This window comes from Cricetulus griseus, chromosome 8 (assembly GCF_003668045.3).
Source record: "Cricetulus griseus strain 17A/GY chromosome 8, alternate assembly CriGri-PICRH-1.0, whole genome shotgun sequence".
In the NCBI taxonomy this organism is placed as follows: domain Eukaryota; kingdom Metazoa; phylum Chordata; class Mammalia; order Rodentia; family Cricetidae; genus Cricetulus; species Cricetulus griseus.
In genome coordinates this window covers 62,399,118-62,470,682 of record NC_048601.1, presented here as the reverse complement: position 1 = coordinate 62,470,682, position 71,565 = coordinate 62,399,118, and the positions used below count along the sequence as shown (strand labels likewise).

The following is a 71,565-nucleotide window of genomic DNA, read 5'->3' as shown; positions in this document are numbered from 1 at the left end:
GTGACACATCACTTAGGCTGGCTTTGCTTTTACTCATGTTACACAGTAACCACCTAGGCATCTCTGTCCATTGTGACATGTTAGCTTTTCTAATTCTGATTACAGATTGTGATGATAGATGAGAACACAGGCACTTAAATCTCATATCACCCTCATCATGGACTACAAAAGGTCATGTGATATAAATACCAGAGAGAGAGAAGGACATACACATACACATACACTTGAGAAAATAGACAATACGACTCATCTATGTAATTGTACTTCTCAACCTTTCTAGATGGGATCTGATCAACTTTGAATGGGAAACCAGGTGTGGCCAAGGCCGGCAAATATTTCTAAAAGCCTACCCAGAAAGAAAGATGATGGGGGAAGTACTTCTGTGTATGTTTATCTTATTGATTGTTAAATAAAATACTGTTTGGCCAATGAGACAGCAAGTTAGACGGGACTAGGAGTCAAAGAGGATTCTGGGAAATGTAGTAGATAAGTGGTGATCCAGGCAAGAAGTGACACAGCAAGGAGACTCATATTTAAAGAAGGAGAAACAGGAAGCATCTCCCTTTTCCCCTTCCTCCTCCAGTGGCAGGATGTTATCCACTGGCAAGGAGGGACGCCAATAAGGCATCCGATAAGATAAGTTTTATAAAATATATAGATTTATGATAATTAAGACTGAGCTAGCAGTTGAAGAATCCTAGTCATTGGCCAAGCAGCTTTGAACCTAATACAAGTCTCTCTGTATTCATTTGGGCCCTAACTCCGGCGGGCGGCTGGCGAAAAGCGCACACGTGGCGATGGGGCTCGGCAGCTTTGGTGGAAAGACTTATCGTAACAGAAAGATACCATAAGAATAGATCTATTTTATGGATTTGATTTAATGAATTTTTTGGATGCCATTATGTCTAAAAAATGTTGTGTCTGTCCAAAAACTAAACCAAGGGTTTACCTGATGTAGAGTACAACTCACCCATGTTCACTAGGCCCCACCATTTGAAACCAGAAATATCAAGTCATAATTGTGTAGTGTGTTCTTATGAATATGACCAGCCTGAAAGCATTTGTATCAAATTAAGACACATTATTCATTGTCAATATCCAATTCAGTTCTGTGGCATGCTAATGGACATATATAATGTGCTAGATATTGTGCCAAGTGTCCGTGCGTGAAACTTAGAGAAAGGATGGTACAGTTCACTTTGCAATGCCCTTGCTTTGCTATTTCTTTCTTATGGTAATTTTGAAATTGTGCAATTCTAATATTCATGGTCTGTCCAAAAAAAAAAAAAAAAAAAAAAAAAAAAAGCAAATCCTTGGACTAGTACTATGACTGTGACTACCTGAGGCTAAAGGTAGGCAATGAGTGAGTGAGATAATGAGTGAGAGCATGGTGGTTGTGAGTCCTGAGGCCAGAGGACAAAGCCCAAAGTAAGGGTTTCTTGTTTCCTGAAATGGTTGTTCTCCAACTTTGCTTTAGGTTGTTAAAAGTTGATGCTCCAGACCACAAAATCTGTCTATCCATTGTTTTACCAGCTTGAGTAATTATACCAATCACCCAGGGTTCAATTGTTCAATGCAGATTTTGCCTAAGTAGGAGTGGGGTCCAAGAACCTGCATATCTGAGAGTTTCCAAGCAGGTGCTGATGCTGTTGGGCCACAGCTAACACTGGATCTGCACAGTCCCAGATTATCAAGTTAGGGCAGCAAGACCTCCAGTGGGCCATAAAATCAAGGTGTGACCCAGTTCCCTGGATGCTGCGGACTGGCTTCATCCTCATCTCTTCCAGCCTTGACTCGTGTGCTTTCCCTGCATTGTGGAGGCAAGACACTCAAACTTGCATCTTGGGCTCTGACTCTGACTGTCTTTCTGCCAACCATAAGCATCCAGGTGACACTTAAATGCATGACTGACTTAGATGAGGGAGATGATAAGAGGCACCCATCTTTCTCTGTTGGGGCCGAGGGCAGGAAGTAGCAGTGTCTGCACACACCAATGCTCTTTGGAAAGCTGGGCAGTGGAACACACCTTTAATCCCAGCATTCCGGAGGCAGAGGTAGGCAGATCTCTGTGAGTTCAAGGCCAGCCTGGTCTACAGAGCAAGTTCCAGGACAGCCAGGACTACACAGAGAAACTGTCTCAAAAACCCACAATGATCTTAGGAGTCTACTTCGTTGGTGTACAGATGAGGTGTCACTCTATGTCTGTATGGTCTAGACTTTATGTCTTTATAGTGTGCCAATGTTGCTGTGCACTCTTGTGCTTTAAAGTACTATGAATCAAGTACTTTCTTTATGACCTAATGAAGGTGAATTCTTCTTTCTTAGGGTAAGCCTTCACCAATTAACCAGATAGCAAATTGCCTTAGGCACAGGTCACAGTCCTGGGGCACCTGCTGAAGCTTCCAGTTCTTGTGTCCCAGGACACAGAACTGCACCAGGGATACATCATTAATAATAACCATAGAGACTATTTATTAAGAAAGAATTTGTTCTGATCTGTTCCTGGAAATGGGCATAGGCTAGAGAGCTGAGAAAAGGCATAAGCTCAAAGGTGCATGGCCACCAGTTTCATGCTCCTTTACAGGTCACTTACATAGCTCCCGACCTTTGGGGCATTTGAATAATGTGGGATTTTCTGGAGGATGTGCTCTGTGTTACATGTAGGTCAGGTAGAGAAGGGTTTTCAGTTACCTTTGTCAACTGACTTTTTATATGTTTATCTTGATGTCCCTTCCTTCACATGCCACATTAATAGGTCTTGAGTAAGACTCTGCTGCTAGGGAGATGTGAACAAATGTGTAATCACCCCACACAGGGAACCAAAGCAGGCTGAAGCAACGCTAACACCAAAGTCCAACTTGGAGAACCAATGAATTTATTGGGGTTGCTTACAGGAGGATAGGTAAGGGTTACTCACAGGGATAGGGATCACTCAAGGACAGCTTCATCAGCAAAATTCCACCCCGGTATGGGTGACTCAAGAAAGCTGGAATCCTGGAGTTTTCCGCACAACTTGCTGGTGGCTTCACAAGTTGAAGAGTCTGTCTCCTCAACAGTCCTTATTGCTTATAAAAACTGAGGAGGGAGCAAGGCAGTGGTGGTGCATACATTTAATCCCAGCACTTGAGAGGCAGAGGCAGGTGGATCTCTATGAGTTCGAGGTCAGCCTGGTCTGCAAATCCAGTTCCAGGACAGCCAAAGCTAAACAGTGAAATCCTGTCTCAAAAAAAAAAAAAAAGAAAAAAAGAAAAAAAAAAGAGGGGGGGAGGGACCTTTCAAATCAGGTAAGTTATAGGAACTTCCTGTGTCTTGAGTTGTTTGCTTCCTCCGTCTTAATGAGTCTTCTTCCACGATGGAAAAGATTCAATTCAGAGGAAATTGTTACACAACAATGGACCAAAAATAATGTCTGAAATACACTTAGGAAATGTAAGCAGCTTGTAGGCAAGTGGGAGGGAATGCTCACCTGCAGGCTTGATGGCATCCTGGGTTATTTTAGTGGTGGAGATTCTCCTCCAGGTGAAAGTCCTTACTGTCGGTTTTGTTTTTTACCAGACAAAGAACTCTGAGCTAGCATCCAACTCTCAAAAACTACTGGAGCACTTAAACATCTGGGAAGAGGATCCTGTGGGAATATTTTTTTTGATGGAGAACTGAGGACTGCTATTGAAGAAAATTTGGGAGAAGAGGGGAAGCTCCCTGGTCACTGTTTTCCTGGGATCTTTTATAAGCAGGTGTCGCCTGAGTAGGGCATGAAGGAATACTTTGCACTTGAACTAGCTTCTACTTTTTTCTAGTGTGTTGAATCCCCAGTCGAGGGAACCACAGATAGCTTCTGAACATGCACAAGATTACCAGGCTTTGGCTATAGGATGAACATATCACGTGTCACAAGCATACATATGATAAAATCTGTCTAATTAACATAGAGATGATCATGTGCAGGCCTTTGGGTAGGGAGTGGTCAAAGGGGAACTGTCACGTCTGTTCCATGGGATGAACAAAGAATTGTATCTCAAAGTTCTTATTGTACAGGTCTTGGCCCAGGACCAGCACAGGAAGATTTGGTGGACTTTGCAGAGCCCGCGTTGAGGGCCCTACCCTGCCTGGGGAGTGGTGGGTGGATGGGGTGGGGGTAGGTTGGGGTGGGGGAGGAGAGATGGGGGTGAGGGGAGGGAGAGGGAGAAGGGACTTACATGTGAAACAAGCTTGTTCCCTAACTAGAACTAATAAATAAATTTTAAAAAAGACAAAATAAATGTTACATTGGTGCTAGACAAATGAATAAATCTTGTATATAATTGGTTATATCTAGATATTGATATGTTTCCTTTGTCTCAGCATTCACTGAAGGTCATCAAAGTTGTTACACCCTTTGGCTCTCATGAATAGGGTTTCTATGAACATTCATGTACAAATTTTTGTTTAAACCCCTCATTTCAATTCTTTGGGGTATATACATCAAATGGAATTTTGGATTATATTGTAGATCTGAGTTTAACTATTTCAAGAATTGCTAAACTGCTTCTCACAGTGGCTGCACATTTATATATATACACCATGATATACTCTAAATTTTCATCATAAACCAATACATATAAATTCTCTTGCTGCTGTTATTCCAGTGTCATGTGTAAGATACCACGGCCAAATCCAGGGTAATGAAGGTTCATTCCCATGTGTTGTTCTAACAGCTTTGACTATCACCTCTTAGGACTCTGGTTGTTCTTGATTTGATTTTTGTAAAATGTACAAGGTATTAGAAAGCACATTTTTATTAAATTAAATTTATTTTTTAATTTCAAAAAAAATGTATCTCCAGGAAAGGCAGAAGACTAGGAAAGTGGAGGGGTCAAACTTTATTAAAGCAAACAGATGTTTTAATGAAGCATCTGGATGGCAGAGGCCCCACAGCTACGAGTCTACCAAGAGGGTTCTAGCCTGATTTATAGGGCTTGTGGGCTCTCGCCTTTCCTGACTCTCTCCATCTTCTTCATTATTGGTCCTGCTCTGGGCACTCTTCTTGTTCCCACTGCCAGGCTTTTCCCTATCACTCACAGTCACAAAGTCCCCAGGAAAAAAAAGCAGTCCCCTTAAAGGGATTTGTCTTTGATTTCCTTATCTACCTGAGTCTCTCTAACTCTTTCTGAACACAATTAATACAATATATTTTAAATCATTGGCAAGATTATAGATTTTTTTCATTATGAATTTTGTTTTTTTTTTTATTCAACAAATACTAGAGGATTACTGGGCATGGTGACATGTACATGCAATCCCCATGCTCAGGAGGATCAGGAATCCTCAGTGAGTCTAAAGCTAGCCTGCGTGACTGAATCCCTGTTTCAAAAACAAACAATAGAATACAAACCAAACACTAGGAAATAACTACCAACAATTAGAGATTTCGATGCTTTTCCTTTTTACCCACTGAAAGTGTCCTCATGTATATAGAAATGAGTGCTATGGTCCAATCCCTCTTAACTTTGACCTTGCATGGTTCAGCCTTGTTTTGGCTGTGATTAAAAAGTAGGACAAGTTTGTTCACAGCTGAGCAAGCAAAGAAAAAGGAGTTTGACTAGAGCTGCAACCTCATAGCCTCCACGAACCACCTCACTTGGAGGTTCCTCATCTCTTGTTCAGTTTAGAGGGTTTGTTCTCATCAGGAGGACTCTGACTCAGAGTCACAAAAGGAGAAAATGCTTCTGGACCTAGAAGTAGCTTGTGATAGCAACATAATGCTAAGTCCCAGAAAATCCTGGCCCAGGATCTAGTCATTGACTTAGTAACAACCAGTGATATCAATTATCAGTAAAGTGCTGGGGCTGGGGATATTTGACATCAACCTTCTCTTTAGGAAGCTCATAGCTGAGTAGAAACGTATTGGTGACTGTGATGGCTGACCTTAGAAAACCTAGGAAGAAGGAACATTAACTGAAGAATTGCCTCTATCAGATTGGCCTGTTGGCATTCTGTGAGGGTATTTTCTCTATTGCTAATTGATGGAAAAGGGTCCAGCCCACTGTGGTAGTACCATCCCTGGGCAGAGGTCTGTGTTAAATGTGACCCTAGAACCAAGCCAGTAGGCACAGTTTCTCTGTTGGTTTCTGCTTCAAGGTCCTTCCTTGAGTTTCTGCCTTGGCTTCCCTCAATACTGACTATAACCTGTAAGATGAAAGGAGTCCTTTCTTCCCCAGGTTGCTTTTGGTCATAGTATTTGTCACAGAACAGCAACAGAAACCAAACTTGGACAGTGACAAAATACAATGGCAAAGATGTCTTGATGGGGAGTTAGGAGCATGATGAAAGGGACAATGGCCTGAACATAAAGAGAAATATTCAAACATTTATCAACATTTTTTTCTCTCTCTCTCCCAGCCCTGTCTGTGTGTGTATTTACGTCCATGTGTTTGAGCAAGTGTGTTTGTATGCATGCCTACATGTAGAGGCCAGGGGTTGACCTGTGTATCCTCCTCTATTTTTCTTCACCAAAATATTGAGTTAGTCTCTCACTAATCCTGTTGCTCCCTAATTGGCTAGCCTGGTGGGTTGCTGAGCTCTGGGGATCCACTTGTCTCTGTCCCCAGAGCTAGGATTACAGAAGTGCCACTACATCCAGGTTTGTTTTTTAACCTGAGTGCTGGAAAGTCAAGCTCAGGTCTTCATGCTTACACAGCAAGAACTTCCCCAGCTGAGTGGTTTCCTCTATAAACTTTATCTTAGCTGAGCAGGATCAACCAAGTCAGATTTATTTTTATAGACATCTAAATCTGTGCCCTCAAGACCCAAGTATTATGTGAAGCCTGACTGTACCCTATTGAGGGAGGAAGTGAGGATGAGGCTGCTCAACAATGCCTCTGATTGCCCAAGTTGGGTCTAAGTTCTCCCAGGGATGTTTGGAGGGCAGCTTGCCTTCTTTCCCAGCTGCTACCCTTCTCAGGTGATGTCAATAGCAGAATCATGAGTCATTGTCACGAGTTGTCTGTGTCTGTTCCCACTCTTGTCCTTGCCAGACCAAACACACTGATATGTAGGGAGCTGGCCCTGGGTCCCAGACCCTTGTTTACCTTGAAATTCAGTATAGTCTTTGGAGTGTGCCCATTATCGATTTATCGGTCATTTTCGGACACACCTTGCCGAGGCCCAGCTTTCTTCTTTCTTCACTGTCTTCCTATGTTCCCATATCCCAGTTTGGCAGGAAGGAAGCTTTCAGGGGACACCTATCTAGGCCCAGATATTCCATGTTTGCTGGGTCCCCCTAACTTATTTCAATCATTTATTCAGTGGCTACTCTTAACAGGCTAACCATGTGTTTCTCAGAGCAGAAAGAAGAGCTGTATCATGTTCTTGAAAGATGAAAGCTGAAGACTGATGGTTTTTGTTGTTTGTTTGCTTGTTTGTTTTCTGAGACAGGGTCCTTACTATGTAGCCCTGGCTGTCTGGAGCTTGATATGCAGAAAAGTTTGGTGTTGAACTACAGAAATCCATCTGCCTTTTTGTTTTAGAGACAGGATTTCTGTGTATTCCTGGCTTTCCTGGAACTCACTCCATAGACCAGACTGGCCTGAAACACAGAGATCCACCTGCCTCTGCCTCCTGAGTGCTGGGACAAAAGAAGGGTGACTCCTCACCTGTCTTGTCTCACCTTCTACATGGCAGTTCACGGGCCATCTGCCAGACTCACCTGCCACCCATTACCTGTTAGCCTCATCCTCTACCTTCCAAGCTCACCTCCAATACATTCCTACCCCAGCCCCTACTTCTGTTCTTCCCTCATCACTCACAGCATCTTGGGTTCATGTTTCCTTGGTGCTGTTTCCTTTGCCTGCAGTGCCTTCTTCTCTCTCAAGGATAAACTGCAGCCCCTCCTCCCATGACAATGTTTTCCATCGCATCACTGGGGTTTTCCCAGGCTTATGACTCAGATTTGCTTATGGATGTTGTCCCAGAATTCAAAGGGCATCTTTAGGCTCAACTGATAGCCGTAAACAGTGACCTGCTTGGTTGTCCTCATGACAGAACAGGCTTAGTGGCAAGAGAGGAGAAAGTAACCCTGAAATCCATCCACATGATTCACACTGACATGTCCTTAGACTTTGAGAGAAGTCACCTCTCAAACAGAGTGACCAACATGAGACTTGTAGATTTAAATCTGAGAAAGTTTCATGAAAGCTTCAACAAGCTGGTTACTCCGTGACCAGAGATTTCTGAAGAAAGTTCCTGAATTCCAGGTGTACAAAATGTCCTCCTTCTCCTCCTCCTCCTCCTTTTTTTTTTTTTTTTTTTTTTTTTTTTTTTTTTGGTTTTTCGAGACAGGGTTTCTCTGTGTAGCTTTGGAGCCTATCCTGGCACTCGCTCTGGAGACCAGGCTGGCCTCGAACTCACAGAGATCCGCCTGCCTCTGCCTCCCGAGTGCTGGGATTAAAGGTGAGCGTCACCAACGCCCGGCTCACAACCTCCTTCTAAGCCTTTCTCAAGTTTGAGAAGTTAAGGACTAAATCATGAACTTTTGTAGTGCCTTCGTACAGGGAGGCTCAGAAGGAACACGCCCTTCAGGACACACACATCTTTCAAGGCAGTGTGTTGGACAACTGACATTTTATACAACTCTGGCCCCAAGTCCTTGTACAATACTCATTGAGGGAACTTGGTAAATATTTGACAGACAATTAAACCAAGTTTAACTAAATGTACTGTTGGATCGTTTTCAAATTCTTTGGTCCAGAAAATCTAAAGAAACTGGATTGCTCCAGAAATTCTTCACAGCAGGAAATAGAAGAAGCCCACAATCTAAATACAGCTAGTCATCATTTCCTGTGGCAACCAGGTCTGTCAGTCAATGGGGATGGTCAGCCACCTGGTGGCCATGATAAACATTGCTCCCTGATAAACCGAAATTTTTGTGTTGGCTGAACTAAACTGGGTATAGAATTATAGAATTACGAACAGGAAAAATCATCACTCTTTGCATTTATTTATAACAACTACAATAGAAAAATCTGACGCAGGATATTTTTAGATTATGAGTGTGTGCATGTGAAATCTTGTAATGGGGTAAAGAAAGAGACCACAAACTAAAATCTGCTGATGGTCTTAGAAACCAGACATTCTTCATGGATGATCTTCCTCACAAGCTCATGCCATTTCTAGATCTCACTCTGAATGGTGCTGACCACACAGGGAGTGAGCCTCAACTTCCTGTTCTTGCCCCCATGCCTTCACTCATGGACTTGACCCTGGGGAACTGGAAGCCCAGATAAAATTCTCTAGTCAGTTGCCTTGGTTACAGTATTTTATCACAGCCATAGGAAAGTAGTGAGGACAGTAGGTATGAAATAATCTATTTCCTTCCTTCCTTCCTCCCTCCATCCCTCCCTCCCTCCCTCCCTCCTTCCCTCCCTGTCCCTTTCTTTCTTTCTTTGTTTTTGAGAGAGAGTGTGTCTCACTGTGTAGCCCTGACTAGCCTGGAACTTGTTTTGTAGATGAGGCTGGCCTCAAGCTCACAGAAAACAGCCTGCTGCTGCCTTCCAAATGCTGAGGTTAAATATGCCCAGCATGGATATTATTTCTAATCAAAGTCTTCGTTTACATTTCCTAAGGCCTGGTGATGTTGATTTTTTTTTCACATGCCTTTGACACCACCACAAAAGGCTATTTTATGTTGTGCTATTTTATTTTTTTAGACGTGTGTGTGTGTGTGTGTGTGTGTGTGTGTGTGTGTGTGTGTGTATCCACAGAGACTAGAAGAGGGCATCAGATCGTCTGGAGATGAGTTATAGGCAATTGTGAGCTCTCTAATGTGGGATCTGGGACCTGAACCTGGATCCCAGGCAAGAGCAAGACATGGTCTTAGCTGTTGAGCCAGCTCTCTAAATGGAAAGTTTTTTGTTTTGTTTTGAGACATGGTCTCTCTAAGTAGCCTGGGCTGTCTTGGAATGCTCTACATAGATCTAACTGGCCTCAGATTCACAGAGCTCTGTTTGCCTTTGCCTCCAAGTCCTGGGATTAAAGGTGTGCGCCACTAACACAGGCTGGGAAGAGAAATTATCTAGATCAGGTTGGCCTGAAGATGTGTCTGTAGGAGTTTCTCTTGATTATTATTGATTACTAATTGATAGATAAGACCCAGCCCATAGTAGGTAGCATTATTACCTAGGCAGGGACCCTGAGCTATATAACAGTAGAGAAATCTAGCTGAACAATAAAAGGAACAAGTCAGGACTCATGCCTATCTCCTCTCTCTCTGCTCTTGACTGTGGATGTGTTGTGACTGTTTGATTTCTCTCTTGACTTTCTGATTTGATGGATTATAAACTATAGTTCTCAGTCAAATGAATTCCTTCCTCTGTGTTGTTTTCTGTCAGGGTATTTGCCATAGCAACAGGCATGAAACTAGGACACATGTTTTCCCCACCTTGTAACTGTTTTTTGTGTTGATTTTACTACTGAGTTTTGAGTGATCACATAGCCTTTTGATCTGTTTGTGCTATCTGTAAGGTTCCAGCTGTATTGTTAGAGGATTATTTTCCTGTGCCTGTAGTTTGTTTTTTCATCCTTTTCACACACAAAAAGGCACAAAGTCTTTACGGAGCAAAGGTTTTAATTCTGGCAAAGTCCAATTTATCAGTCTTTCTTCATAGATTATGTTTATTGTTCACTTAAGAATCCTTCCGTAACTAGGTCTGAAGGGGGCAGGAGTGGGATTAGAGAGGGCAAAGGAATTCCTGTGACAGGGAAGCAAAGGAGGGCTATTGGGGGTGGGGGGAAGGGAAGGTCAGTGGCAACCTCTGTCCCTGTAAAATTCGGTGAAATATTTTATTGACTCTCTAGGGGCATGGGAAGCCACTGAAAAGTAGGGATGAATAATAACAACGTGTGTATGAAAGTGCAATAATGAAGCCTGCTATTTTAGATGTTAACTTTAAAGAAATTAATGACAGAAGAAAAAACGAAAATAAAACTCAGCTTTTTTTCTATGTAATCTCCTCATATTTTTAGATATATAAATCTTTGACCGATTTTGAGTTAACACATAAAATGTGAAGATTCAGTTTATTTTGTCTGCCCATAGTTATCTGTGATAGATTAAATCATGTCCCCACATCCTCGCCCAGACATGCATGCCTGAGTATCTGGAGACTGGATTAGCTGCCCAGACAAGCAGGACACTCAGTGAGTAAAGGTATGTGCTGACAAACCCAAGGACCCGATTCCACTCCCAGACACTATACAGCAGAAGGATGGAACTCATACCAGATGTTTTCTGATTTTCATAGCATATTGCACGAGTTTGCACATGTACACACACACAATAAATAGAAGAATTTTACCTAGGTGGTGGTGGCAAAGGCCTTTAATCCCAGCACTTAGGAGGCAGAGGCATGAGAGAGTTCTAGGACAGCCAGAGTGGTTACATAGAGAACCCATCTCCAAAAACCTAAAACCAAAAAACATCCTCCCCCCCAAAAAAAAGAGAAAGAAAAGAATTTTACAAGCTATTTCTTGAGGCTAAGTGATTGATTATTCTAGATTACTTATAAGGCTGAGGAGTAATTAGTCTATAGAAGGAAAGCAGGAAGCCAGAGTAAGTGTAGTCTCAAGATGTGAACGCAGGACCAAGATTCTGGAGTGACACAAGGGAGGATCTCTGAACCAAGAATTTCAGACAGCCTCTACCAGTTTATGAAAAGATGAGTCTAAAATCTGATTCTTCTAATTCTGCCTTTATACTTTCTTTGTTCTTTTCATTGCACCATACAGCCCCTGTATGTGTTTTAAAAAGCTGTAAATGTTATACAATTTCACCATGCCGATTTGATCCATTCATTCACCCCTCTTATTCATTCACCACATACTGGGCACTTGCCACAAACCGGCCCTAAAGATGCAAACCTAAGATGCAGCTTAGACTCTGAACTCAAGGAGCTTGCTCTTTAGAGGGCAAACGTAGTTATAGGTGCATAAAGATACACAGGGGAGATCCAGATGAGACAGAAAAGAGACAATGCGTTGGATATATATGAGATATAGCTATAGACACCCATGGTATGCCTGTATATCTATCACAAGTCATAAAGTGATACAGTTATTCAGTGGGGAGGCCCATACCAGGAGCTGGCCAGATGAAGGAAGCTAAGGAGTGAGCGTAGAGAGGCCACTTAGGTGGAGATACCAGCCCTCCAGAAGCATAAAGACATGAGAACATTGTGCAGCAGGGAACCCTGGCTGGCTCGGGTTGGGGTTTAGGTCGTTAGATGAGGAAATGGCCCTTAAGGAAAAGGCAGGGGTCTGTCCATGCTAAGGTTTTGTATACTTTGCTGTGAAGCTCTTACTTTGCAGGGTGGTGGTAGTGTATGCCTTTAATCCCAGCTCCTGGGGGGCAAAGGCAGGGGAGTCTCTGAGTTCGAAGCCACCCTGGGCCAGGACAGCTAACCAGGGCTACACAGAGAAACCCTGTCTGAACACACACACACATACACACACACACACACACACACACACACACACACACACACACACTCACAGCTCTTAGTTTAACCCAAAACAATGAGCTACCCTGTAAGATTTAAACAATATTAACACAATCAGATTTGATGTTAAAAATGTGTGTTTATACATACATACATACATACATACATACATACATACATACATACATTTTGCCTGCATGTATGTCTGCATACCTCCTGCATAGCCAGTGTCTGCAGAAGCCAGAAACTGCCATTGGATTCCCCAGAACTGGAGTTACAGACAGTTGTGGGTGCTGGGAATCAAACCTGCATCCTCTGGAAGAGAAACAAGTGCTCTTAACTGATGAGCTATCTCTCCAGACACTTAAAAAAAAAATGTGTAGCCTTGGCTGGTTTTGAACTCATGATCCTCCTGGCTCCACCTCTTCTGCACATCCTACAAACCACCACAACTGGCCAGCTCGGGCTTTAGAAACTTGGTCCTATGTCTATAGAATAGAATTAAAATCAGAACAATGGTATAGTTAGGACGCTCCTGTTACAGCTAGGACTGATTACTAGAGCTCTGAGGAGCTGCTGCTGGACCAAAAAGTAAAGCAAGATTGAGTCTGAGGGGCTATGAAGGAGTCAGATCCTGTAGGCGGAATGTGGCCAATGGGAAATAGTAAAGAATGGTTCTAAAGTCCTGATTGGAATTAGTGCTCACAATGGGCTCAAAGTCTTTGGCCTCTAAGGGCTGCATGCTCATGGTACAAGTACATACCTGCAGGTAAGACACTCATACATGTAAAGTAAAAATAAATAAGTCTTTAAAAATTAAAAGAGAATTGCTTACACAAATATTTGACTAATTCTGGTGATTTATTTTCCTTTGTTACATCGATCACTCATGCTTCCTGGCATTAGCAGATGACAAACACTTTAGTACTTTTTATTAAATTTTTTCATTTATTTACATACCAGCCAGTTTCTCCCCTTCCTTCCACTCCTCCCTCCGTCCCCCTTTAATACTTTATTATTTAATATATTTGTAATATTGCCTGTTTTAACATGAATTTGGAGTTGCCTGCTATTCAAATACAAACATAATAAAGCTAAACATAGCAGATACACAGCAGAAGAGTCACAGTCTTGACATTCCCAGGCAAGGGTGATCACACCCTACTTTTGGCTTCCCAGCATCTCTTTCTCCTCCAGAAACAGTATTGTAACTCATTCCACAACCCCTTCTCACAGTCTACAGGCCCCCAAGACAGGGAACTGTTCTCACTTGAGTGTGGTGTCACACACAGGTTCATACGTTTGGACACTTGGTCCCGGCTGATGTATTGTTTTGGGTGGACACCAAACCCTTGGGTGTGGGGCCTAACTGATAGACAGGCCTCACCAGGGACTGGTCTTTGGAGGTTCTATCTGTCTCTGCTTCAATTCCCAGCACCTACATGGCAGCTCACAACTGTCTGTCACTCCATTTCCAGGGGATCTGACACCCTTATACCAAAGCACATGCAATAAATTTAATTAATTAAAAAGAAATCTTGATAAAGCTGAGAGAAAAGTGATTGGGTTTGGGGAACCAGTCTGTTCCTATGCCACTCTGGGACAGGTTTTGTCTCCTAGAATTAGGGGACAAATAGGTTTCCTTTCTTGAAGATGTCCCTAGAAGGGGCACCTTACCCTGGGAAGGCCAGAGCTAGTGAGAATGAAGGGCCAAGAAGTTTGACTGGGTGGGCCACTGATCTAGACACCCACTTTTAACTTTGATAGGGGTGGGCAGCGTCTAAGGGAATGGAAGACCAAATTCAGAAGCTCCAGCTTCCTCCACGGAAAGCCTCCGAATGAGTGTGAGTTTGCTCCTACAAGGCTCTCAGAGAGATGCTGGGTGCTTGGAAAGCACCAACCTAGGGAAGCCTCTTCAGACTTGCTTCCTTCCTCTTACCTCTACTATGGGCTATTTACTACACAGAGAATGCCACTGAACACCTTTCCCCGGGGACTGGCATCCTGCTTGGAGTTGTGTATTTCAAACCACTGGTCACTATCTTCCAGGGTTGGTGAAACCAGACCTGTAGATCCCTAACCTGCTTTGTGTGTTCTAACAAAAACAACAACAACAACAAAAAACAAACAAACAAACAAAAAAAAACTGGAGGGTGGGCAACTTACATAAAGAACATACATTTATGTCTCATTGTTCTGGAGGTCAGGAAGTCCCCAGTGTGGGGACTGACATTTGGCAAGGGCTCTGGCTCATTGCCACATGATGGACAGCAGAAGGGTAGAGGGGACAGGCTCACTCAATGCTTGAATGAATGTCACTCACTGACACAGGTCTTTCTGAGCCCACATGCACTGGGCCCCTGGGACTAAGGCATCAGACAGTCACCAGTGACCAGAAGTCAGCCTGAGATAGTGGCTGCCAAGTTATTGTCTCATGTCAATGAGGGAAAAGATGTGGGTCAGGAAGAAGTAGACAAAGCAGAAGCAGATTTTTAGCAAGAAAATTTACAGAGAATTTGAAGGAAAATGAGAGAAACTCCTGAGAGTCAGAGGGCGCCTAAGAAGGGGAAGTCCCTCTGGGGTCTACAGGCTTTTTATAGGACTTAGGGAAGAAGCCAGATGAAGATAAGGCAACTTCTATTGACACTGGTTACTTTCCTGGGCAGAGTGGAGGTGGGGGTGGGGCACACATTCTACATCTCCCTCTTGGCCCAGCCAGGGACAGTCACATGCTGCTCATGTGTGCTTGCATAATTAGGGGACAGTCATGTGTCGGAGCCCCCCACTGTTCATCTTTGAGTTCTGCCTTGTTAGCCTCTGACCTTGGATGCCTGGCTGCTTCTGGCCCTGACCCGCTTTGTTAGTTGCTGCTCTGGAGCTTGGCTGGTGTCTTGCTGGCTGTTAATTAAATTATATTCTCTCTGCTCCCACTTTTATGTGATCAGCTTGTAGTTTTCATCAAGCAAAAGTCCCTCACTGCCTAATTTAGGCCTCGTCATTAAAAACTCATTTTATTGGAGGTGACTGCTGCAACCCTGGCTTTTAGCCACTAGGTGGCAGCAACACTCCAACGCCACCAAATCTCTCTCGGGCTGGGAAGAGGACTAAATCATTGAGAGTACCTACTTAGTAAGCATGAAGATCTAGTGTGCATGTGTGTGTGTGGGGGGGGGGCGGGCGAGGGATGGAGGTGTGTGGGGGGGCGTGGGATGGAGGTTGTGTGGGGGGGGCGTGGGGATGGAGGTGTGTGTGTGGTGGGGGGGCGTGGGGATGATGGATGAGTGTGTGTGTGGGGGGCGGGGGGGGTGTGTGTGTGGGGGGCGTGGGGATGGGTGTGTGTGGGGGGGTGGGGGCGGGGTGAGGTGTGTGTGGGGGGGGCTGGGGATGGAGGGTGTGGGTGTGTGTGGGCGTGGGGATGGAGGTGTGTGTGTGGTGTGTGTGTGGGGGCGTGGGGATGGAGTGTGGTGTGGGGCGTGTGTGGTGTGTGTGGGGGGGGGGGATGGAGGTGTGTGGTGTGTGTGTGTGGGGGGGGCGTGGGATGGAGGTGTGTGTGGAGGGGCGTGGGGATGGAGGTGTGTGGTGTGTGTGGGGGGGGCGTGGGGATGGAGGTGTGAGAGATAGGGTTTCTCTGTGTAGCTTTGGCGCTCTCTCTCTCTCTCTCTCTCTCTCTCTCTCTCTTTCTCTCTCTCTCTCTCTCTCTCTCTGTGTGTGTGTGTGTGTGTGTAAGGGGGGGTTCTCTGTGCAGCTTTGGCTGTCCTGGAACTCATTCTGTAGACCAGGCTGGCCTTAAATTCAGAGCTCTGCCTGCCTCTGCCTCCTGCGTGCTGGGATTAAAGTTATGCACCACCACCACCCAGCCAAACATGAGGATCTGAGTTCAAATTCCCCATCTGCTTAAAAAACCCATGTGTGGCTCCCTATAACCCCAGTGTCACATGGAGCAGAGACAGGAGAATTGCTAGGGCTTGCCTGTTACTGGCCTGGCTCCTGGTTCAAAGAGAGACCCTGTTTCAAAGGAATAAGGAAACCTGACTTCCTTGCTTACACTTGCCTCCCCTCACACGCATATAACCTCTCCCTCTCCTCTTCGAAGTATAATGAGGATTATGCCCTTATAACCTACCACCTACCAGCCTATTAAACATATCACCTTTTAACATTATTACAACATTTGAAGTGAAAGATTTCCTTACTTGAAGACCTCCCTGGAAGGGGATTCTTGTTCTGGGAAGGTGAAAACTAGTGAAGACTGAAGAGAAAGAAACTTGAAGCTGGCTGCTGATACCTACTTGATCCCAGCTAAAGGGATCTTCTAGGGAGCACAATCCCCTGTGCATTTAGGGGATGCAAAGGTTCTTAGTTGTCACAACTGAGATATTTCTGCCACCTAGTGGTAAAAAGTGTAGAATTGCAATTGCTTACAGTAAATGCTATCTTCCTACAGAGAAAAGGTACATGGAAGATTAGACACTGGTTGTGAAGGAACAACTAAATTTCATCATGAGTTTTGGAGGGAAAAACATTCAAACAATACCAATACACATCGACTAACAAAAGGCTGCAAAATATCAACACTTTCATGAAGGAAGAGTGAATGCTGTTTTCATGAACATTACTTTTAGAGCTGTTGCATAGAATGTGGCTCTTGAAATGGGTTCTAGGTGAATGGCTGCACTAGATTCTTCCCAGAGGACTTGGGTTCAGGGATACAGACATGGAGGAAGGGAATGAAGTGAGGGAAGAATTGAGCTCCAAATTGAGGAACTATTTTTGTGTTAAAACCTCAAAGTCCTGCTGGGTGGTGGTGGCACACGCCTTTAATCCCAGCACTCTGAAGGCAGAGGCAGGCAGATCTCTGTGAGTTCGAGGCCAGCCTGGTCTACAGAGCGAGTTCCAGGACAGGCTCCAAAGCTACACAGAGAAACCCTGTCTCGGGGAAAAAATCCCCCCCCAAACAAAAAAGAACCTCCAAAACCCCAATCCTCCCCAAAACCCAAAGCTGCTTCTAGCTTTAGAGAGACAGGACACATGGGAACCTTGAAGCTGGCATTGCACAGAATATTTGTTGTGTCTGCAAGACACTATATTGTCTAGGCTACACAGGACATCACCTTTTCAGGTTATTTGATTCCAGTGAAGCTGTTCTGTAATTTTTGTAGAGAAAGGCAACAGCAATGCAAATTATTTATTTTTATCTATAAACATGCAAAATCTGCTCCATCCAGCAGATGTTCAATGGGCTTCCTGTCCCAGTGTGGAACAAGCTTGTTTGGCTTCTAATTACATGTTCATTTCAACATGGAATTACAGGCTACTTGACACTCCAGTTTAGAAGTTGGTGACCATCTTCTTAGCCAACACCCCCAAAACCAAGGCATATACTAAGATATACATAAAGCCTGCAGGACCAGGAGAGATCATAGCAGAGTGCAGGGTGCAACAGGGTGCCAGTAAAGAACTTACGGTCTTCCCTCACATACATGACAGAATCCCATGAGCACAGGCTGCAGAGACCAAAGACTCCCACCTTCCCCTCCCCCAACAGCACCACATGGAACCTGCTAGGAATTTCACCTTTCAACTCAGCAATCTATGCCAGCAATTTACTCAATAAATTATTATTTTTATTTCTTATTTTCTAGTACTTCATTTTTATTCTTGCATATATGTCTCATATGGTTTTGCTTTTGTTTACATATTGCTCAGTTAAGTTTTAGGACTGTTGTTAGGTTTCTTCACTTAGCTTATTATAAGGTATTCTTTTAAAAATTATTTTATTTTAGGTGTATGGGTGTTTTGCCTGCATGCATGTCTGTGTACCAAGTGTTTGCCTTGTATCTGTGGAGGCCAGAAGAGTGTATCAGATCCCCTGTAACTGTAATTGCAGATAGTGATGAGCTACCATGTAGGAACTGGGAATTAAACCCAGCTCCCCTGGAAGAGCAACCAGTATTCTTAACCACAACCAACTCTCTAGCCTTACAATTTACTGTTTACTGTAGTAATCTTCAGTAGTATAGTACTCTGTATTCTCTTTAGCCACATCTCATAAACACCCCTTCTTATTTCTGTGTCTTTTCTATTTTTATTCATCCTTATCCTCCCTCCTCTCTCTTTACCTCATAATTTTAATCTTCTATAGATTTAACAGTCTATAAAATCTATGGACCCTAAGCATACCCCAACTTTCCTCTCTCACCCACTTAAACCCATCTTGGATTCTTTTCTTTTCAAAATTGATCAAATATTAATTCTTATAATACCCACGGTTACTCATACTCCCACTCTAACCTTAATAACTAAAATCAAAGGATGCTCCTTACTAGTCTTGTTTGTTTACCCTCTTCCAGTTAATGAAGTCAAAGTGTGAATGGGCTAGTATGACATTTGCATAGTGGTGCTATTCAGCAGTGGTGGTTCTCCACTTAATACCCACTCAGGGAGTAAGATGATATGCCTGGGATGGAGAGATGGCTCGGAAGTTAAGAGCACTGACTGTTCTTCCAGAGGTCCTGAGTTCAATTCCCAGCAACCACATGGTGGCTCACAACCATCTGTAATGAGATCTGGTGCTCTCTCTGACCTGCAGGTATACATGTAGGCAGAACACTGTTTTCATAATAAATAAATAAATAAATAAATAAATAAATAAATAAATACAATGTGCCTGTGAGGCACACTGAGCTCCTGGACTGTGGAGTTATTTTCTGAACTATACACCCAACCCCACCACATCCAAGTCACACTTGGACATCACAAAAACATCGAATGAAAGAACATAGCTTATTTAAAACATAAATCAAACAACATCAGGAGACACATAAATTTCAATGCTTTCTTATGGGACACACACATACACACAAAACCAAAGACAATATAACATCTCTAAGATTATTGACCTGACAGTAACGGTGTCTAGTGAGAGTGAATTAGATAAAATCCCAGACAGAGAACTCAAAATAATGATTATAAAAATGTTCAAAGGCACAAATGAACAGCTGAATAAAGAAGGTGATGAATGATATGATATAGGCATTCAACAAAGAGGGGGGAATACAGAAGAAAAACCAATTTGAAATGCTGACCATTAAAAAAACAAAATATAGTAAATCAAATAAAAACCTCTGTGGGAAGACTCCACAATGGCTAACAGGGAGGCCAGAATATCTGGGCCTGAGGACAAGGTGGAGGAAATGGAACAATCCAACAAGGACAAAATAAAACAATAAGAAAGCACTGATGAGAATTTCAAAATATATGTGACACTCTGAAAAGAGAATCTATGGATAACGGGCACCGAAAAAGGTGAAGAATCTAGTTCTAAAGGTATAGGGAACATTTCCAAAAGAATCAACAGGGAATGTCCTAGAGTCAGGGAGAGAGATACCAACCCAGATAAGGAGGAATTCAGGACAAGACCAGGGAAGAAACTCCCTGTGTCATACTCCAATCGAAACCCTAAATATATAGAACAAAGAGAATATAGTTAAAGCTGCAAAACAGAAACCACCATATCACACATACACAGGTAGGCCCTCAAAATATTGCTATCCAGTCAGAACTTTAAAAGTAAGGAGGTCCTGAAAGATCACAACTGCCAATGCAGATGAGTGTACCCAGCAAAGCTATGTGTGCTAACTGTATGAAAAGAAAAAGTCTCCCTGATGAATCTAGACTGAAGGAGTTTAAGAACATTAAGCCAGTTCCCAGGAAATATTTGAAGGGGGTCTTTCAGACTAAAGACTGTAGTTGGCATTTTCTTTGGGCCATCAACCAGCTCCCAGATAAGGACAGGGAGACTTATCATTAATCATGAATGTTTGGCCTTAGCTTAGGCTTGCCCCACTAGCTCTTTTAACTGAATTTAACCTGTTTCTATTCATATATGTTTTTCCTTGAGGCTTTTTCCTTTCTTTCATTCTGTATGTCCTACTTTCCTGCTCCCTCCATGTTTGTCTGGATGGTCCCTGGTCCCTCCCTGGTATCTTCTTTTCTTTTTTCCTCAGGCCTAAATTCTTTTTCCTATTTACTGTCCCCGCCCACAAATCCCACCTATACCTCTTCTCTCACTACTGGCTATTCAGCTTCTTTTTCCTTTTGCCTTTTTTTTTTTTTTAAAGATTTTATCTATTTATTATGAGTCTTCTGCCTGCATGCCAGCAGAGGGCACAAGATCTCATTTAAGGTAGTTGTGAGTTACAGTGTGGTTGCTGGGAATTGAACTCAGGACCTCTGGAAGAACAGTCAGTGCTCTTAACCACTGAGCCACTCCAGCCCCTATTCAGCTTCTTATTAGACCAGTCAGGTGCCTTAGGCAGGCAAACACATCTTTACATAATTAAAACAAATGCAACACACTTTTTTTTTTTTTTTTTCGAGACAGGGTTTCTCTGTGTAGCTTTGGAGCCTATCCTGGCACTCACTCTGGAGATCAGGCTGGCCTAGAACTCACAGAGATCCGCCTGCCTCTGCCTCCTGAGTGCTGGGATTAAAGGCATGTGCCACCAATGCCCCGCAACACATCTTTACATAAACAAATGCAACACATCTTTAATAGTTAGACAAATATTCTGCAACAAAAGAGAAAATCAAGCCCATCCATAAGGACATAGGAAAGGATCAACAATACTAGAATAATAGATAAGCTTGAAAGGGACAGGGAAAAACAAAATGAAACAAAAAAACAAACAAACAACCCAAACCACAAAATTAACAAAATAGCAGGAATCAATGCACACCTTTCAATCAATCAATAACTGAATGTTATTGGTGTCAGTTCCGAAATCAAAAAGCACAGACAGCACAGACTAGCAGATGGAATTTTCCAGTTTGGTGGCACATACCTTTAATCCTGGCTCTTGGGAGGCAGAGGCAGGCCATTCTCTGTGAGTTAGAGGCCAACCTGGTCTATGTAGTGAGTTCCAGTGCAGCAGACCTAAATAATAGAGTGACCCAGTCAAAACACAAAACCAAAACAAAACAAACCCCCAAAACAAAAAAAGCAAGAACCATCTAGCCTCTAAGGAATGTACTCCACAAAAGACAGATGCCACCTTAGGGTGAAAGGATGGAAAAGGTATCCCAAGCAGGTGAACCTAGGAAACAGCAGCTATCACCATTCTATGGTTGACAATAGGCTTCAAATCAAGAAAAGTGAGCAAATGTAAAGAGAGTTGCTGCATGCATACCAAGGGAACAATCCATCAAGAGGACATCACAACTTTAAACATATGTGCCCTGAACACAAGAACATTAAATTTCATAAACAGGTACCATTGGATGTAAAGACACAGATTAACTCCAGAACAATAGTAGTGAGCAATTTCAATACCTCACACTCATCAACTGAGAGGCCATTATGCCAAAAATGGAGAAATATCTGAAATAAGTGGCTTAGATCAAATAGACTTAACAGACATCTATAGACTATTCTACTCAAACACTGCAGAATATACTTTTTTTTCTCATTATCTATGAAACTTTTTCTAAAATAGATAATATATTAGGGCACACAGCAAATTTTAAAAACCACAGGAAAATTGAGACAATTCCTTGTGTCCTAAAGGATCACAATGGAATATGACTGACACTAGAAGCAAGTGAAACTTTTTTTTTTCCTGGGAGGGGTATGTTATTTAGCTTATTTTTCCACATCACTATTCATCATTGAATAGTCAGGACAGGAACTCAAAAAGGCAGGATATTGGAAGCAGGAGCTGATGCAGAGTCCCTGGAGGGCATCTACTTACTGGCTTGCTCTAATAGCTCACTTAGCATGTTTTCTTCTAGAACCCAGGACCACCAGCCCAGGGATGGGCCCTGTTACAGCAATTGCAAATTAAGAAAATGCCCTACTGGCTTGCCTACAGATGATCTTATAGAGACATTTTCTCTTTTAAATTAAATTAATTTATTTATTTTACATCCCAACCATAGTTTCCCTTCCCTCCTCTCATCCCACTGCCCCCACCTTCCCTCTGCATCTCCTTCCACTTTTTCTGTTTCTGTCCAGAAAGGGCAGGCCTCCCATAGGTATCAACAAAACATGGCATATTAAGTTGCAGTAAGACTTAGCCCCTTCCTTGTAGTAAGGCTGGACAAGGCAACCTAGTATGAGGGTTAAGTTCCCAAAAGCCAGCCAAAGCTTTAGGGATAGCCCCTGCTTCCACTGTTAGTAATCCCACAGGTACACCAAGCTGCACAACTGTTACATGTAAAGAGAAACTCTTGAGCAAATGAAAATCCATGGAGATTAAATAACACACTACTGACTGATGAACAGACATTGAAGAGATCAAGTAGGAAATAAGCATTCCTAGAATCCTGTTGCATTTTCATTTTCAGCAGACAGAGTGAAATGATTAAGAGCAGGTAGATGCGGGGGCTGGTGGTGGTGCACTCCTTTCATCCAAGCTCCGGAGGGAGAGACAGGTGGATCTCTGTGAGTTTGAGGCCAGCCTCATCTACCAAGAGAGTTCCAGGACAGCCAGGATCATACACAGAAAAACCCTGTCTCAAAAAAATCAAGCCCCTCCAAAACAAGTCAGGCAGAAATTAATAAAATAGAAACAATAACAACAACAAAACCCGAAATGATATAGAAGATCAATAAAACACAGTTGTGTCTTTGAAAAGTTAAAACAATATGGATAAACCTTAGCCAAACTGGTGTTTTGAAAGAAAATGGCCCCCAAAGGGAGTGGCTCTATTAGGGGGTATGGTCTTGTTGGAGGAAGTGTGTCTCTATGGAGGTAGGCTTTGCGGTCTCATATATGCTCAAGCCAAGCCCAGTTAGACAGATTACTTCCTGTTGCCCATGAGCCAATCATAAGAACTCTCCACTCCTCGAGGACCATGTCTGCCTGCATGGTGCCTTGCTTCCCACCATGATGTTAATGGGCTAAACCTGTGAATTGTAAGTGAGCCACCACAAAGAAATGTTTTCCTTCATAAGAGATGCTGTGGTCATGGTGTCTCTTCACAGTAATAGAAACCCTAACTAAGGCACTAACCAATAGAAATAAAAAGAAGATTGAATTTAATAAAATTAGACATGAAAAAGGACCTTTTTCCACACGTACCAATGAAATTCAGAAAATCATTAGATCTGATCTACAAAGCACATATTGGAAAATGTGAAAGAAATGGATGAATTTCTAGACATAGGTTGGAAGCATTACAGCTTGGATGGAAAGGTATCCTGGCAGCTGGGAGCCAAGGAATACCACAACGTCACACTGCACAACATACCTCAAACAGATTTATTGGGAGGGAAAAAAAAAAAAAAAACAGGAGGATGGCTTTCTCTGCTCCAGTGAGAAACAGAAGCAAACTGAACAGGATACAGGGCTTATAGAAAGTTTCTTGGCAAGGGGGATGGAACTTTTCAGGGTGGAGATTGGTGAGATTTCTTGTCCATAGATTGGGTTTTTTACTCTGTAGGGTGGGGACAGGGTCCAGCAGTTAGGGCAATTAGTGTTCTGTGGGTTGGACTTGGCAATTAGAGGTCCCTGAAGGAGGGGCCTGGCCACTCATGTGGCTCGAGGGGCTTACACAGATGACCTATGAAAATTAAATCTAGATGAGATAAACAATTTATATAGAACTATAACAAACAATGATATTGGAGAAGTAATAAAAAAATTCTCAACTGAAAAAAGTCCATGTATAGATGGAATCACTCTTAAACTTTACCAGACTGCCAAAGAGCTCAACACCAATGCTTCTTAAACCATCCTACAAATTATAAAATGCTGGAACAACATCTAACTTTTTATGAAGCTAGTATTACCCCAATACCAAAACCAGACAAAGATGCAACAAAAAATATGTAAATCCAGGCCAATCTCCGTGATGAACATAGACACGAAGTGCTCAACCAAATACTTGCCAACTGAACTGAAGAATACATCAAACAGATTGCTCACCATGATCAAGTTGATTTATTTCAGAAATGCAGGGATTATTTGATATAAATAAAGCAGTTAATGTTATAAAGCACATAAATAGTCAAAAGGACAGAATTACATGGTCATCACAATATATAAAGAAAGCTTTTTTTTTTTTTTTTTTTTTTTTTGCCTTGGAACCTGTCTTGAAACTCTCTTTGTAGACCAGGCTGGCCTCAAACTCACAGAGATTCACCTGCCTCTGCCTCCTCAGTGCTGGAATTAAAGGTGTGTGCCACCACCTTTCAGCCAGAAAGAACTTTTAACAAGATTCAACTTCCCTTCCTTTCATGTTAAAAATCCCAAGGAACTTAGAACAGACGGAACACATCTCAACATAAAGCAGGCTATATGTGGCAAACCTGTAGTTGGAACAGCCCACTGCTGGAGAGGAAGTAGCTGGAGGGCAGAAGGGGCAGAAGGAGAAGGACCAGAAGGAGCAGGAGGAGCAGAAAGAGTAGTTGGATGTTGAGGACGAAATGGTGGAGGTTCCTCAGCAGGATCTAAATCAGTGGGGGTTTCCTCTGGTTCAGCTTTCATAGCTAGAAGAACATGAGAAGGAAAAGAGAAAGAAGAAGGCTTGGATATATGGCAAGTCCCTCCATTTACCTGTCTGCTGGCAGTAGTTGGAAAGGTCCTATAAAATATCGGGATCTAAGGAGCTATTAGGTGGCTGATTTGACTTATTATCTAGGGGATATCTAGGCTATTTCTTGTTACAGAGGTGAGTCTGGGGGGACCTTCACAAACGGCATTAAGTGAAGGGGTTTTAGATTTTCTAACAGGCATCCCAGTGGAGTGGAGGGGCTTATATTTTTTGTTGGTTTATTTCCCATGGGTGAGGCAGAGAGCAAAATAGTGGCACAGTGTCTCGAGCCCTTACCAGGTTTTGTCCTGGGAGTTGGTTTTGAGTGTATACGTTTTACTTCACACTTATGTCAAAGTAACACACACAAGCATAAGTAAACAATCCTAAGAACCACAGACAATAGCTCATACAGAGGGTACCTCTCCTGCAGCAGCAGCAGGTTTGGGCTTGGGACTTCTATTCCTCTGAATTCAGGCTCCTGAGGGCCCATTGTCGTTGTATTGGGTTTCAGAATGGGCGGCACTCAGCTTGATGGACTGGCTGTTTCAGGTTAAAGGACATAGAGTCGTGGTACGCTCTAAAGTACCCAGTTCTGAGCTGGTCCTTAAATAGCTTGCTAAATCTTGCTAATCACACTTTGCCACACGCCACACATTCTCACTCTTATCTCTGGGTAGTGGGCCTATGCTCCCTTTCTTTTAATCTTTCTTCAACCAGGCCTTTGTCTGCCTGGTTGTAAGCTTCTGTCTTAATTTCCCTCCAGCCAGGCCTTTGCCTGCCTGGTTACAGGCTCCTTACACACAGGTCGTTCTTGATGCTCATCAGCCTAAGAATGATGGCCAAGGGCTAAGCCCGATAGGACACTGTAGTCTGAGAGAAGGCAGTAATCCATAACCACCCAAGACCGAAGCCGAAAGTTGAATGCACTGCCCAGTGAGGGTGGTGCCAGGCCTAGCCTGTGAAGTTTACCTGAGGTGATTGTCAACAAGAAGAATCAGCAGTGGCCTTGAAGGTTGTGGCTGGGGGTGCCCCCGGTTCCAAGAACACCAGAAAAGGGCCGGATGATCAATGGTCACTCCCACAAGTCCAAGGAAACATTTATACTGACTGGGAGATGGGGTACCTTACCAAATTGTAGCAGGTGTTGAATGGGATCCCAGCGGACAGGTAGATGGAAAATGGGGCTGTCAGTTCAGGATCAGGATCCTCGAGTGTCTCTGGCTGCCCCTCAGCGGGCAGTGGAGAAGTTACAGAGAGAGCCTGAGCGTGTTTCACCGCACCAAAAATGTTGTTCTTTGCTGCAGCTTCTGGCGATGAAACACTTGAACCACAAAACACAACAAAACCTATGTGGAGTTTATTGGGAAAGGGAGTGGTTTAGAATGAGGCTCAGCAGTTGGGGTGGTTGACACTGGAGTCACGGCACTGCCCCTACTGGCCCGGCTCACTCACTCTCTGGGTACAGATTCCTTATGTAGCCACTTAATGAAGGCACAATGTAGCCCTACAACACAGGATCCTTTGAGCTGTCTAAGTATCTGCCTGAAGGCTGGTGGGAGAAGAGGGTTCAGACTGCTTGATGGAAGAAACTTTCTGTGAGATAGTTTTCAGTGTTACAGTTTTGCTTTATTCCAGAGTAAGGGGAAGTGTATAGGATGGGAACAGCAGCTGCGACAACACCTAATTAGCATCTGGCAGTACTATCCTACCACACAGCTGGGAGCACAAAACCTAATTATCATATGGGCAGCAGGGGGGAGAGCATCTGTAGGGATATGTGTGTCAAAGGTCTCCTTTGAGATGGGTCAGGCAACCAGGCTTAGGGACAGCTTCTGGACAAGGTCAGGCCTCTGAGCCTTCAGACACTTCCCAGGTAGGGAGGGAGTTCTGATGGAAAGGGAGACCCCAGCCCCGAGAGCTGACTAGACATGGTGAGCTGCAACCTTAAGTGTAGGGTATGACAACATTTTTTGATGTCTGTCCCCATTTTAACTGTTGTAGCAAAATTTAGTTCCTTTTATCCTCCTCCCTCTCCATCCTCATGGTTCTTCGAGCTCCACTGGTAGGTTATCAGTGGAACTGGATAACTCTGAAACAGGGGTGAGTTTCCATGAATACTGTGGGCAACAGGAAATAGTTAATGCAGATATTGGTGCTGGGGTGGGGGTCCCGAGTTCCTTGGCAGGATATGTCTGGAGAAGACTGATCACATAGGAGTTCTGGATATGAATGAAATGGGTGAGACAAGCTGTATGGGCTAGATGGGCTAACCACACATCCATACTGAGGATGCTTTAAGGCACTGCTATCTCTATTGACACTTGAGTTGGGGAGAAATGGCTTGTGTCTTTCTGTGTTTATGTCTGTGAACCAAAAGACCTGAAAGTGATCCTGCATCCCTTATCAGCATTCCTAGCCTCTGCCTACGAGATGCCAGTAGCACTTACCCAATTGTGACAATAAAAAGAGTCTCTACATACCGACAAATACTCTATAATGGGCAGAACGAAACAAAACCAAACCCCACACATTCTAAGTTGATAACCACTGCTATAAAGATCGAAAAAGGCAGAACAAACAAAAAATGGATCCACCCAGTAAGAAATTGTCCTATATACATCACTCCACTTTGCCCCTAGAACTAAGTGACCTTAGTCAAACAATATGGTGCATTCCATTGTTAAGGACACAACAAGGTGGTAATGTTGTCATAGCAGTGAATCATTTTGGTCACTGAGCACTGAGTAAGACCCATGCATTTCTGTGGGCTTAATAATCAGCATTGCTAGTAGATGGGAAACCCGTCCTTGAGAAAAAAGGAGGAAGCAACAGAGCCAGTTTGAAGTTCCAAGGACTATTTTGAGGGTGAGACTAGAAAAGCCACAGGAGCTTAAGCTTTCTTTTTTCAAATTAATCTCTGTTTCTTTGTGTGTGTGTGTGTGTGTGTGTGTGTGTGTGTAGGACAGAGGACAACTTTCCAGAGTCAGTTCTTTGCTTCCATTATGTGAGACTTGGTGATCACACTCAGGTGTCTGTCTGGGTTGTGGCCATTGCTTTTACTTGCTGAGCCATCTCAAGTTCCAGAGACATATTTGAGCCGGGATCACTGCAGTCTCTTCCGGGATTCTTAAGGCTGCTTTACAGCCATGCACAATATTCCCTGGAGATCACATTCCAAATTTTCTCCTTCCTTCCTTTATTCCTCCCTCCCTCCCTCCTTCCCTCCCTCCCTTCCCTCCTCCTCCTCCTTCTTCTTGATAGAATGTTTCTCTGTGTAGCCCTGGCCATCCCAGAACTCACTGTGTAGACCATGCTGGCCTTGGAACTCCTGCCTCTGTCTCTCAAGTAGAGGAATTAAAGGCATACACCACCACCACTCAGCTTTTGTTTTGTTTTTCATTTTCTACTCTCCAAATTTTCATGTGTTAGACCCCCGGAAAACTCAGGTATCCGGGGTCCCAGGCCACGACCTCGGTCACCCCAATCACCAGGCAGAGTCGAAAGCTTGATGCAAACTGCATGAGGCTTTATTGTTATTTAACGAGCTAACCCCATGTTAGCTCGGGTCTTTTGTCCACCCACAATGGCGGTTGGCTACAAAAGACAATTTTAACCAGCTGCCGAGAGATCTTGTAGGGCAGCGTAAGGGGAGTGTCTAGGGGTACGCACAGGCTCACAATTGGTGTGCCTCCAGGCTTGGGTTTGCCCTGTGTTGATTGGTCAACTGGTTGTTATGGCCCATAGGCCCTCCCAGGGTGGTTGCTATGCTCTGTGGGTCATTGCTGTGCACTTGTCGGTAAAGCACACCCAGAGCCATAAAGCATAGCACCACCAGCTAACTTCTGACTGGTTCCTTGCCATGAGGCAGGCATCTGACCTCTTAGTGATCAAGGCAAGGTCTGACAAGCACGTGTTCGGCTGTTATGGCTGCCAAAATGGGGAGCTGGTCCCTTCACATGCTTTGAAGAAAGCAAGTGAAGAAAGAAGAGGAGATGATATGGGAAAGCACAAACAGATAGTTTGTTTTTGTTCTTCCCTGAAACCCAGGCAGGCTCACAATGATGGCTGAGTGTCTCACCAGGTGTGCCTTCATCTCAGCAGAGCACCCAACAGCATCTTAAACTGGTTCTCAGGGGAGCCCTCAGGAAAGCAGTGCCCATTGCCTCTGCAGACCCAAGAACCCCTCCCTCTCACTAAAAGCAATGGTTCAGTATTGTGTGTTCAACTTCCTGGGGTCCCTTATTCTTATTCTTGAAGTGACCAGCTCCCCATTTTGGCAGCCATAACAGCCGAACACGTGCTTGTCTGACCTTGCCTTGGTCACTAAGAGGTCAGATGCCTGCCTCATGGCAAGGAACCAATCAGAAAGTTAACTGGTGGTGCTATGCTTTACGGCTCTGGGTGTGCTTTACGGACAAATGCACAGCAATGACCCACAGAGCATAGCAACCACCCTGGGAGGGCCTATGGGCCATAACAACCAGTTAACCAATCAACACAGGGCAAACCCTCCAAGCCTGGAGGCACACCAATTGTGAGCCTGTGCGTACCCCTAGACACTCCCCTTATGCTGCCCTATAAGATCTCTATGCAGACGGTTCAAGCTGTCTTTTCTAGCCATCCGCCATGGTGGATGGAAGAAAGACCCGAGCTAACATGGGGTTAGCTCGTTAAATAACAATAAAGCCTCATGCAGTTTGCATCAAGCTTTTGACTCTGCATGGTGATTGGGGTGGCCACAGTCCTGGGCTAAGATCCTGGAGGCCTGAGCTTTCCGGGTATGTTACAATTCTGAAGACTCTTTCCCAAGAATTCCTTGGAATCTTAACTAACTCAGATCCACTAGATTCCATGAAAGAAGGAAGAATTCCTGGTTTGATGGAGTGGAGGGTTTCGTGGCCATTAAGATTATAAAGTAGGCTAAGGGTAGGGATGTGACACAATGGTAGAGTGCTTGCCCAGTGTAGAGTATAGACAAGGCTCTGGAATTGATTCCTAGCAATGGTAGAAAAAAGAGAACAAACACTAAAGAGAGCAGCATCCAACAACAACAACAAAACAACTTGACATTGTTGGCTGGGAATGGTGGCACATGCTTATACTCATAACACTTAGGAAGTGGAGGCAGGAGAACCACAACTTTGAGGCAGAGGTAAGCTATATAGTGAGATCCTATGATGCGGAATATTTGTTTGTCCTTTGTGGTAGTTTGAATGTAATTAGCTTCATAGTCTCATAGGGAGTGGCACTCTTAGGAGGGGTGGCTTAGTTGGAGGAAGATTTCACTGTGAGGTGGGCTTTGAGGTTTCTTTTGCTCAAGCTTCTCTCAGCGTGACTGTCAATTGACTTCCTGTTGCCTGCAAGACGTAGTAATCTCAGCTCCAGTACCTCTGCATACCCACCGCCATGCTCTTTGTCATGATGGTAATGGACAGAACCTCTGACACTTAAGCAAGCCACCCAACTAAATGTTTTCTTTGTAAGAGTTGCTGTGGCCATGGTGTCTCTGCACAGCAATAAAATCCCTAACTTTGGGCTGGAGAGATGGCTCAGCAGTTAGGAGCACTGACTGCTCTTCCAGAGGTCCTGAGTTCAATCCCCAGCAAACCACATGGTGGTTCACAACCATCTGTAACGAGATCTGTTGCCCTCTACTGGCCTGCAGACATACATGCGGACAGAACACTGTATATATCATACATCTTAAAACAATCCCTAACTTTCTTCACATTGTGAAGATGTCTTTGCCAAGGCACCTCCTGATTGGTTTAATAAAGAGTTGAATGGCAGGAAGAGGTTAGATGGGACTTCCAGGGACAGAGAACTCTGGGAAGGAAAAAGGCAGAGGCTTAAGGAGATGTGGAACAAGGATGTACAGGAGGAGAGGTAACAGCCATGAGTCTCATGTCAGATTAATAAAAAATGGGTTAATTTAAGCTATAAGAGCTAACAAGCCTAAGCTTAAGGCCAAGCTTTCATAACTAATAAGTGTCCATGTTGCCATTTGTTTGCTAGAGGCCCAAGGAAAAATGCAATTACAAACCTATTTCGCAAAAAGGATCTTAGTTTGTTAGAACCTGGAAGTGGTTCATAATCCCCAAACTATGAGTTCCAGTAAACCATCTGGGAGGCACTCTCTTCTGCTATCTCCCCTGGTGTTGCAGCATTAGGCCCCAGTGATTGCTTCTTGCCACACCTACTCATGTAGACTGAGCTGGTAAAGTGAAAAAGCCATCTTAGGTATTAGAGCCCAGCTATGGCTGGGAGCAGTAAACAGAGCCAAAGTCCTGATGCCAGAGGCTTGCACAGAGCTGAACACTAGAGGGCACCACCTGATGTCACCACTGCTTGGCCCCTGTCAAATGCCAAAGGACAGAAAGTTACCAAAAGTCAGACTCCCAGAGTTTCTTTTCCACCTGCAATTTCTAAACATGTATGATGAGAGGACTGAAGCTGGTGACTGGCGACTGTGATGACTGATTTTCATGGTCAACTTGATGTGTCTTATGACTCACTGTATCCAGACGTTTTCAGAGTTTAACTGAAGACTCACCCTGAATGTGGGTGGCACCATCCATATGTTGGTATACCAGAATGAATAAAAGAGGAAACCAGATGAGCTCCGCTATTCCCCTTTCTCTGCTTTGTGTTCTGAACTTTGGATCAAACAGCTGCTGCCATGGCTTCCTTGCCATGATGGGCCTTATCCTCCCAGCCTGTAAGCTAACTTAAATCCTTTCTTCCTTGGGCTGCTTATGTCACAATAACAAGTAGTGTAACCACTATAGAAAATCAGTAATAGGATGTGGTTATTGCTTTGACTACTTGACTGCACGATTCCTGGACTTCTGGAACTAGTTTGCAACAGGGGCCTGGGAGAGTATGGAGCTGTGACCAAGAGAAGGGCTAGAGTGCAGAAAGCAGAGCTTCATGGGCCATTCCGGTAGGAAACTGGAAGACCAGAATGCTGAGAGAAATTTGCATAGTCCAGGCCAGTTTAGGAGATTTTCATGGGAATCTTAAGAATTCTACTGGGAATTGGGTTAGAGGCCATTCACACTGCATTCTGGGAAGGAATTTCTGCATCCTGCCCATTTCCTGAGAAGAGGAATGAGGCTGAATTAAAAAAGAATAGACTAAGTTGTTTGTTAGAGAGAATGTTTACAGCTTACCATCCAGTATGGGGTATGGTAACTGCTCTTTGTCAGATCTCTAACAGAAATACATGGAAAATGAAGGTAGTGTGTGATTAAAGTGGCAGACGAGGCAAGCTGGGGAAAGCAACTGCAATTATCAAAAAGATCAGCACCATTAAAGAGAAAGCTTATGCTTTATATTTGGGCAATAGAATGGTACTCTGAGGGCGTGGCCTTATCCATGGAAAGCTTCACACTTCATTCAAAAGGAGAGTGGGCCAAGAACACAACTGTTGCAGGATATTTGATCATAGTGTGAATTCTGGGATTGTGCTATTTAATGGAGAAACCTGCTTCTAGCTGTGCTGTGGCTTAGCTCTTAGCTCTAGCACACACCTTTAATTCAAAAGCTTTCTGCTTGAGTATCATCAACAGGATTAAATTGTAAGACCCCCAGAAAGCTCAGACCTCCAGGATCTCAGCCCAGGACCACGGCCACCCCAATCACCATGCAGAGTCGAAAGCTTGATGCAAACTGCATGAGGCTTTATTAAAGTTGTTTAACGAGCTAACCCCATGTTAGCTCAGGTCTTTCTCCCATCCACCATGGCGGATGGCTAGAAAAGACAGCTTGAACCGTCTGCATAGAGATCTTATAGGGCAGCATAAGGGGAGTGTCTAGGGGTACGCACAGGCTCACAATTGGTGTGCCTCCAGGCTTGGAGGGTTTGCCCTGTGTTGATTGGTTAACTGGTTGTTATGGCCCATAGGCCCTCCCAGGGTGATTGCTATGCTCTGTGGGTCATTGCTGTGCGTTTGTCCGTAAAGCACACCCAGAGCTGTAAAGCATAGCGCCACCAGTTAACTTTCTGATTGGTTCCTTGCCATGAGGCAGGCATCTGACCTCTTAGTGACCAAGGCAAGGTCAGACAAGCACGTGTTCGGCTGTTATGGCTGCTGAAATGTGGGCTGGTACCTTCAAAATAAAGTCAACAGATCAAGAAAATGAACATAGGATTATTATGAAAAAAGCATACAGAGCTGGGTGTTGGTGGCACACACCTTTAATCCCAGCATTTGGGAGGCAGAGGCAGGTGGATCTCTGTGAGTTCAAGGCCAGCCTGGTCTCCAGAGCGAGTGCCAGAGCTATACAGAGAAACCCTGTCTTGAAAAACAACAACAACAACAAAAATCCCAAAACAAGAGCAACAAAAAAGCACACAGAGTAAGAGGGAGTCAGAAGACAGATAGAGATACATAGGAGGTAGTAGTTAGGGACATTGAGTTTGAGGAGGTTGGTTTGACACAGCTGTGGGGGTGGGAGGCGGCTTCTGGGATGTTGGAGGAGGAAGATCATCTGGTTGCTCTCTGACTCTGAGCTAGCAGGCTTTCCCAGTATTTGGCTCCTGAGTCTTTATTGGTAAAATAGAACAATTGAGATGTGTTAAAAACAACAACAACAACAACAACAAAACATGCAACAGAAGTCTTTCTCTGCTTAAATCAACTACAACTGAAGGGACCAGCTCCCCATTTCGGCAGCCATAACAGCTGAACACGTGCTTGTCTGATCTTGCCTTAGTCACTAAGAGGTCAGGTGCCTGCCTCGTGGCATAGACACTCCCCTTACACTGCCCTACAAGATCGATAGGCAGCCGGTTCGAGGTGTCTTTTCTAGCCATCCGCTATGGTGGGTGGGTGAAAGACCTGAGCTAACATGGGGTTAGCTGGTTAAAAACAATAAAGCCTCATTTGGTTTGCATCAAGCTCTCGAATCTGCCTGGTGATTGGGGTGACCTCGGTCGTGGCCTGGGACCCCGGATACCTGAGTTTTCCGGGGGTCTAACAATACTATCTGCATTGCATAGTTTCATGTCAACTTGAGGCATGCTAGTCATGGGAGTGGAGTGAACAATTAATAAGACTGGCCTATAGGCGAGCCTGGAGGGCATTTTCTTAGTGATTGATGTGGGAGGTTCAGGCCACTGTCGATGGGACAACACCTCACCTGGTGGTCCTGGGTGCTATAAGAAAGCAGGCTGGGAAAGCCAGGAAGAGTGATCCAGTAAACAGACCCCTCATGGCCCCTGCATCAGCTCCTGCCTCCAGGTTCCTGCCATGGCTTCCCTTAGTGGACTGTGATTCAGGATTTGTAATTTGAATAATTGTTTTCCACTCCAAGTTGCTTTTGTTCACGGTGCTTCAACACAGCTAAGACAACTAATATCCCAAGTGTGGATGTGGGCTCCTCAAGAGAGTCACGTTCAAGTGTCTGAACAGCACTTGTATACCTGCTTTTGGTGGCTCCTAATGGTGACTGAAGAACTTTCCCCTCCTTTTTTGGTAAAGGAGTCTATCAAGTGGTCCCTGAGTGTACTGGGCAGGATTACACTCTGATAAGATAAAACTCAGGCTGGAAAAGTTGCAAATAGGTGTTGCAACTTACCTTTATTGTTCCTAGGGGTTCTTGGAAAATTCTAGTTAGGGGTGTGGTGGCACACGCCTTTAATCCCAGCACTTTGAAAGCAGAGGCAGGCAGATCTCTGCAAGTTCAAGGCCAGTCTGGTCTACAGAGTGCCAGGACTGGCTCCAAAGCTACACAGAGAAACCCTGTCTGGAAAACCCCAAAACCAACAAAAAGAGCTCCCAGCTCTATTTGATGACATACTCATGTAATCCAAGCTCAGAATGTCCAAGTTCCAGGCCAGTTTGGGCTACACAGTGAGTACAGGCTAGTGAGGCTGTAGAAAGAGATTAAGAACTTCCAAGTGTTCAGTAAGGCTTAGCACCAGTTTCCAGCTTGTAAAAGGTGGTGATAAGAATTCTTCACCCTTACATTGCAGCAAACTAAAGGCAGAGGAGGCCCAAAGGTTTGAGTTTTAAAATTCCTCATCATCAAGAACTGCGGGATCTCTAGAGGGCACACTGGCCTGTGTGAACACCCAGGCTCCGTCTACACACCATGCCATCCAATACCAACAGCAGAACAATAATCCAAGGCTACCGACTGAACTTGTGGTCTTGGGTTTGTGAAGGTCTAGCAGACTTCAGAAGGCCTGGGAGTCTCAAGTGTATGTCACCAAGGAGCCAATCTTGTTGTGAGGTGAGGTGGCTCAGCCAGTTAAGTACTGACATAGGTGTTCAATTCCCACTACCCAAGTTGTCAGATAATGGACTCCTGCAAGTTGTCCTCTATGACCCACACAAGCCTGCACTCAAGCACACAAAGTACAACTTAAGTAATAAAATGCAATTACACAAAAAAGTTGTGTTGTTAGAACTTGAGTTTCTGGGGAAAACAAAGTCAGGTTTTCAACAGGTCTCTCCTTTTTTTTTTTTTTTTTTTTTTTTTTTTTGCACTGTTTTTTGAATGCGTGTACAGCCAGAAAAGTTCTCGGAGTTCACCTGACGGTGTAAACACTTTACCTCAGGGCAGACAGTTGTTGGTTTTCTAGACAGCTGCTATCCTGACCTTCCGGACAGAAAGGCGGGAGTCAAGGCGGGCGATTTGCTCGCTAGGTCGCACGCATTGTGGGGCTTGTAGTCCAGATTGCCTCAAGGCTTGAGGCCGCTGACTCCTCGGGACTACATTTCCCAGCAGCATGCGCTCAGCAATGCGCGCGGATTAGGTTGCTCGAGCGAGCCGATTTCCGGAGGCGCGGGGGGCGGGGCGGCCGCAGAGGCTGGAGCGAGGTGGCGGGATGCAGCGCCCCGGGCCCTTCAGCACCCTCTACGGGCGGGTCCTGGCCCCACTGCCCGGGCGGGCCGGGGGCGCGGCCTCGGGCGGGGGCGGGAACAACTGGGGCCTCTCGGGCTCCCATGTGCAACTGCCGGGGCGTGCACAGTCTGAGACCCACGGCCACAAGGGAGGCTCGAGCGCGGGCGGCCCAGCCCCCTCCACGATGTCCAAGGCCGAGGAGGCTAAGAAGCTGGCGAGCCACACGGCGGTGGAGAACCACGTGAAGGTGGGCAGCTTGTGGCGGCGTGATGGCTTCGTGCTGCGCCTGACGCCTGACGCCTGAAAGGGAGGGGGGCGGCAGCAGGAGAGGGAGAGGGTGAGCCTTGTATCCGAATACACGCTGCTCTTCCCAACCCCTGAAAGGCCTTGTAGACGTCGAATTGGTAGGTGCCAACTCTCCCCCAAATAGAGCCCCCCACCCCACCAAGATTTCCTGTCCGGCTGCAACTGAGTGTACCGAGGAGCCTGGCATTACCCTGTTGAGAGTCTGTCAGGTTGTTAATGCCTGCCTCCTTCCTAGTCAGCCCATTGAAAATGGTGAGCCCTGAGGCTGCCTCGAGTTCTTCACTTCTCATTCTCCGGAAAGCCACTGGAGAACTGGTTTGCAAAGAGTTTTTGAAATTTTACTCCAAACAAGCTTTTCAGCTCCTCCTGCTTGGGAACTTGAGTGCAATCTTTACAAAGAAGCCATCAAGTTAAGCCTTGCTGTTGACAGGGCCGGGTGGACACGACACCTGGAAGTGGTGTTCTTCAGGTGGAGTCCAGATGTTTAACAGTTACTCAGTCAGGTTGCGTCCCCATTTGGCTTGTTAAGTGGCAGGTGTGGTGCTATGAGTGGACTCTCAGTGTAGCAGGTTAATTATCTTAACTGTATTATTTCTGCAGCCCTGTGGTGGAGTTTCCTGGTCTCGGTTTCTGCTTCTTAGATAGGGTTATCAGAATCCATTTCTGCATAAAAGGAAGTTTTTTTTTTTTTTTCCATTTGCTAGTGTTATGCTGCACAAAGCTGCTTTGCAAAGATGATGTTCTTAGAGATTTTTCTAACTTCCTGCCATGCGTGAGGGCGGCCTGAGTGGGTGGGTCCGGGTCTGATAACCTCTGGCTCAGTCTGTTCTACACCACTCTTGTTTCAGGCAGGGTTTCTATGCTCTTCTGTTCTGGTGTAGCTCTTTGCTCCTTTAGTTTGCATAGGATTTTATACTCGATTTAAGAGGGTGTAGGGTATATGAGTATGAACGTAAAATGAGTGATTTGGCTTTGTGTTTGGAATTTGGTGCCACAGCTGTAAAACTGGAACGTAAAGTGAAATTTCAAAATACCTTCATGAAGTGACTTAACAGATTGGTAAATGCAATCTATACCTTAGGAGAGCCCCTTATCTAAGCTATCGTTTAACGTTTAGTGGCACATGTCTCCCTGACCTTTGTTTTATAGTTACGTATTTGATTAAACTAAAATCTGCAAGCTTTCATCTCATGTTAGAGTCCCCAAACACTGGATTCTAGCTATACTCAAAGAATTACCAGAGAATCCTTGGGAGATCTCTATTGAATTTTGGGAATGTCTTCAAATAGGGTTGTTTGTCCTGTAGGGTTTGATTCAAAGGTCTTTACTATTTCCAGTTTTCCCTTGGCTTCCTAAGGACACTAGAAGATAATTTCCTCTTCCTATTTGGAGACTCAGGCTGACTAGCAGCTTGCCAGGAACTTGATATGTGAACCACGCTGGCCTTGAGTGCTGGGATTAAAGGTGTGCACCACCACATACCTAGATGCTCTGATTCTACCGCCTAAGTGCTGGCATTATAGGTATGTGGTGCTACACTCAGCTTCCTTCAATTGTTTATGACTCCAGACACTTGTGACCTATGCTCTAGTCCTCTGTGCATTTCTCTTGCCTAACTCCCCATGAGCTCTGGGAGGAGACTTATCGTTATCTGCACATTCAGTGTTGGGTACAGTGAGACCTGCTTAGGCAATGTTCATTGGGTTGTGTAGAGTGTGAACACTGATATGGTGGTTGTGGGTTATGGAGGCCCTTTTCCTAGGCTCTCTGAGTTTGGGGTTTCCAGTCTCCCCAATCTCCGCTGACTGTTTCTACTTCAGAGTAGATGGAAAACTCAGAATTCTCAGTTGAATCTTTGCAACCAGGTCCAGACCTGCCTGATTCTAAAAATGTAGTTATCTTGGATGTGTTACTGTGCTGTCCTCATGGCCTGTTGCTTCATCCTTTGCTCTTTGTGAGGCCTCGGCTTTGTTTTGAGATCAGCTTAGCTTGAGGAAACTAGTGAGCAGACACTAGTATTAATATTATTATTAGTAGTAACATTGGTAGTTTGTTTTTTGAGACAGTCTCACTAGATAGCCCTGGTTGCTGTGGAATTCACTATGTAGACTAGGCTGGCCCTCAGACTCTCAAGAGATTTGCCTGCCACTAACTCTCAAATGCTGGAATTAAAGGTGTGGACCACCACACCTATCGAATTCTGTGTTTTCAGTCTGATAAAAGCCTGTTTTACTAACACACTGTTCCAGACTCATCACATATCCCGCCCCTCCCCCCAACCCACCAGAGCCAATCTCATAGATTTTTGAGATCACCCCATTGGACACTATACTGTTTAGGACTGCCCATTAGAAGGGCTGTCAGCTGTTGGGCTAGTTTGCAGGCAGCCCTTGGCCACTTCTAGTTGGACTAGGGCACAGACTCCTGCCTCTGTCATTTTATTTCAATTCATCTTACAGAGTAGAGCATGTCTGATGTACTAGGTTCATCTGAGTGCTGCTTGACTGCTGGGAGCCACACGAGCTAATGAGGAATCTGACAGTCAGATTCTCAGCTTCAGGTCAAAAGTGAAGGTCAGGTTAAGTTTACCTAGGCTTTAAGAAATGGAGATGTGTTTGGCGGTGGTGGTGCATGCCTTTAGTCCCAGCACCCGGGAGGCAGAGGCAGGCAGATCTCTGTTGAGTTCAAGACCAGCCTGGTCTACAAGAGCTAGTTCCAGGACAGTCTCCAAAGGCACAGAAAAACCCTGTCTTGAAACCACCTCCCACCCCCCAAAAGAAATGGAGATGTTAGGCTGGGTGGCGGTGGTGCACACCTTTAATCCCAGCACCCAGGAGGCACAGGAAGGCAAATCTCAGTGAGTTTGAGGCCTGTCTGGTCTACAGAGTGAGTTCCAAGACAGCCAGGACTCTTACACAGAGAAACCCTGTCTCAAAAAAAAAAAAAAAAAAAGATGTTCACCATGATTTGAATACATCTTGAGATATTTAGTTGTTTTAAATGTTTTGTGTTGTTAGTTTCCTTTACTTGTATGAGTCCCATGTATTTTTGGGTTTATGGGGGCAGTTGATGACTTTATTAGGTGCTTTGCTCCCGTGAAGGCATCCTGGCAGGTGGAATCTATAAGATTGGCTCTGGTGGGCTAAGCCTCTTGGTGTCTTCGGTGAGTTTGGAACTATTTGTTAATCTAGGCTTCTGCCTGATTGGAAACATAGAAATTGCTGGGTGTGGTGGCGTGCTCCTTTAACTTGGAATTTGAGAGGCAGAGGCAGGCATATCTCTGAATTTGAGACCAGCTTGGTCTACATAGTTCCATGGCAGCCAGAGCTACCTAGTGAGACTCTGTCTCAATAAACTAGCAAACAATCCACAGAAATTGAGTCCCCCTCACTTGTAGTGCTCACCCGTCCTCCTGCAGTCACCTGTTGCAGGCTGTTTCCACACAGGAAAAGCAATCCTATATCCAGAACTTCTACTCTTTCACTTTTTGCTGGTGTAAGAAGTAAGGATGATGGCCTGCTTCCTGTCAGCATTGAGGAGTCTCTGTCTACAAGAATTCAACGGAGAAACCTCAGGAAGATCCTTACTGTACTGTCCCAGTGGTTGCTGTTGATCATGATAAAATAGGGAAGGTGGGCAAGAAGTTTGCCCACAGTGGCACTGTCACAAGCATCTAGTGTGTGGAGACGACTCAGCTATAGGGTGAGCAGGCAAGAACACAGCCCAGTTTCTGACAGACTGAATTGGCCAGGATGACTGCCTCAACTTCCTGGGTTTGAATGCCTGTGTCTTCCTAAAGCTTAAGTGAGGATTTCCTTGTGACAGTAGAATATCCCCCTCTTAATTAAAAGCCCCACAACTTGTACAGTGTTATCATTTGAGGTGCTTTTAACTCTGACTCGTGAAATTCTTTATGCAGTAATCTGAAAACAGACCCCCCCAAACAAACAAACAAACAAACAAACAAAAAACCTCACAGAAAATGATGGATAAAGTCTTAATGTAGAGACTGGGCATTGGTGGCGCATGCCGTTAATCCCAACAACACTCGGGAGGCAGAGGCAGACAGATCTCTGTGAGTTTGAGGCCAGCCTGATCTCCAGAGCGAGTGTCAGGATAGGCTCCAAAGCCACACAGAGAAACCCTGTTTCAACCCCCCCCCCCAAAAAAAGTCTTAATGTAGACTGTAGGTAGGAGAGGCCCAGCTAGAAACATTTTTAGTTTAAGTGTGTGATTGCCGTTATGATTTGATTTGTTTGTTTTTCTAAATTCTTTGTACTTATTGGTCATTTTCTGGCTTTTAGTTTTAGATATAGTCTAATTTTGAGAAGGAGCTCTGGGGCTCTGGGACTCTGGGGCTGTGGGCCTACCCCTGCACATTACTGTGGCTTTTGTACTGGGGGGGGATATGAGACGTTTTAGCTGCAGCCCTTGGTTTCTTCCTCCTACGAGGAAGTTTCACAGTGGTCTTTCCCTTGCCAAGTGAATTGCTAATAGTTGTTCCACTCTAAGAAATTTCAGATGCAGTGTTCTTTCAGCCGTCTTAACTCCTTGAATTGTGTAAAGTGAGGTTGTGTGTGGTTGATAGGGTTATAAGATGATTTTCTTTGTAAGTACACTAACTTCTTATATCAACATTTTATTCAGCTCATTAAATTAATGCTACATGAATAAAATTAAAAATTTTTTAAAAAATTATTTATTTATTATGTATACAACATTCTGCCTCTATATGTTTGTACACCAGAAGAGGGCACCATATCTTATTACAGATGGTTGTGAGCCACCATGTGGTTGCTGGGAATTGAACTTAGGACCTCTGGAAGAACAGTCAGTGCTCTTAACTTCCAAGCCATCTCTCTAGCCCAAATTAGATGAATTTTTAAAGACTAGAATTTATTGTATAATAAATGCAGGATAATAAGTAGTTGCATCTCATGGAATACAGTGAATTGAATTTTATGAATAAGATTTGCTAACAGTTTTCTGCAGGTTGAAGTCAGTCTATGGGGCTGTCACATTGCACACACTCTTGTAGCATGGAATAGTACAGGCATGTGGCAGAATTCTGTTGAAGGGATCTAGTAATCTGTGGCTTACTTAGAGTCCTCAGTTCTTGTAGTGTTGCATGAATCTGTGGAGTGGGTTAGTGGGTCTCTAGATCATAGGGATCATTGTGAAACTAGGCTCTAGGCTTTATGCAGGTTCTCTCTCTCTCTCTCTCTCTTTTTTTTTTTTTGAAACAGGGTTTCTCTGCATAACAGCCCTGTCTGTCCTGGGACTCACTCTGTAGACCAGGCTGGCCTCAAACTCACAGAGATCTGTCTGCCTTCTGCCTCCTGATTGCTAGGATTAAAGGTGAACGCCATCACCACCTTGGTGGTATTACTTCTTTGTGGAAGATAAGTGTAGATTTTATAGGCCAGTGGTTCTCAACCTTTCTAATGCTGTGACCCTTTAATACAGGTCCTCACATTGTGGTGATCCCCCAACTGTAAAATTATTTTCATTGCTACTTCATAACTGTAATTTTGCTACTGTTTTGAATTGTAATGTGAATATCTTACATTCAGGATATCTGATAGTGACCCTGTGAAAGGGTCTTTTGACCCCCAAAAGGGTCTCTGTCCATAGGTTGAAAACCACTTTTCTAGGCAGTGTTCATTATTAGCTGCTGCTCTGGTTGGTGGTTGGTTTTGCCTTAGCCTGAAGGAGGGTGTTCCCAGGAAGTTGCTTAGGAACCAAACTCCATGTTTGTTTTTGATAGTTAGTGTCCCTGTTTTGTTTTTCTTTGTGGTCTACCACCTGATCATAGGTATCTTCTCTTTCTTAGGATGGCAGGCTTAGTGTTGGGGCACATGTTTCCTGTCCTTTGTATTTGGGAGGCAGAGCATATTCTAAAGAGACTACTTCTTGCTAAGGGTCCACAAGGTGATTAAAAGCAGGATAAAAGCCCATCATCTTCTGTCTCCATCTGTATCTGTACCCTTTACTTTGAGTTAAATACTTGCTTAATTATGCACATGACATGTTAATCATTCATGGAGTGTTGGTCTAAAATCCAGTGCTGTGTGTCTCATCCTGCTTCAAGAGTGAAGGTAATGAAGCAGCTTACTGCCATCAACTCTTACAGTGTGCTATTCTAGACCCTCAAACACACCTGGAAGTCTCCAGTCATTTTCTTAGACCTGTGTTTCAGGAATGATGGAAACTAGGAAGATCACTCTGTGATGAAGTCACCCTCAAGTAGGAGCTGTCATTTCAGCTTGGATGTTTCCTTCAGCAATGAGGATATCTTTGAAGTACCTTGTAGAATCTCAACTGAGACAGTGATCAGACAGTCCAGAGTTTGACCAGCATTGCTTAATGATGTGTCCCTCTTGTCCTTTCCTCCCCTATGTAAAATCAAAGTCAGTGCCCTGAAGATGGCTGAAATGCTTGGTGCTCTCTTTTATGTGTAATTACGTTGAGTAAGATCCTTTCCTGCCTTTTCACCATTACACCTGCATCTTTGGGACGAGGCTAGGCCTAACAGCCTCCAGCACGGGTTCTGGCTAGAGAAATGCTCTGTCTATGAAGACATTCTAAGCTTTCATTCTCTTTCCATGCAGAGTAGGGCCTGTTGGTGTTAGCTGGACAGAAGGAAGATTTACTTCTGAAGTCATTTCCTACTCTCCCTTCTCTTACTGACTTTGGCAGAGCGTGATGTATCCATGAGATTTCTATGTGAAGATGGTATTCCCTGCCTTCTGAGACTTGAGCTTTTGTGAAAAGGTAGCCAGAAAGCCCAGCTTTCCAGCCTTACCGAAGCTATCCTCCCTCCCTCTCTCCATCCCTCCCATTCTTTCTCATTTCCTCCCTTGGATTGGCCAGGGATCTTTAATTTTTTTTTTTTTTTAGGCCAGTTCTGTGAGGCCAGCTTCAGTTAATGTAGAATAATTGAGCTGGTTACTCATTTGGAGTGTGTGTAGGGAGGAGTGGCGAAATGGGAATGGTAGTAGTGTCAGAAAGGAAAGGGGAGTGCTCTGTCGGCTGGATAGCAGTATAAAGTACAGCTTCGAGGTTTAGTGGTTACATGTCTCTAAAGTAGGCATAGTACCTACCCGTCTTGCACCTGTGCTAGTGAACTGCTGTTTATGATATCAGTGCTATATGTCTAGTCGAGGGGAGTAAAACTACTGTAATGAATTTTGTTTTTCCTTCCGTCTTTTTGGCAGAATAACCAAGTGCTGGGAATTGGAAGTGGTTCTACAATTGTCCATGCTGTTCAGCGAATAGGTATGTTCTCGGACCGTTTACTGGATGTTTCTTGTGTGTTCTTGGGGTAGGAGGTGGAGGAAGGGAAGGGAGTGGGCAAAGGTTTGGTGCTTGTCTTAGTTCCCACCCAGCCTTGCAGAGCTGGGTAAAGTGGGCTGTTCACCTGAGGTTAGTTGAGTGTTTCTGTTCTTCTTAGGAAAGAGAGAGCCTTGGCCCTCTTCAGCTGACTATAGGAGAGCCCTGCTATGTTTACTGTGTTTAGCTGGAGGGGAGCAATTGACTTAGCTGAGGCCTAAGCAGAATTTGATGGTGCGCACACATCAGGGTTCCTGTATGTGGCCTCAGGTTTCCTCTGGAGCCTGTGTGTTCCAGGCAAACAAATTGAGGTCACAGTGTCCCGTCTATGACCCTAGCAACGATGAGGCTCCTGTAGTTAGTGGCTGGTTTTGTAGGTGTTGACTTCACTCTAATTGGGTCCTGTCTGTGCTTAGGAGAGGCTCAGACATTATCAGCTCCTATGGCTGCTAGACAGGTTTTACTGCTCCATTCTTTGTTAGAAAAAACAAAGCCTGGAAGAGGCTTGCCCAAATGCCCATCTTTGGCAGGTGCCAAGGGTCAGGGCCCAGGAGGCAAAACCCAGGTTCCTGTTGTGATCGGGAAGTGGCTGTATTATGGCGGTGATGGCTGATGGGAGATTTAGTGACCAGTATATCTACTTTAACCCTGTGTATGGAGAACTTTATGGCACAGGAATTACTGTGGATTCACAGGAGTTGATATCTAAACCTTCCAAGAGACAGACTTGATTAAAAAGACTTGGCATTTTAAGAGAAGTTTTTTTAAGACTTACTAAACTTAAGATTCCCTGAAAGTTTAAAAAGGACAAACATATTTAAAATTATTTTAATAGGTAGTCTCTCCCAACCTTTAATCATCCTTTGGGACCTATAGCTCCTTATATCTTATTAAATGCAGAGTGAAGTTTTGGTACTTTCCTGGAAAAGGCAATGTAGGATTGTAGCTTAGATTGAAAAGTAGGCCACTAACCACACCTTTAATCCCGGCATTGGGAATCAGGGATAGGCAAAAGCAGGCAGATGCAGGCGGATCTCTGAGTTCAAGGCTAGCCTTCTCTACAGTTTCAAGATAGCTAGAGTCACACAGAAACCCTGTCTTGACCCCCCCAAATCCCCCCCAAAAGAAAAAGATAGAGGAAAGAAAGATCACTAACCATATTCCAGCCACTGGTTAGCTGTGTGATTACCAAGGTAATTTACTTCTCAGGGACTGAGTTTTCTCATGAGGTCACTAGCTTTTTCATCGAAGATGGGAACATAGAGTCAACTGTCAGTGGGGGATAGGCCTTTCCCCTTTGGATTTGAGAAACACACAGGTGACAAGAAAAATCAAGTGTGGGGAATGAAATACTACCAGTGTGACTCTTGTCTCCACAGCTGAAAGAGTGAAGCAAGAGAATCTGGACCTCATCTGCATCCCCACATCTTTCCAGGTACACCATATCCTGTGTTCCCTCCTGTGTCTTAACCGCTGCTGCCAGGTCTTTGTGTTGTCATCAGAGTTGTTTTCCTTGAAAGATCCAGGTATAGGAAGGGAGCTGACCAAGCTCTTGGGTGGTGTAATTTTTTGAGACAGGGTCTCAGTATAGCCTTGACTGACCTGAAACTCATTGTAGAGCAGGTTGACCTTGAACTCATGGAGATCTTCCTGCCTCTGCCTTGTGAATGCTGGGATTAAAGGCATGTGCCCCCATGCCCAGGTGGTGGTTTAATTTTGTATGTATTCATTTATTTACTTCAGGGATATTTCCTCAAGTGTTAGGCACTGTGGAGTATGCAGAGACAACTATGTGGTCTTCAGCCTTGAGGACTGTGACTCTGTTAGTGGATGATGCTAGAAGAGTTTGTGAAGTTGTAGTAATACAAGCATAGTGTGCTCTTTGATTTGCAATAGCCAGTCAGGGCTGGATGTGGGGAAACAGTGGAGCTGGGAAAGCTAAACAGTAGATTGAGAACCAAGGGGATGTGGTTGTCTGTTTTGCCATTGTCCACCAAATAGCTGTTTGGGGTCCCCCAGAGAATTGCGGATGTATGTATGTATGTATGTATGTATGTATGTATGTATGTGTGTGTATTTGGTTTTTTGAGACAGGTTTCTCTGTGTAGTTTTGGAGCCTAACCTGGCACTTGCTCTGGAGACCAGGCTGGCCTTGAACTCACAGAGATCCGCCTGCCTCTGCCTCCCGAGTGCTGGGATCAAAGGTGTGTACCACCAACTCCTGGCCTACAAGTGGATTTATAAGAAAAGAAGTTGAAAAAGAAAAAAAGTTGAGTATTCCCACAGTGGCAGGCAGGAGAGCTGGTAATATTGGTAGCTACTTAGTCCAAGAAACTGGAAACTCTTAGTTTTCTCTATTCTTCCCTGACTCTTCTCTACCCTCTGCATCTCTATTTGATCCTCCTGTTCCAGCCCCCCCCCCCCAGTCTATCCATAACTATCCTATTTCCCCTTTCTATGCTGGTCCAATCCACCCCAGTCTCTTATTCTATACTTAAACTCTGATTTTATGGATTATAGTCTGTTTATCAAAGACTTAACAACTAACATCCACTTACAAGTGAATATAAACCATATTTACCTTTTTGGTCTGGGTTGCCTCATTCAGGTGGATTTTTTTTTTTTTAGCTCCATCCATTTACTAGTGAATTTCATTTTTTTAAAGAGCTGAGTAATACTCTATTATGTAAATGTTCTACATTTTCTTTATCTTTTTTTTTAATCTGTTGATCTCTTCATATACTTTCTGGCTATTATGAATAGAGCAGTAATGAACATGGTTGGTCCAGGATCTTTATGGTAGGGTAAGCATCCTTGGGGTATGTGCCCATGAGTGATCTTGAGGTAGATCATTCTCATCTTTTCTGAACAGTCACACCCATTTCCATAGTGGCTTGGAGTTGGCTTTCTTTGGACTTCCAGCTCCTGAATAATGACTTTTCATTATTTATGAAAGTTTGGCCTTAGCTTAGATTTGTTCCCAACCAGCTCTTAAAACTTAAATGAATCCGATTATGTTTATCTATGAACTGCCATGTGGCTTGTTACCTCTCCTCAGTACAGTATGCCCACTTCCTCCATACCTCGAGAATTCCCTGCACCTCAGTAAAGGTTCTCTCTGTGAAAACAGGTGTTTGGGTGTGGTTTGTACCTAATCTGGGTCTGAGAGGGAGCCCCCACTGTGCAGGGATCTCCTTCAAGCCCTCCTATATACAAACAGACTGAGAAAGAAATTAGGGAAACACCTTTTACTTTTTTTTTTGGGTTTTTTGAGACAGGGTTTCTTTGTGTAGCTTTGGAGCCTATCCTGGCACTCGCTCTGGAGACCAGGCTGGCCTCGAACTCACAGAGATCTGACTGCCTCTGCCTCCCGAGTGCTGGGATTAAAGGTGTGCGCCACCAACGCCCAGCTAACACCTTTTACAATAGCCTCAAATAATATAATATATCCTGGGTTATCTCTAATTAAGCAAATGAAAGTGGGGGAGAAAGGTAAAGTGGCTGCTTTCTGACTCAGGCAGAAAAACAGCAGCAAATGACCTTCTAGGTGTAGTTTTTAATAAGAGAGAAAAGGGGAGGTCTGTGTTAGAATTGGCTAGGATGTGGTGGTATATTTTGACTGGGCATGTCATTTAGGTGAACAAAAGGGGTCTTTTGATTGCTGGACTTTAATGATGTGAACTGGACCGTGGTAGTCACCCTCAGGAGAAGAAAGTGGCCAAATAAGGGAGTAGACCTTGGGGGCTAGCTTCAGGAATGTAATCTAATCTTTTCTTTTTCTTTTTCTTTTTCTCTTTCCTCCTTCCTTCCTTCCTTCCTTCCTTCCTTCCTTCCTTCCTTCCTTCCTTCCTTCCTTTCTCCCTCCCTCCCTCCCTCCCTCCCTCCCTTCCTTTTTTTTTTTAAAGCAAGGCAGAGGGAATGGAAGAAGGGCAAGACCTGCTAGAGCCATGCTCAAGTGGGCTAGTGTTCCTTCAGGGCTACTAATTTATGTATATTGTGCTCTACTACTTTGCTGAAAGTATTTTATCAGCTGAAGGAGTTTCCTGGTAGAGTTTTTTCAGGTTTCTTATGTATTCTATTATTGTCTGTAGTTAAAGATACTTCTTCCTTTGTAATTCGTATCCTTTTGGTCACCTGCAGGTGTCTTATTGCTCTATCTAAGACTTTAAGTACTATATTGAATAGGTATGGAGTGGACAGCCTTGTCTTGTTCCTGATTTTAGTGGAATTGCTTTGAGTTTCTCTCCATTTAAGGGATGTTGGCTATGACTGTAAACTGCCTTTATTATGTTGAGTATGTCCCTTGTATCCCTAGTCTCTCCAAGACTTTTATCATGGAGTATGTCGGAGGCCTTTTCTGCATGTAATGATGATCGTTTTTTGTCTTTCATTCTGTTTATGTGGTGGATTATATTTATTGATTTGTGTATATTGAACCACCCTGCATCTCTGGGATAAGCCTAGTTCATCAAGGTGGATGATTTTTATGATGTGTTCTTAGATTTGTTTTGCAAATATGTTATTGAAAATTTTTGCATCTGTGTTCACAAGGGGAATTGATCTGAATTCTCTCTCTTTTTTTTGGTTGGGTTTTCATGTGGTTTGGGCATCAGGATAATTGCCTTGTGTAATGAATTGGGCAATGTTCCCTATGTTTCTATTTTGTAGAATAATTTGAGAAGTATTGATGTTAATTCTTTGAAAGACTGGTATAATTCTGTTCTAAAATAATCTAGCATTGGGCTTTTTTTTTTTTTTTTTTTTTTTTTTTGGCTTGGGAGACTTAATTACTGCTTCTGTTTCACTGGGGGATATAGGCTATTCAAAATTGCTCTTGAATTCTATTGGTGAGGCTTACCTCTGAGGTTCCTCTTCAAGTTTCTAAATTTTTCATTTCTAGTTTCTTTCAGTTTGTGTTTTCTTTATTGATTCTGTTTCTACTTGCATGTTCTTGAACTGCTTTCTTTGATTCCACAGTTTGTATTTTCACAGAGTTTATTAAAGAATTTTTTCATACCCTCCTTAAGGTCCCTGATTGTATTTATAATAGCCATTTTGAAGTCCTAGTCTTGTGTTTCATCCATATTTCATTTCTCAGCACCTACTGTAGTGGGGTTGCTAGGCTTTAGGGGACACATTTTTTCCCCCAACTTTTTATTTGAATTAGAAACAGGATTGTTTTACATGACAAACCCAGTTCCCTTCTCCCACCCGTTCCCCCCCCCCAACTAAAACTTTATCTGTCACATATCTTTTCTGCTCCCCCTGGATGGTGAGGCCTTCCATAGGGTGTCATCAGAGTCTTTTGTATCCTTTGGGATAGGCCCACCCCCTAGGGGACACATATTGTCCTGGCTGTTATTGATTATATTTTTACTATGGTGTCTAGGCATCTGGGTTTGGGATGACTATAATTCTGGGTGTTGATATCTGATCTTGTCTTTGTTGGGTAAGTATTCCATTCCTTGGTTCCTGTTTCCTTCTCTGGCTCTTAAAAGAGTGCAGTGGCTGTGGGTTGCCTGGTAGGGAATGCTTATGAGTCTATGCCAAATGTGCCAGGGATCCCAGGTGGAACTTGTTTATAGTATTGTGAGCTGACATACAGGACTGGGGATGGTGTAACACAAATAAAAGACTCAGACAGATATTGGGGTTCAAGCTGAATATCAGGGAAGCAAAGCAGCTGGTCACTAGCTCTCACTTCTAGCTCAGGCTGAGAGGGCTGATCCACCAACCAGCTCTTGTTTGTTTGTTTGTTTTTTTGGTTTTTCGAGACAGGATTTCTCTGTGTAGCTTTGGAGCCTATCCTGGCACTCGCTCTGGAGACCAGGCTGGCCTCGAACTCACAGAGATCTGCCTGCCTCTGCCTCTCAGTGCTGGGATTAAAGGTGTGCGCCACCAACGCCCTGCACGTACCAGCTCTTTCCAAGTCTCAAACTGCTGCCTCTCAGTGTGGCTGGAGAATGAATCCTCTACTGACTACAGAAGACTTTGCTTCTATCTTTTGTACCCCTCTAGTGCTGGGATTAAAGGCATGTGATCTGTTACTCTTTTAGACTGATTCAATCTCATGTATCCCTGGGTGGCCCTGAACTCAGAGATCTATTTATCTCAATCCTGAGTCGGATTAAAGGTGTGTACCACCACCTCTTAGCTTCTGGCTGCTGGAATTAAAGTTGTATATCACCACTGACTGATCTGTGTATCTTGAGGCTGACTTTGCTTTCTGAATCCTCAGGCAAGCTTTAATAAATCATAGATAATATACCACTACAGGATGGTGTAGAGGGTATGGAGATAAGCACTGGAGAAGCCAGAAAAGGCTAAACATGCCAGCTTATCTCTTCAAAGGAAGAAGATGCTTATCTGTTCTTCCGGAAAGCTGAGAAAGAGTGGATTTTACAACTTGGTGATCTTTGCTATCCATAGAGCCAGCTTTACTCATATCCCCCAGAATTTATGTTTATGTATCCAGGATGCTTTGCACCTAAATCTTGAGCATTGCTTCCTGGTTATAAAGCCCATACTTGAGTGATGTTACTAGTACTTTACAGCAGCCTAAGTGACTTCTGTGTTATTTTAGGGCCATGACTTCTATGTTATCCTAGGGCCAGGCCAATCCTGACACCCACAGGCATTATTTATTTTTACCCGTTCTCCCTATAACCTATATCCTGGGCACTATCCCTGTGACAGCAGTATCCATCTTTATGAAAGAAGCTAGATGTACTTTGTAAAGAGTTTCAGTGTAAACAAGTCTTACATTCTGTTATACTCATGGGACTGAGTTACTTGTTATCAAACTGTTTTCTAAAATGGTGCTGTGTTTAAATAAGGCTAAAATAAATGACCTGGTGTTAGACTCTGGAAGTTTGAACAAGTGACTCTGAACTGAGTTCCATTCTTACCTCACCCTGATGGTTTCCCTTCTGGCCAAAAAGTTACAGCCTACCCTTCTCCCAGTGTAGAAGGGTGGGGTGGGGTCTGAGAAGGTCCACCGGAGGGAGAAAAGCTGTGTCTGCCAGGAGGTTCTGATTCCTTGGCCTGCATGGTTTCCAGGCAGAGAGTGGCTTGGGTGTTGTCGGGTGAGACAGAGTCTGGCGTGAGGAAGGAAGCTGTAGATCCCTGGGACCCTGATTTTTCCATTCTCGAAGTCCTCCTGCCTCAACCTCCTGGATCTTGTATTTTGTGGATTTGGGTCTTATTTTTAGCTCCCTACTGCTGCCCATGCTAGGGATCTAACCTGGGGCCTTTGGCATGCCTGGAACATGTCCATCACAGAGCTCCGTTCCCAGTCCTTGGTCTTTTGAGACATGACATTATGATTTTAGCTGAGGCTAGGTTTGAATTGTGTCTCAGCCTCCCAGATGTATTTGAAGTTTTAGGAGCACCCTGATATTGTTTCCCAAACCAGGGAGGGGAAGCCCTTAGCTCACCTGGAACCATCTCCCCAGTGTGCTGCAGTTCCTGAAATGAAGTAGCAGTCAGCATTGCTTTTTGTGGGCTACATCTCCCACCTGTTGGTAGGTGAGTTTAGGATATGAGAGAGGAGAACCTAGGTCAATCTTTAAGGTTTGAAACATCAAAAGAATTCTGCAGGCCCTTGCCATATTTTCAGAGTAAATGATTGTGGTTGTTTTTTCCTGCCCTCTCCAGGCCAGGCAGCTTATCTTGCAGTATGGCTTAACCCTCAGCGACCTGGATCAACACCCAGAGGTAAGGCAGAGAGAGACTTATGGAGTTCTCGCTCTCTCTCTCTCTCTCTCTCTCTCTCTCTCTCTCTCTCTCTCTCTCTCTCTCTCTCTCTCTCTCTCCTCTTGGCTCCAGATATATTGGCAGGCCCAGAAAACATTAGTCGATTATATTCACCTCGAGTGTCAATTCTGCCCAAAATCACAAGCGGAAGAGGTGGTTAATTTCTAGTATAAGCATAGTACAAGTTAGCTTCCCTGAGATTTAACTTCTAGGGCTCAGTAGGGGTGTGGACAGCCCCAGGGCTGGTCTATGGTTTCCTGAGAGTCCCTTCTTGTAAGTAAGCCAGCCTGCATAACTTATAGCTAAGTGGAGGGAGAAGTCATATCTGAGGCAGCTGTGGCCATTTGGAAACTAATGTTTGTGGAAAAGGCTGTTAGGTTTAAGGGTTGCACCCAGAAGAGACTGAAGCTGTGGAGAGTGAGCAGCACACCTGTCACCCAGTCCACCTGAGTTGTCATTAGTGCTAGGGCAAGTTTAATTTGACAGTGGGTACTCTTGACTATCCCAGTGGCTAGATGTAGAAAGGGTATGTACGTTATTTGCTTAAGTGGCAGAAACAGAATTGTAACTTGTACACTTCAGGCTCTAGGGCAGTGTTGTAGCAAGAGGCTAGGTTTGTGCTTAGCTGCAGAGGCTCGATGGCAGGCCAAGAGAGGATCACTGGAGAGGAAGATAATAGCCGTTGGGTATGTGGGTGATGCCCAGACTTCCTGTAGTGATTTGGGCATAGCGGGCAGGCATGGGGTGGGGATTTGACAGGGTCTAGCCATGCCAAGGAGTACATGGTAAACTTTGGGAAGGACCTCCTGGGGGATTCTGGGTTTCTGTAGGCAGAAATCATTCCCAAATTCAAGATTATATTGAATGTTTGTCATCTTTAGAGATGTCTTCTTTTAATATTCTTGTCTATTTGGAATTGCCTGTATCTGTCCACATTAGTGCAATCTTTGGAATCAGTTTTACTCTGCCCTTTTCATTAATGATCTTTTCTCTCCCCTTGGAATTTCATGCTCCAGTCCTGCTGTATATCTGTGTATGGCCCTTTGGCGGGCTCCACACTACAATACCTTAAATGTTTGTCCTTGACTACTACTGCCAATCAGTGTTTTAACTTTTTGGAAATGCATGCTAACAATTCCACTTTGTTCAAGCAGACCAAGGGAAGCAAATGTAGTGGGTAAGAGTTGGACAGTGTGTGTCTTAGGCTCCTTTCTCTTGTGACCTCAGCAAAGTACCTTTTAGTCTCTTGGGTGGTTGAGTGGAAATACTGGGCCTAGCTCTGAGAACCTGATGAGCTGTTACAGCTTGATAAGGTTTGGCACAGCATCTCAGCTCAAGCAGCTCCTTCCTTCTCCACAGATTGACCTTGCCATTGATGGTGCTGATGAAGTGGATGCCGAGCTCAATCTCATTAAGGGCGGTGGGTGAGTGTTGTGGGACTCGGTTGCTAAAAGACTCTCAGCTAATCCTTAACAAGGCAGAAATGGAGGACAGTAAACAGTTGTCCTGGATACCTATGAGTTTGTCTTCTTATCAGTACAAGATACCGTATGCCTCTGAGCAAGCCTGGAATTTCTGATTATTCTTGGGTTAGATGGTTAGGTCTGTGGCTTTTGTGTTAAAACTCTGGAGTCTGTGATCATTTGGGGAACTCTTCCTTTATTTGGAAACATCAGAATGATCATGTTTTATGTTATCCTGGCTACAGGTGTGAAGTAATTACCTAGGGAGCAATAGAGACAGGCCAGACAATTCAGGGTCTGAGCTATGTGCTGTCACATAGTCCACAGGGCAGTCTTTTCAGGACATGTTCAGAGATGTCTCCCCAACACAGTGCCTCTCAGACATATCTCAGAAGGGATGTGCTTGGCCTGAATGGAACCATTGTCCAATTCCTAGGTTTCTACCAGACACAAGCTAATGTATTTGTATTCCATTTACTAGAAAGCAGCACGATAGGATTGAGGGTGGCTCTTTAAAACAGAAGTCAAATTTCTCTAAGTGAGCATGTTTGGGATTCCTGTGTCTGACCTTAGTCCCCAAATTAAGATGATCTCACTCTAATGTCCACTTTCTTCTTTTCCTGTTAGAGGCTGCCTGACCCAGGAGAAGATTGTGGCTGGTTATGCCAGTCGCTTCATTGTGATCGCGGATTTCAGGTACCGTTCCAGGGCTCTGTGCTGCAGCTGAGAAGGATTATGGGTTTCCAAGTCTCATCCCCTGTACAGAGAAAAGCTTGTAGCGGAATGCAGGAAGGACTGCCTGCCTGTTCTCTAGGAGTCCAGGCAGAGACTCCTGCTAATTATCCCAGCACTCAGGTTTGGGGATGGGGAGGAAACAGTGTCACCCTGTGGGCAGAGCGAGTCTGCATGTGTCACTCATTATGTTTTCAGAGGGAGCCTCAGGAAGCAGGCCAGCCCTTCCACAGGCAGTGAGTGACTCAGCTCGTCCTCCTCCTCTGGGGTCAGGCTAAGCCACACGTGACTGTGCTGTCTGTGCTCAGTCTTTCTGGGCTGTTTTTTTTTTTTTTTTTCCCCCAAGTCGCCTGAGGGGTGCTATGCTGAGCATGCTAGAAGAGATACCAGCATATGTATTTACTCAAGAAATACCATAGCTGCAAGGAAAAACCTAGGTTAGTCAACAAGCCAGCAGGGCAGGTTTTAACATTTTTGCCACATTGTCCAAGTTTCTCTTTAGTGTAAAGCAGCCCATACTTCTGAAGCCCCCTGTACTGTTCCTGATTCCTTTCCCCTCCAGCTGTCTAGTTAGCCTCTTGCCTGAATTTGGTTGCACGTTGAACTTACTTAATTTGATTGGCATTCTTTCCAGGAAAGATTCAAAGAACCTTGGAGATCGGTGGCACAAGGGGATCCCTATTGAGGTCATCCCAATGGCTTATGTCCCAGTAAGCCGAGCTGTGACCCAGAAGTTTGGGGGCGAGGTAGAACTTCGAATGGCTGTCAACAAGGCAGTAAGTGGCCAGGGAGGTTTCCGAGCACCCTGGCTCAGTGTGTTCCTGTCCTCCTTTCTGTGGCAGTTAGATTCCTGAAACGTAAGAGTGTGTGTGTGTGTGTGTGTGTGTGTGTGTGTGTGTGTGTGTTTCTGTCAGTCTGTCTGTCTGTCTTCTGGAAGCTCTTTGGGGCAGAAAGTTCTTTTAGGTTACCTGGTGTGATATTTTCCTCTCTCCTCTCAGCTTTTTTGTGGCTATACCTGTAAGAGTACAACTCTCATCTCAAAGAGCATAAGTGATGGTCTGGGAATACAGATCTAGGTTACCCCAAATTCTGCATTCCAGTGTTCCAGTGAGATAACAGTTTTTTTTTTTTTTTTTTTTTTTTTGGTTTTTCGAGACAGGGTTTCTCTGTGTAGCTTTGGAGAGTCTATCCTGGCACTCGCTCTGGAGACCAGGCTGGCCTCAAACTCACAGAGATCTGCCTGCCTCTGCCTCCCGAGTGCTGGGATTAAAGGTGTGTGCCACCAATGTGGTAACAGTTTTAAGTTTGTACAGAGATAAAACAAAGAAGATCACAAAATGACACTTTTCAAATACATTGGAAACACCAGGTAGGCAGGTCACAGTAAAATGGGGAAATCTTAGCTCTGGGCCTCAGCACTATCTGGTAGTATCCTTTTTTTGTTTTGTTTTATTTTGTTTTTTGAGACAGAGTTTCTCTGTGTAGCCCTGGCTGTTCTGGAACTCTGTAGACCAGACTGGCCTCAAATTCTCAGAGCTCCACCTGCCTCTGCCTCCTGAGCACTGGGATTTAAGGCTTGTACCACTACCACTCTGACTCTGGTAGCATTCTTATTGTCTACATTTCAAAGGTTTTTTTTGCCTTTCAAAAGGTGTAGATGCTCAAGATAATTGTCTCTGGAGGAGTAACAGTCTAGACTCCATACACCCAGCCATTGAAGTTCCAGCTGGTTAATGTCCTGCAGAAGCCTGGAGGAAGATGCTGATCTTTCCAGGAACTTTTTGCTCAAGGCAGCACCACTCCCTTCCTTTTTTTCTTTTTCAGTGTTAGGAATTAGGCCCAGGGCTTTTTGAAATACCAGGCAAGTACTCCCCCACTGAGCTATATGCCCTGCCTTCTCCTTCTACCCTAAATGTATCAGTAAGTAGACTTTCTTGGGGGAGGGGAACACACAGCACCCCAGTGGGGTTGTTTCTCATCAGTTTATAGCTGTGGCCTGGAAATAATTTTTTCTTTTGCATTTAAATACACAACCAAAAGTAATGAACCAAACTGAAATGTATGTAGCTATGAGAAAAAATTGGGAAATAGAGAAAAAGAAATGATCATGCTTTCTTGACTTTCTTCAAAAGGAGAACTGGTTATACTGTGCCTTCGCCGAGGCCTCAGCCCTCTCCCCTTGATTTTTGTTTGTTTGAGGAGAGGGGCCGTACATAGTTCAGGCTTCTTTGAACTTGCTATATAGTTGGAGTTGACTTTGAACTTCTGATCTCCTTGCTTCTACCTAACCAAGTGCTGGGATTATAGACATAAGCCACCACACCTCGTTTACCTTTGTATAGTTTTAACTGGACTCCACTCCAGGCTGCAGAGGAGTCTTGCCTATGCTTAATGTTATGTTTTTGAAGAAAAAGAGAAAAAGAGGCAGATGAGACGTGTTAACCAGTTTATTATTAGGGCCAGGAGAGTAGGAGACTAAAGAGAGAAGAGGAACAGGCCATAGCCAGTCCCATAGAGAGGCAGAGAGGGCGCATAGGTGAGAGGGAGGGAATAAGAAAGAGTAGAGTAGAGTAGCAGGGAAGTTGGAACTTTTAAAGGGAAGACTGCGCTTGCGCGCTGAGCTTCCACTCATGCACAGAGTCCTCACACATGCGTGGTGGGTGATGTGATGATGACATAGCACGTTTTCTTGTGCGTGCTGACTGTTGTCAGGGGGTGGGGTCTGTCTCTTTATTGCCGATGAGCATTAAAGCCTGAACCTTTCACTTATGTTTGTCAATATTTTTTATTGTTAAACAATCCTATTCTTTAGTGTCCAATCGTGTTGAGGACTTCTGGATTTGTAGCTAAAACTTTCCATCCCCATACCTGTTTGACTGTCTGTCTCTCTCCCCCCCCCCCTTTTTAATTTTTTTTTTTTTTTTTTGAGACAGGGTTTCTGTGTAGCCCCAGCTATCCTGGAACTCACTCTGTAGAGCAGACTGACTTCAGACTCCTATCCAACTACCTCTGCCTCCTGAGGGCTGGGATTACAGGCATATGTCACCACTGCCCAGATGCCCTGTCCTCCCCCCCCCCCCCCCCGAGACAGGGTTTCTCTGGCTTTGGAGCCTATCCTGGCACTTGCTCTGAGACCAGGCTGGCCTCGAACTCTCAGAGATCTGCCTGCCTCTGCTTCCCGAGTGCTGGGATTAAAGGCGTGCACCACCACCGCCCGGCTGCCCTGTCCTTTTAATGAGACATTGATGGGGAGGGTGTGATGTGTGAAGTCAGTACAACCTTATTTTGTATTATTGATGGTGCTTATGCTAAACTTTGAGATGTAGTTATGTTGGAGGTTTTCACTCTGTAAGCTAAAAATTTCTCTCTGTGAGCCCTCCTGTTTGCATCTCTGTCCCCCTTTTTGCCGCTCGAGAAACAAGGTTCAGAGAAGCCAATGGCTCCTCTTAATTCTCTACCTGTGTGGTATTAAGACTTAAATCCGAGTCTCCAGAACTCAGAGCACATGCTCACTGCTGCTTTACGTCGCCACCTTCTAGGAAGCACAGAGCAGGATCAGAGCCCATCAGTTAGGACACCTGTCTAGTTGTCCTCTTTACTTTCCTTTGCCTACCTATGTTTTCATCCTTGGTCACCGTGGAAAATTATCTTCTAGGGGCCTGTGGTGACAGATAATGGGAATTTTATCCTGGACTGGAAGTTTGACCGGGTGCACAAGTGGAGTGAAGTGAACACAGCTATCAAAATGACTCCAGGTAACCTGAGTGGTATTCACTGGACATAGTCTCCGTCCCTTCATAACTGCTCGCTCTTTTGGCCACAGAGGCTTGAGCACGTGTGCTTTGTAGGACTTAGTTTTGTTACACTTGAATCATCTCCCTCCCCTTGGCTTATGTAATAGTGCTGATGTGTATGCACTTTATAGTCTGTTTGAATTGGGATAGCCCTGGAGCTGATGGCAAGTTAGAGGGTGCTTGCTTTGAAATAAGGTCACCATCTCTGGGAGAGATCCCACCTCCCCTTTTTCAGGAGTTTGACTGCAGCCTCTTTGACCTTTTTAGGGAAAAGCAACTCAGTTCACCCACATTCATTGGTTACATATCTAGGCAAGGTGCTATGCCTGTATAATACATGGGATTGCTCTTAGATTCAAGGTAGGTGACGTACACCTGGGGAAGGCTGTGTGAAGCCATGCCTGCAAATACTGAAAGTGCTGATTCTGTTGGAGAAATAGCAGGAGTTTAGTTCACAGATTCCTTTTTGAAAGGTGTGGAGCAGTTTCATAGAAGTGATGTTGATCTGGGTATTAGCATCACGTTATCTAGACACTGCTTAGTGTTCTAAACAGTTTCATTTGATTCTCACTTGCATGAGGTAATTACAGGGGACAACACAGGCCTAGAGCTAAACTAAGTGGTTTGTCTAATAATTTCAGCATCAAGGTGGGAACCCTAGGTTGTCTGCCTCTTGACCTTGAACTTTTAAGATTGGTGTTATTTTTAATTATGTGTGTGCAAGTATGTGCATTCTGGTGCAGGTGCCTATAGAAACCCGAAGAGAACATTTGTTCTCCTGGAATTTAGAGGTAGTCGTGAGCCTTCTGACGTGACATGGGTGCTGGGAATTGAACTTGGGTCTCTACAAGAGCAATATTCTCTCTTAAAAGCACTAAGCCATCTCTCCAGACCTTAAACATTGAACTTGAATGCTCACTTGCTCATGTGCCATGCTGAAGTGAGGCCGTATGATATAAGCATAGACTTTATGCCAAGGGATAGTTAAGTAGGAATTGAGGATCCGGATGAAGATTGGGGTAGCTGGATAGAGATGAATTGGAGTCTAGGCTTAAGAAATCTGGAGGGTCAGAGCTCGTAAGAGGGGATTTAAAGGAAGAGGTGATTTGAAAGACCTCATCATCCTTGCAGTGTTGAGGAACAGTCTAATCATATCTGGGTAGTGAGGTAGATAAAACGGTTTATCACAGTATGGTGGCTGGGGGAAGACTGCCTGGATAAAGACTCTAACCCACCTGTGCTCTAGCACTGTGAACTTGGAGCCCCTAGCTGACAGCTGTGTGCCTCAGTTTCTCTGCAAAAGAAGCCAGTACTAGTGTGAGGATTAAATGAGTTCCACTTAAAGCAGTGTTGGATGAATAAAGGCTGTAGGGAGAAAGGACACACTGTTGTCATCATTAATTATTACATTAATGCCCAAGTAGGGACACAGGCCTGTAATCCTGGTAATTGGGAGGTGGAGGCAGGATCAGGAGGTCAAGGACTTCCTTGGCTACAATGGATTTGAGGCCAGCCTGGGCTACATGAGGCCTTGTTTCAACCCCCCCCCCATTTTTACTTTTATTTTTATTTTTATTTTTATTTTTTGAGACAGGGTTACTCCGTAGTCCTGGCTGCCCTGCCACTCTGTAGACCAGCATGCCTCAATTCAGAGATCCACTTACCTCTGCCTCCTGAGTGCAGGGATTAAAGGCCTGTGCCACCACTGCCACCTCTCCCACACTTTTGTTTTTGCTAGATTCTAAGTTATTTGTGCTAGTTGGGAATGAAGCCAGTGTGACTATATGAGCTTCTTCCAAGTCTAGCCTCTGGCAGTCTTTAGTCTTCTGGCAATCTTTCCCTCATTCATGAAGTAATAATATGAATTACTCTGTTGCTTAGTGTTACCTCTCCCAAAGGCCAAGAAGGCAGGAGGTAGATGTTGTGCAGTTAGGCAGAGTGACCCAGGGTGGAGTGAAAAGTCAGGTTCCTCCTTTGCCCACTAGGGGGCTCTCTTGCTCTTCCTCAGGCCTTTCTTGGCTTTTGTGACTTTGAAGTGTTATATGTGGGGAAGTTTTGTCCATGTTGCCTTTCACTGAGCATGAAGAATCTATGTCCTGGAGACTTCAGAGTTACAACTGAGAGTGAGAAAGATGCCGTGTTACCACAGGTCCATCCATGGTTTGTCGTTGGCTCTCCTTTTCCTTTTTGCTGTTGGAAAATATCCAGGAAAGAGGAATGGGACAAGCTTTCCTGCTTATTCCCAGGTGCATTTGTACAAGTGAGACACTCAGCAAACAGTCCTGTGTGTTTCATTGGGGCTATCCTCTGCCACATTCAGCATGTTCTGCCTTTCCTTGAGTTTTTGAGAGGTGAGGGGATCTGTCAGTCCTAGCAATTGATTGACTGGAGGCTCCAGAATCTGCCGTAGACCACTGCCCTGATTCTCTATAGCCTTTGAAGTGGGTTTGAAGCTTCTAGGTTGTGTTACAAAGGCTTTGATCAGAATGAAGCTGTAGTTGTGCAGGCCATTTATTTGTTCCTGGACTGTTATACTTCAGTCACTCAATTTCATTTTGCTTATGTATTGAGGGCTGCCACAGATGTTCTAATTTTACTTATCCTTTGGAAATTACCTTATTCTAAACTGTGGGTAAGCAGTGGCCTGTTCTGAGATGATCTTCCACAAAAACACAAGTTGAAACTCCCTTGCCTTCTCCCTTTAACCCAAGCAATGACCCAAGCAATGCTCCTGTCTGTGCCTTCACAATCTGGGCAACTGTTATGACTTCCCTGGTGACTGAGTAGTCAGTCTTTGATGCCCTGTCACTAGTGAGCATGAATGAATGCCCTTTGAAACACTGGTTTTTTGGAGTTGCTTTTAAAAGAAGTACTTGAGGGGGTTGGAGAGATGGCTCAGTGGTTAAGAGCACCGACTGCTCTTCCTGAGTTCAATTCCCAGCAACCACATGGTGGCTCACAACCATCCGTTATAAGATCTGGTGCCCTCTTCTGGTGTGCAGATGTACATGGAAGCAGAATGTTGTATACATAATAAATAAATAAAATCTTAAAAAAAAAAAAGAAGTACTTGATAAGTCACTTTTCTTTTGGGTTGTCTTTTACTTAGTGACTTGTATTCTGATGTGACTCCTTTGTCAGGTGTATGCTTTGTGATTATCTCATAGAGAAGATACCTGGAGGAGGGGGGTCTATATAGCATAGTCTTGGAGGGTCTCTGTAGAAGACACATGGGAGGATAAAGAGGGGCAGCTAACCTTGACCCTGTTAAGGATGACCATTCAGGAAAGGGGAGCAGCATGAGCAGAGGCTCCAAGGTGGGATGAAGCTGGCACATTTGGGTACACAGAGCAAGCCATGATGTAGTGGAAGGAAGAGGTGCCAGGAAGGAACAAAGATAACTCCAGTTTCTTTCAGTTGTTTTGAGAGAGCAAGGCTTTAGTTTTGTGTTTTGTCTGGCACTGTTTATGGTTGTTTGCTCCCAGAGACTCTGGATGTTGGAGTTGTCTTGGGAAGCTGGACCTTAATGTTCCTATTTCATTCTGCAGGTGTGGTGGACACCGGCCTGTTCATCAACATGGCAGAGAGAGTCTACTTTGGGATGCAGGATGGCTCAGTGAATGTGAGGGAGAAGCCCTTCTGACCCTGTGAGGAGCAGGGCGTACACCTTGAATCTCCTCCAGTCCAGGCGCAGCGGACATGCCTCTCCAGCAGCCTTTGCCTTAATGTACCTTAATGTAGCTGTCCACAGTGCCAGAGTGGACAGCTGGCCACGGGTGGGTGGGTGAGGGGGTGGTCAAATCCAGTCTTATGAAGTATTGCTATGTGTCTTTTTAAAAAGAAATTTAAATATATATTTTTACTATTAAAATATTCAGTTTTTTTTATAAAATAGAACTTGATTTTATGTTTTATATGAAACATTTACCAAAAACAACAAAAAAAATGTATAAATAAAAACAGGAGGTCAGGATTGTCTCTGAATGCTTTGACTCGACCTGTCGGTTAAGCTTCTGAGGTTTAGATTTGCTGAGAAATAACAACATGGCATTTCCTTAAGCCAGCCAGCATCGAGTTTCTCCTGATGCTTTATGGGAAATCTTGTTTACTTTCTTGCCATACTCTGTTCTATTTTAGGTTGTTTTCATTGTACCACTCCCAAATCCTAGTTACATTTTAAGATCAGGTTTACAGAAGTCTAATTGGAACAGTGGGATTTGTAGTGCCTTGGGGCTAAACTCCCAGGTGAGAATGCACCTTCTCTGGGACCCTGGCTTGCTTGGGTCCTGCTGTCGGAGGCACGTTGTGGGAAGCTTTTGCCTGCTGGCAGCGCGCACGCACAGTATGGCCTGCGTGAGATGTGAAGCACTTACTTTTTGTTGTTGAATGACTTTCTTTGTTTTTGTTTGTTCTCTAATAATACTTGTATGATTTGGCATCAGAAGCTGTCACTTCTTTGTGCTGTTTGAAGGTTGAAATAAACATTATTGTGCCATTTTTGACCCTTTGTCTTTACTATTTGCTCTGAAATGGGAATCAATTTTGCTCTCCTAGTTTACATCAGATAAGAGCGGGATCTACTTAGGAATCCGAGATAGGCTAGGTAAATGTGTCCACTGTTCCTGATAGTGTAAGACCCTCGAAAAGCTGAGGCTTCCAGAATCTTAGCCCAGGACGGCGGCCACCCCAAACACAGAATGGAGGCGAAAGCTTGATGCAAACTGCATGAGGCTTTATTGTAATTTAACGAGCTAACCCCATGTTAGCTCGGGTCTTTCACCCACCCGCCATGGCGGACAGCTAGAAAAGACGGCTTGAAGCTGCTGCGCATAGATCTTTATAGGGCAGCTTAAGGGGAGTGTCTAGGGGTACGCACAGGCTCACGATTGGTGTGCCTCCAGGCTTGGAGGCTTGCCCTGTGTTGATTGGTCAACTGGTTGTTATGGCCCATAGGCCCTCCCAGGGTGGTTGCTATGCTCTCTATGTCATTGTCGTGCGCTTGTCTGTAAAGCACACCCAGGGTCGTAAAGCATAGCGCCACCAGCTAACTTCTGATTGGTTCCTTGTCACAAGACAGGCATCTGACCTCTTAAGTGACCAAGGCAGGTTTATGGCAAGCACGTGTTCGGCTGTTATGGCTGCCAAAAGGGAAGCCGGTTCCTTCAATAGATTATCATCTCCTTTATTGAAACAAAGGACCTGTGGGTTCCAGAGACCTTTGCTGCGGGTGTTGATTTTCTGTCTGAGTGAGGGTAGCACAGTTGAGCACACATTTGCTCATTCTCAGCTGCTGTATTCGACCTTTAGTCATAGAAATAAAAGAGACTGGGCTTTTTTTCATTTCCCTTAGTCTAGTGTTCAGATAAACTGCTCAGTAAGCAGTAGACTGCCTAGAAAAAGCCTCATAGAAAAGGGTAGGCTGTGACCAGCTCAGTGGTAGTTCTGGTGTTAGACCCCCGAAAACTCAAGTATCCCGGGTCTCAGGCCAGGTTCGCGGTCACCCTAATCACCAGGCGGATTTGAGAGCTTGCTGCAAACTGCACGAGGCTTTATTGTAATTTAACGAGCTAACCCCATGTTAGCTCGGGTCTTTCACCCACCCGCCATGGCGGACAGCTAGAAAAGACGGCTTGAAGCTGCTGCGCATAGATCTTTATAGGGCAGCGTAAGGGGAGTGTCTAGGGGTACGCACAGGCTCACGATTGGTGTGCCTCCAGGCTTGGAGGGCTTGCCCTGTGTTGATTGGTCAACTGGTTGTTATGGCCCATAGGCCCTCCCAGGGTGGTTGCTATGCTCTCTATGTCATTGTCGTGCGCTTGTCTGTAAAGCACACCCAGGGTCGTAAAGCATAGCGCCACCAGCTAACCTCTGATTGGCTCCTTGTCACGAGACCGGCATCTGACTTTAGTGACTAGGTCAAGGTCATAGAAGCACATGTTCGACCATTATGGCTGCCAAAAGGGAAGCCGGTTCCTTCACTGGAAGGGCCTCATAAGTCCGTTCTGTTAAGCATCCCTGTGTAGTGAGCCCTGGTTCCCCTAATGCTAATTCTGCAGTCGTCTCCTCAGTTTACCTCTACTTTGAGGTTGGTACTCTGTTACATGGGTTGACACCCAAATTCCTGCTGCATCAAGTCTCAGAACACAACCGAGACTGAGCCTTCAACCAGCATTTTCCAGCTCAGTGTGGTGGCACACACCTTTAATCCCAGCAGAGGCAAGGTGGACCTAGCTTGGTCTACAGAGGGAGTTCCAGGACAGCCAGGGCCACACAGGGAAACCCTGTCTCAACAAACCGAGGCACTTCTCTCCTTGCTGAAGTCTGCTTTTCATGGTGAAAGGGCTCTCTAAAGATAGTTGCCTCGGGTGCTGTCGTGAAGGTTGGTGTTTGGAGGGCATTCGTTTTAATTGGTTTGTCAATAACCTTTGTGCAGAATGAGCAGAAATTTGATAGAATAAGTTTTCAAAACAAGCCAGTTTGGTGTGGATTTAACTCATGGATAAAGATAATAAACAAGATTAGTTGGGTTTCAGAAACACCTGTTTGCTTCACATCACATGTAAATTTCCTATTGGCTTCACAGGCTTTGGCACATGTGACCAAAACTAGGTCTTTTGAATGTTAATGTGAGGTTTCCTTCTCTTAGAGAAAAACAACACCTGGTAGGCAAGATAGGGCAATTAAGAGGTAAATTTTGATGGAAGAGCCAATTAAAATGAAACAATTTCCACTAAATTATTAAATGTGACCTTGCAAGTGATACACTAAAGAAGCTTAGCCAGTTTCTGTAGTATCTTGTGCTCTATCTCAGGCATGTAGGACAAGTTGGAGTTTGGATTAAAAATATATATGTTAGGGCTGGAGAGATGGCTCAGTGGTTAAGAACACCGGCTGCTCTTCCAGAGGTCCTGAGTTCAATTCCCAGCAACCACATGGTGGCTCATAACCATCGGTTATTAGATCTGGTGCCCTGTTCTGGTGTGCAGATATATATGGAAGCACAATGCTGTATACATAATAAATAAATAAATAAATAAATAAATAAATAAAATCTTTAAAAAATATATATCTTAGTACATATTTAAGCTATATTTATGTGACATGGTAACATACATCTTTAATCCCAGCAATCGGAAGGCAGAGGCAGGAGGATCACTTTGACTTTGAGCCCAGCCTGGTCTATATAGTGAGTTCTAGGACAGCCAGAGCTACATAGATCCTGTCAAAAAACAAAACAAAACACAAAATTATATTTGTGTTTGTGTGAATGTTTCTGTATGTGAGTATGTACACATAATTGTAGGTTTTCCACAGAGGTGAGAGGAGGGTTTGGAAACCAAGGCCTGGAGTTACAAGTGTCTGTGAGCAGCCTGATGTGGGTGTTGGGAATGGAGCTTGGGTCTTCTGCAGTTGCAGAGCAGTGTATACTCTTTAATCCCTGAGTCAGCTCCAGGCCTCCAGTTTGGCTTCTGGAAAGGTTTGTAATCAAGGCAGGCTGCCAACATTTGGGAGGCATGAAGGGAAAATCATGGGGACTTGGGTAGAACTGTTTTGGCTTCAACTAGAACTCAAAGTGAGGAAGGAAAGCAAGGATTTCTGCTTTGAACTTGCCCCGTTGCCAGACACTGTTCTGGAACTTTGACCTGTCATCCTGCAGCATCTTTGAGTGTGCCTAAATTTTCAGAATGAGAAAGTGAGGCTCTGTTTAAGTACCTGGTTCAGGTCACACCCTGGAAAGCTAAGCAGACTTCTCTGGCTGCTGGCCTGGTTTGTACTTCTGGGTAGTTGTAGGGTTTTGCCTAACTTACATCCTTTGATTGTACCTATCAGTTGTAATGATTTATAAGAAGATTTTTAAAGGCCTGGAATTAGCGAATGGTTCTGTGCACATATGTGTACTTATGTAAATTCATGGCTAATTCTGTTTCTTTCTGTATTGTTGAGTTTTCTTTTAAAGAAAGGGAATAGAATAGACCTATTTGGAGAGTGTCACTTGTCTAGTCTGTCACAGAAGTGACACATAACAACCACTGTTTGTCCCCATCTCCTCTGTGTTCTTCTCAGATGAGTTCTCTATATGAAAGGGGGCATTGGCCACTGTAGGCACCACCCAGGAAAGGGGATAATAAGTTCTTTTTAGCCATAGTCAAGTCATCCTATGAAGGATAGCTTGCTGTGGGTAGCTTTTGGGATGCCTTGGTCTTAAGTCTCAGAGGATCTGTGCTTGTGCTTGCTCACAGTAAAGATTGAGGCTTTGCCCAGGACCAAGGGCTGGTAGACAGCAGGAGTGATCTTGGGGCAGGCATCTTAACATTCTTCCCTGCTTGAACAGTGGAGAGAGTCTAGAGCTGTGGGCCTTGTAGAAAAGCAGCTATAGTCAGCCAGGATCAGGCTGTTTGGTCCTTTTTATTACTTCGGTGGTCATACTGTTTTACCTGTGTTCAGATATCATGGAGGGGCCTTGCTTTTCTTATCATGATCAAAGAGTGGCCTTGCCTAATGGCCACTAGAATTGTTTTTGCTTATCAAAAGGGCTCCTGGGCTTGGGAGTGGGTGTCAGGCTGGCTGGTAACCACCCCAAAGCCTGATTGAAACCAGACCAGTTGTGCTAGCTCAGACAGCATTCCTCTTTCTTGAGACACAGAGGGCCTGAGCGTTGGGTTCGTAGTTCTTCACACCTGTGATTAACTGGATTGTGCACTTGCCATGAACTGGGCACTGGTGTGGATGACTTGAGGTCCCAGATACATTATGGCTTCAGCCTCAGACGTCATTGGGGCCACAACAATTTCTTGTACTCTGAGATGCCTGCCTACTTACTTCCTGTCACAGCTGATGGCAGTCAGATTTAGGATTGCATCAGCCTTCACACCACTAACCTAGTAATCAGATGATGTTTTGAAAGGTTCAGTGTCATTGTGTTTTTTAGTAACTAGGTTGAATCACAGAATTGCAAAACATGCCGGTATAGCTTAGCAATGAATTGGACACAAGTGGGTCTTAGCAGGTAAACATGGAGCCATGCTTTGAGAGATGAAACAATCGTTAGCTGGCCTTGGGTGGAGGCACAGTCCAGGGAAGGAAGGAAAGCTCTTCCTTGCAGAGGTGATTCCATTGTTTGCTGGACAGTGTGTTACATGCAGGTTGATGAATATAATAAATTCAGTTTGAAACCCCCTTCTGTTATACTGGGTTACTGAGAACGTTGGCTCAGCAGCAAGGTGGGAAAGGAAGTAGCTGTCTCAGGGAATTGAATTCCTGGCTGGTGGCGTCTCTTGTCAGGCTCAGCCCAGTGGCAGTCAGACTCACAAATGGCCCCTGAAGACAGAACTACCTTCTGAGGGGATGGTTTGGCATCTCAACTTGAGTTTCAAAAAGGCAAGTGTGTTAATCCTCACCTTACTTCAGAAGTTGGTCTTAATGGAGACTGAGGCCAGTCTGCTGTCACTGATGAGTCCTGATGGTCCCAAGTTCTGATCTCTGAGTTTAGTTGTACTTGGCCCATGTTCCTCAGTGCTGAGGCTGTACCCTCTGCCCCGTATCTCTGCAAACCTGTAAGTGGCATTCACAAAGCAAGCTCCCACAGGGACCGGGTGCCAGGGCTGCACTCAGAGTCAAAGGCAGCATTGTCCAGTAGAAATGTCAGTCACATGATTTAAATTGTTCTAGTCACCACACTCAAAAGAGGGGTGAAACCAATTTTAAAATAGTTAATCCCAAATGTCTAAAATGCTATCTTAACAAAAACAGTATTTTGCATTCCTTCTATATCCCATCTTCAAAATACATATATTTTACTTTAGGTTTTGTTCTGGACTGGCCACATCCCAAGGGCTCATTAGCAAAATAATGACTGGCAATAGCATTGGAGTATAGAGATCTAGAATGACACCTAGACCTCTTAGTGAGGGTCAGTGGACGTGGCTCCTCTGGCGGCTTACACGGGACATCTCTGATTTCTTGCAGCAAGCTTAGGTTTCCTTGTGGTCTTAATAAGTGTCTGGTAGCCAGAAGAGAGTTGAGTCCCCGAGAGCTGGCAAAGAGTTGACACATCCTTTACTCTGGCTGGGAAGGCATCTTTCAGCTTCTAAGTCGAGTGGGCATTCTAGTTAGAAGCTATATTTTTTCTAAGAGGTGGAAGGTATGATGATATTTACCTAATTTTGAGTCCTATTCTATCCTTCCCTAGCTTTTGGGCCAGTTACTTTTACCTGAAAAACCCTTCCAGGGTTCACTGGACTGCACTGAGAGCTTAAGACAGTTAACGGCACACAGAGCTTTGAGTGAGTGTCAGTGGCTCTTAAACCATTTAGTCCTGAATGCCTGGGCCTGGGGCTTAAGAGCATGGTGATGTAAAAGGTTGGACAGTGGAGGGGAAGCTTCCATCTGGGTTGTACACGGTTGTCCACTACTCTCTACCTAAAAATCAGTCGATTTAAGTTCTAATAGGAAGGGTAGATGTAAACACTCGAAACCAAATGAAGGTCTTGTGTTTCTTATTTTCATGTATTATAAACTGAAATTCTCATCACTATTAAACAGACTGTGTGGTGAAAAAAATTAATCAGTTAATTTATTGAGATAGGATTTCTCTGTATAGTCTTGACTGTCCTGGAACTAGCTTTGTAGACTAGGTTGGCCTTGAACTCAGAGATCCACCTGCCTCTGCATCTTAAGTGTTGGGATTAAAGTCATGTGTCACCACCACTTGTAAAAATTGTTATTGATGTGTATGTATGTGTTTGTGTGTAGGTGTGTACATGTGTATTCTGATACCCGAGGATCCAAAAAGAGTGTGTTAGATCATGTGGAACACACACACACACACACACACATACACACACACACACACACACACACACACACACACACACACACACACACACACACACACACGTATCTGAAAAGGGTCAAAGGACTGTGGGTACAAATCACCTGTGATGTGGAACCAAAGTATGTCATGGTCCGGGAGAGACAGCCATCTCTATCCGATCTCTTTATGCAGTCATCATGAAAACTGAACAGTTAAGTTCTTTAACATGTACAGAAAACTGTCACGGGCTGGCTTACGACAACTTTGAAGTTAATTGGGGAACTAACATAAAGGATGCAGGTGTCATCATCCAGGGCTGAGGTACGCTCACAGATTTAGGCCCAAGGATCTGCCAAGCCCAAATGAAAACGTTGCATTGCTATATTGCCTAAGTCATGAGACACTTTGTCTCTTCACTTTTGTGTTTAAGAATGGCACAGATACAGTGAAGTCTGCCTGTATGTAATGAGATGGAAAAGTACACCAGAGTAGATACCACAAGCAGAATGCTTCTCAAACTTATCCAGAAATTCCAAAGAAAACAAAATAGCTCTGTTAGGAAAAAATGTGCCTAGTTATCCACCCTGATTCAACATTGGCATGAGGGGCAGAAATTAGAACACTATGGACCCCTCAGAACTGGTATAGAGGACTCCAGATTGTAAGTGAGTGGATTAAAAGCATCAACACAGCCCCTTTTACCTCTCTTCCACATTTGACTAGAATCATGAGTTTAAAAACTAGTATTAAATGTGACATTTCAGAGCTATTATCATAAGGAGTAATTCACACACCCCCCCTGCTGATTTCAGAGAAGGAGGTGGATGGGTTAGGTAGAATAAAAACCAAATAGGAGACTATCACCGGGATCTCTGTAGCTGGCTGCTAGTCCCCAGATGCTGGCTTTTGTGGGCATGCCAGATGGTGGTCCATGGAGGTAGGATTTCTTCAGTAACTGTGCACATGCTAATCTTACCTTGTGAGAATCCAGCTTCTGTGGAAATGTAAAGTATGCTTACAAGATGAAAATGGCCTTAACAAGAGCAAGACAGCACTGTCTGAGATGGTTTTTCTGTACATCTAGTAAAACTTGTCATGTTCATTTGTAGAAGCCTCATTATCTGTGATTCTTTTAAATAGCCAAATGCCCAGTCCTCTGGGGACCTCTAGAGCACAGCCTTTTAAAGTTAACATATGTTTTGGCATGTATCACTAGCATCTAATTTTTTATTGTTGAATAATATTCTCTTGTATGTGTATCTTTTTTACTAGTTGTTGAACCTTTAGTTTTTTTCTTCTTTTGCATACTGTGAATACAGAAGCCCTAGGGACTTGCATGTATGGGTTTTCTCTGGTCATATTTTTGCTGTCTTTGGTATATTTGTGTATATACATATATAATGTATATTATATAAATTCATATCATTTAAATCCCCCTTTCTGATTATTTTAAACCTGTGCTTGCCCCAGGCAGGCAGTCAGGCAGTGGTTCAGGGAGGGTGTTCTAGCTTATTGTAACTTTCTATTTTCAGGGCACAAAATGCTGGGCTGTGAGAGATGCCCTACTGCTAGGGACTCTTCTTATGTATGGGTCCTTTCTCCAGAGATGTCATACAGTGTCACTTGGATGGAAAACTTTGAATCGTTTTGTCATTTTAGTGTCGGAACCCCAATTTCTATGTAGGGGTTTTCTTGCTGTGGCAGCTCCCTCTAGGAAGGATAAGATCTCTGCCTACTGAAGCTGCAATAGCCACCCTCCCTGCTTCCTGATAGTCTCAGTCTTAAGCCCAGGCTTGTCCAACTAGCTGCTACTGTCCAGGGCTTGAATCCTAAGGGACTATCTCAGCTCTACCTCGATGCCTAATAGCCCCTCAAATGCTTTACCTTAGAACACTGCCAACTTCTGTTTGCTCCCAGTCCCTCAAATGGAACAGGGTATATGTGGTTTTAATTCTTGAGCAACCTGAACTAATACTGGACTCTGGGGGTTGCCTGGGGCTCTGTTTTCCACGGGCCTTCTCGGGCCTCCTCATAACATGGAGTAGATGGACTCTAAGGAGTGATGTCAACTCTCTATCACTGTGACAAATCACCTCAGATAATCAACATAGACGAAAAGGCTTGTTCTGTCTTGAGGGTTTACAGGACTTATTCCCTGGTCATTTGGCCCTGGTTGTTTTGGGGCTTGGTAGGAACACAAGACTGAGGAAGCTGTTCACTTCATGGGGGCCAGGAAGTGGGGAGAGGAGAGGTTCATGTCACATTGTTCCTTTCAAGGGCATGCCCCACTAGGCTTTAGTTCCCATAGGTTCTTCCATCTCACAACAATACCACAGTCCAGATCTTTAACACATTGGCCTTTGGGGGACACTTACTCAGTCCATAGAAGGAAAGTTCTTATGGAAGTCACGGACCTTTCTCAGGTAAAGGAGCTGGCGAAATACACTCCACTCGCCCACGAGAGAAGGCATTAATGCAGTTTCCATGTTGTCACAGGGAATGACAAAGTCATAAGGATGGTTGTTTGTGCATTTTGCTAGTGGAAGGGACATGGATGACAACTACCGCATCCAGGACAGCACAGCCACCTGTGCCATTTTTTAAAGGCAGTTACAGCGAGGGGGCCTGGCTGTTGTCATTTCCCAGGCTCTATAGATTTTTTCTAACGTTTGAACCCAGCTTTCTGGTGCTTAGCATCCTGTGCTATTCTTTTAACAATTCTCTTTTACTTAATGCCGCCACAGCTAGCATCCATGTACCTAAGAGAGCTAGTGAGAACTCGATAGTAAGAGATAGGATGGTTTGCCTGAAGAGGAAACACCTGAAAAATGTTCTGCCTCGCTAACAACCAAGACAAAACACCTAAATTAAACACCAGCAACAGCAGCAGCAGCAACAGCAGCAGCAGCAGCAGCATCAACAGCAGCACCAACAGCAGCAACAGCAGCAACAGCAGCAGCAGCAGCAGCAACAGCAACAGCAGCAGCACAACAGCAGCAGCAGCAGCAGCAGAACAGCAACAGCAGCAGCAGCAGCAGCAGCAGCAAGCAGCAGCAGCAGCAGCAGCAGCAGCAGCAACAGCAGCAGCAGCAGCAGCAGCAGCAGCAACAGCAGCAGCAGCAGCAGCAACAGCAGCAGCAACAACAGCAGCAACAGCAGCAGCAGCAGCAACAGCAGGGTTCCCTTAGTGTCTCAACATCAACAATATAATCCGAGCTGTGGAGGGCATGTTGACAGGAGCTTTCCCAGTTCACTGGGGTTGCAAGCTCTTCTAGCCTTCCTTGTTGGAGATTTTTAAGTGCCACGAAACAGAAAATGTCTCATTCCTTTTTAATTACTTATAGGAAACAGGCTGTGCAAAGACATCGACAGTGAATAGAAGCTGAGTTACTTCAGACATGCACACCAATGTTATACTACTTTAGCAGATATGGAAACTTAGATGATATGAATCAAGCCATTATGTTATGTTATTCAGTCTTTAAGATGGAATTTGTTCACTGGGGATG

At 44.4% G+C, this 71,565-nt stretch overlaps 1 protein-coding gene across 2 annotated transcripts; it reads left to right on the top strand.

Annotated features, from left to right (window-relative positions):
• Positions 1 to 35,806: 35,806 nt before the first annotated feature.
• Positions 35,807 to 61,745, top strand: Rpia (ribose 5-phosphate isomerase A). Of its 2 annotated transcripts, XM_027429544.2 has the most exons (9): positions 35,807 to 36,108; positions 43,385 to 43,445; positions 44,879 to 44,934; positions 51,156 to 51,215; positions 52,614 to 52,678; positions 53,345 to 53,413; positions 54,084 to 54,225; positions 57,105 to 57,204; positions 60,792 to 61,745. In XM_027429544.2, exons 1-9 carry the CDS (start codon positions 35,845 to 35,847, stop codon positions 60,884 to 60,886), a joined length of 912 nt encoding a protein of 303 aa, XP_027285345.1. In that variant the 5' UTR covers positions 35,807 to 35,844; the 3' UTR covers positions 60,887 to 61,745. The 2 variants fall into 2 exon arrangements, with proteins under 2 accessions (XP_027285345.1, XP_027285346.1); XM_027429545.2 differs by lacking the exons at positions 43,385 to 43,445; positions 44,879 to 44,934.
• The last annotated feature ends 9,820 nt before the right edge of the window (positions 61,746 to 71,565 follow it).

Excerpts from the sequence above, each read along its gene's own strand:
- Rpia (XM_027429544.2), top strand. The coding sequence starts at position 35,845 with ATGCAGCGCCCCGGGCCCTTCAGCACCCTCTACGGGCGGGTCCTGGCC. Across the intron at positions 43,446-44,878 it reads CCATGCTGTTCAGCGAATAG|CTGAAAGAGTGAAGCAAGAG; the intron begins GTATGTTCTCGG and ends TTGTCTCCACAG. Across the intron at positions 54,226-57,104 it reads GAATGGCTGTCAACAAGGCA|GGGCCTGTGGTGACAGATAA; the intron begins GTAAGTGGCCAG and ends ATTATCTTCTAG.